This window comes from Salvelinus fontinalis, chromosome 4, assembly GCF_029448725.1.
Source record: "Salvelinus fontinalis isolate EN_2023a chromosome 4, ASM2944872v1, whole genome shotgun sequence".
In the NCBI taxonomy this organism is placed as follows: domain Eukaryota; kingdom Metazoa; phylum Chordata; class Actinopteri; order Salmoniformes; family Salmonidae; genus Salvelinus; species Salvelinus fontinalis.
This window is the reverse complement of record NC_074668.1, coordinates 32,052,879-32,124,756: the sequence shown is the minus strand read 5'-3', so window position 1 is coordinate 32,124,756 and position 71,878 is coordinate 32,052,879. Positions and strand designations below refer to the sequence as shown.

The following is a 71,878-nucleotide window of genomic DNA, read 5'->3' as shown; positions in this document are numbered from 1 at the left end:
ATCCCTAACTCTACTTTAAAGATGAACATTGAGGCAAATAGAGGCTAGTGTTGATGGTAACTTCATATGTTATCCCTCACATTTCTTTCATTAGTATTGAGTGGATACTCTCTAGTGGTTCTGTGTCGATGCGCATTATGTTCTATAATCCATAGCCCCAGTGAGTTATGGCTGGCCTATTCAGATGACTGTGGGAGGTGACGGGGTTAACTGTCCGCTCGGACGTTGTCCACGGTGGCTGCAGAGGACCTCACAGCATCCTAACAAGCTGGGCTGATAGCAATGCAGCCAGGGAAATCAGGGTAGGTGTGAGCACCAGGCCATGCTGTTCAATGGGCCATTAGACAGAATGGGAGAGTGGTAACCTGGGGTGCGGCCTGGAGGTGGTGAGATTGAGCCTGCATTCTCTTGGGATTAACCTCACACTGCCTGCTGTGATCACAGCAAAATGGCACTCTGGGACCATGTCTTAGACACCAGGCGGCTGCGCTGGGCTGGGTCAGGTCTGGGTCTGGGTTAGGTCTGGGCTTGGTTGGGAGGCTCTGTCATGGCTGCTGGTCAGTGTTTGAGAGAGACTGGCTGGGTGGTTCTCACTCCAATGCGTCCTCTCTGCTAGAGAAGATGGGCTCAACTATGGGAGGAGGCAGGAAGTATCTCTTCATATTCATATTTCACAGAGTTGAGAAGGAATGGAGGAGGAGGAAGGGTACAGTGTCTACTGGCTGCTACCTACTCCTAGTGGTAATGTCATGTTTATATTAAAACACTTTATACTATACCTATTTTTTATATCGTCCAATTTATATATATGTTTTACTCATCTATGAATCTACCAGCAGGGACAGAGCCAAAACACACAATGGTTCTCTTGCAGATAAACATCAAATGTGGAGGTATTTGCAACACAGAGGATGGGGAAGAACAAAGGCTGAGGAAGCCCGTTGTCTCAGAGGGTGTAAACTACTGGCTTACCTTTGAGTGAACTCTGCTGGGGCTGAGAATCAGAGAGATGTCTAATCGCTGCTCTCGCAGAGCTGCCTGGGCTATTGAGCCCAGCTCTCTGCTTACTGAGGACACTATACAGGGCAGGAGAGAGATGGAGGGAGGGGAGTGGGGAGAGAGAGGCCCCTCTGTGAGTTTACAAGTTCATGGTTTATCCCTGACCCAATAGGAAACCATGTCATCCATGCAGCTGCCTATTAATATCCCCATTGCTTTATCCTCTGTGTTATTCCTCTCCTTCAGCAGAGGCTGGCAGAACCCACAACGTTTCATTAAACGGTCAACTGTGCTCACCGCTCGACCCAGAGCAAAGCAATGCATCGATCTCAAATCCCTCTTTAAGTAGCAAAAACACTTGAACTCGTTTGGTAATTAACAGGTATCTGTGTTGTGATTAAGAGACGGTGATGGATTAAGAACCATCGACTGCAGCTTAGAGCAAGGTTGGGGGATCAATCTGTAAAAACAGACAATTCTCCCCCTTAAGAAGCCCTGGAAAAATAGGGCTTTCAATGGTAACGCAATAAACACTCCTCCTGATACATTTAATAATATTGCAGTCATAAACATCTAATTAAGACTTCCAAGCAACAACTGCAAAACAGATCAAATTGTACTCAACCAAAAACATCAAATTAACACTGAGTGAACAAAACATTAGGAACACTGGCTCTTTCTATGACATAGACTGACCAGGTGAATCCAGGTGAAAGCTATGATCCCTTATTGATGTCAATCAGTGTAGATGAAGGGAAGGAGACAGGTTAAATAATCATTTTTAATCCTTGAGACAATTGAGACATGGATTGTGTATGTGTTCCATTCAGAAGGTGAATGGTCAAGACAAACTATTTAAGTGCCTTTGAACGGGGTATGGTAGTAGGTGCCAGGCGCACCGATTTCAGTGTGTCAAGCACTGCAACGCTGCTGGGTTTTCACGCTCAACATTGTCCCGTGTGTATCAAAAATGGTCCACCACCCAAAGGACATCCAGCCAACTTGGCACAACTGTGGGAAGCCTTGGAGTCAACATGGGCCAGCATCCCTGTGGAACACATTTGACACCTTGTAGAGTCCAGGACCCGACGAATTGAGGATGTTCTGAGGGCAAAAAAGGGTGCAACTCAATATTAGGAAGGTGTTCCTAATGTTTTTTACAATCAACGTATACTGGACTTATTACAGCATACACACATGAACAAACAGATAAGAGGCATGCAACAGTGAACTCATTTCAGCTATCACACATTAAGGGGCAGGCAGGGAAGCCTAACATGTCAGGAGACTGTTGGGGGGGGGGGGGAAGAGAGCGAGAGAGTGAGAGAGCGAGAGAGAGAGTGAGAGAGAGAGAGAGAGAGAGAGTGAGAGAGAGAGAGAGAGAAGGTGGATAGCCATGGGGAGCCAAGGGGAAGGTGGTTAACTGTGGTCGAGGCAAATTGTTCTATCAGGGTCAAAGGATGTGGTTCATCCTGGGGGAGACAGGTCAGAGGTCAGGCCTCCAGCAGTAATTGAATCCTGTCCAGGGACTGGTGGGAGCAGAGGGCCCATAGATGAGATGGAGATAGAAGCGGGACAGTAGCCATATTGAAAAGACATGGCTGTGTGCGGCTTCTGGCTGGAACTCACCTAGAGGTCACCAACCTTAGGGGTGAGGGGGTCCTTATTGTCATTAATAACAGCTCCCCCTCACATGCGCAAAGGCTTTGTAACCTCGTTCTTCCCCTTCACTACTGCCAGTACACAACCCCCCTCTCTGCCAGTCACAAAGGGCAGCACAGTAATCTGGACAAGATGAATTGGGTGCAAGAAACCACTCAGACAAATATTCTGACAGTCCTTCCCACGAAAACCCCTCTCTTCTCAAACTGAAACTCAAATGTCTTCTTAAAATGTCTTCTTGAACTGGTTCTTTTGAATGACTGAAATGAGACATCCACCCTTAATCATCCTCTTGATGGTTGTACTGTACGGATCAGAGTGCAGGATGATGACATAACAGTACTTGGACAAACTAATGATTCACCTTGCACACAAATTGTCTGCAGACAATCCCACACACTTTTTGCCCAAAGAAATCACCTCAAGGAAACTAAAAGCTCAGGCAGACAAGAGAGCATAAAGACAATGCTCAAGTGAGTCAACGCTTCTCTCTGCTGGAGTTGGATCCGACCTCCATCACCAAAGTAGCAGTATATTGGACGCCTGAAGGAAGCGAGCAGAGGATGAGTGAGGAAGACTTTCTCTAGACACGCACACAACGCATATAAATGCCATTAGAGTCATTTGGTGAAAGCAAGAGGTGACATAATGCAGTAATTTGCTGGCCCTTGTCATCATTGTGCAATGTGCTTAACTCTCCGCTGGTGCAATTAGCAGACTCAGCCTCCCTGCTATTCAGTGCTGAGCTCCACAAGGCATCAGCTCTTCAGTGCACAGGCAGCAACCCCTGGTCACCTTCATTAAACTAGAGAGCTTTTAAAACTATTTCTCCATCTACACTGCCTGAATAATGCACATAACATTGCAGAGGGCCTTATGTATTTGCTAATACAGTATAGCAAGTACAGCTTTTCTCTCTTTTACATTTTTGCTGACCAGAAAACGAATTGATAATTGACAAACTGTTCCATGATCATTTCGATCCAAATTGAGCAATTTCCCAGAGAGAGTTTATACCAATGAAATCCAAGGCTCTGCTCGGTTCCCACTCTTAGGAGGACTGCCCACTACCTCCAAACTTGCCTATTTTTAACTCAGCCTGCCTCCTACACAGAAGGGGAGGGTGGAGTGGCTCGTGGAACCACAGCTCCAGAAACACCATGGCCAAAGGAAAAAACGATATGGCACTACGATGCATAAACCAGGACACAACACAACATCCAAAGTCAACAACTCGACCAGATCAAGAGTTAGTGTATCACAGAGGAATGTGAAACACCAGCTTACATGATTATATTTACATTTTACAATTTAGTGACTTAGCTGACGCTCTTATCCTGAGTGACTTACAGTTAGTGCGTTCATCTTAAGATAGCTAGGTGGGACAACCACATATCTCAGTCACAGGAAGTAAAAATGTTCCTCAGTAAAGTAGCTATCAGCAAAGGCAGTGCTAGTAGAGAGGGAAAAGTCAAGTGCGAGTTTTAGTTTATGAAAGGCAACTTGAATCTTTTAAAATGTATTATTATATAAACACACTAACACTTTTTAAAATTGTGCTCATCTAACCACAACCACTGACTGTACCATGCTCGGCAGACATAGATATCTATTTATACACTACACTAAAACCAACTGCACCTGTCTTTTTTGGTGGAAGTGTATTTTTGTCTGTTTCCAACACCATACGGTAGCAGCAGCGAGTAGTATGTTTCAGTCTGACTGAGGCTTGGAGGGTATGGAATTAGTAGAAGGGTAGAGTAAGATTCCTGCATTCCTCTCAATTTTGAGGACTCTTTTCACCATACCAAATGCTTGCGAAAACAGTCGTGCTCATGCTAAGCTTGTTAGTCACCCTGGATGCGATCTTGCTAGCTGGGGCTTTCAACACTTTCTAGTGGTGGCTCTACACACATACACCTACTCACCACCATGAAAGCATTTGTGCAAATGCACATGCTCATGCACAGTAACTGACATTAACATGTACTTGTAAGTAACAGGCACAAGCATATTCAACAATTCAGACACTGAACGAATCTATATGGTAAATGGAGCACAGAGAAATATTTTTGACATGTAGCTCTGCAGATGAAGGAGCTCAACGTAGTCAATCAGAATGGGGTCAATTACAACACAGGACTGATATCCATCATTATTCTGATTATCATATATACTTCCTACGAAAGGTTATAGTGTTGCGTTGCCACTTGGTTGGATTGTGGAGGAGTTACTCAAATTTTGGGTGGGGGAAATGTAGATACAAAATGAAAACATTCAGGCCTATACCATGTAGACCTATACATCGTGCAAAAACTTGGCAGCTGCAGAAAAACTCAATCATTTGGAGAAATGCATCACTGAAAGAGAGCAAAAAGAAGCGTATCTATTCAAGACACCCTATCGTTTTAATCCAGCGATGAATAAAATCTCTATGTACAGACAGTTCCAGTATTTTTAGCAGCAAAAAAATACATTCGGTACAAGCGCACTCCAAAAGTCACACAATATCGGGAAAGATTATATTTCGAAGCTATAACTGCCTGAAGACAATTAAACAAGGTCTCTGAAAGCTATCTGATATTCAGCCCCTTGAGAGGGATATTCTAAATATAAACATATATTGAAAATGGGATTTTAGTTTGACTCCAGGCAGCTATATGGTTTCTATGGTAACCCTTTTTTGTTTGTGATAATAAGGGGGGTTGGCGCATAGAAATAGGGTTGGAAGGGAGGGGTTAGGGAACAGTCTGGAACCCTCCGGGAAGATCTCAATTGCATTCTCCTTGCGTCCTCTCTCCTTGTCTCCTTCTCAAAACCCATTGGATGAGAAAGCCAGAGGTCCCTCCCCTCTGACCTTCTCCTCCAATGGGTTTTGAGAAGGAGGCGATGAGAGAGGGAAGAGGATGCGAGGAGAAGGAATTGAGATTGTCCCTTGATCACACCCTTTACATTTACACTGCAGGAGCAAAACAATATGATCTCTACTGGGGACAATTAATGTCAGAATTCAGCCCCCTCCCTACCTCTATGTTGTAGCCCCTTATAATGACAATAGTTAACACAGTCTTGCTACTTTAGACAGGAAAAAGGTGAGCCATGAGTAATTAGTCCATAATGTGTCTATAACTAAGTAAACAGTCTGGAAAATGACCCCAAGATTTTATTTGTCAAAACCCCATTCAGAGCCATCAGAGGTGTCAGAGTTGTTCACAGGCACTGTGTGCTTCACCAGCCTGGATGCCTTCCACGTTCTCTACATCATGATTCATTAATGCTTCTGATGCACTATATAGTGGGAAAGTGTCAATTATTCCCACATTTGCTTGTGCCCTCTGTTTACTCATGCCTGTGTAGGAAGATGCCATTGACGCCATTAATGGACAGCCACCAGAAGACATCTACATACTGTAGGGTGGCAAGCTTTAGTGTCTATCAGAGACGGGGCAGTGCAGTCTGTGCCTGTGTATGTGGGCTGAACCAGATCCAGGCTGCCAGTTCACAGGGCCAGATTCTCCAGTATGTCTCTAGGAGTCTCTGGTTTCAGTGGGCGATGCTGGGTGTTGGGAAACTGGGCGAGAAGACTGCCCAGGGTTTGGAAGCTTGACGTATTTAAACCAGACAAGCACCGTCTGTGTTCATATATCACCAGCCCACCAGTCTGACAATCAGGGCCATGTGATCAGAGAGGCGCTGAGTAGTTCAGGGAGCACTCATCTCACTAACAGGACGTAGAGAGCTAAGACGTCAGTGCATGACTAAAGTCCTGGCTGACTAAAAACAAAATTGAAACGCTAATTAATGTAAAGGGAAAGGGGGATACCTACAGTAGTCTGTTGTACAACTGAATGCATTCAACTGAAATGTGTCTTCCGCAATTAACCCAACCCCTCTGAATCAGAGAGGTGTGGGGGGCTGCATTAATCGACATCCATGTCATTGGCGCCCAGGGAACAGTGGGTTAACTGCACAGTTCATTTTAACACTTGTCTGGTATTTATATAGGTCCACTATCAGTGGATCACTACCAGTCCACTAATCAGTGTTAATTTAACACTTTTTTGTTGTGTTAACATTGAAACACTGAGTGTTAAGATATAACACTTCAGGTGTTGTTCAAATTTCAACACCCTCAGTATTAAGCAGCAACACCTTTTAGTGTTGAGGATCATCTCTAGAGAATGCATCTTGTAGCTGAATTGACACCAAGTGCTAAATATTCACACTAGGAAATAACAACTTTTTGTCTGGTTCTCTCCCACTCATAAATCAAGCCTGCAAGTTGTAGGTGAGTTAACCTGTTTGGGCTGCAGGGGCAGTATTGAGTAGCCGGATAAAAGGTGCCCATTTCAAACGGCCTCGTACTCAATTCTTGCTCGTACAATATGCATATTATTATTACTATTGGATAGAAAACACTCTCTAGTTTCTAAAACCGTTTGAATTATATCTGTGAGTAAAACAGAACTCCTTTTGCAGCAAACTTCCTGAGAGGAAGTGGAAAATCTGAAATCGATGCTCTGTTCTAGGGCCTGCCTATTAATGTCCTTGATATTTATTAGTATAGATGCACTTCATACGTCTTCCACTAGATGTCGACAGGCAGTGAGAGAAGAAATGGAGTGTGTAACTTGATCTGGGGTTGAATAAAAGCTCTCGGCATGACGTGTCACCAGTTTCCTGTTTTCTGGAGAGCGCGTGAAGGGCCCTGGATTTGCCTTCTGATAAGCTGTCGTTATGGACGACTAATATCTCCGGCTTTGATTTTATTTGATACATGTGACAATATCATCGTAAAGTATGTTTTTTCAATATAGTTTTATGAGATTATTGAAATTTATTCGGGACGTTAGGCGTGTTGCGTTGTGTGCCTTTGTTCAGGAAGGAGAGCTTAGCGCCACTTTGCTAGCTTTCCGTGCTAATTGACTGGAGAAGAGGACATTCTAAATCCAAACAACGATTGTTCCCGACAAAGGACCCCTTGTACAACATTCTGATAAAAGATCATCAAAAGTAGGACCCATTTTTTGATGCTATTTCATATATCTGTCAAACATGTGAAATAGTCGTTTGCGCCCAGATTTTGGGTACTCTCTCGCTATACCTAAGCTGGATGTCGTAATGAAGTTATTTTTAGAATTCTAACACGGCGATTGCATTAAGAACTAGTTTATCTATCATTTCCTATACAACATGTATTTTTTAGTAACGTTTATGTATAGTTATTTGGTCAGAATAGTTGAGTGCCATAAAAATATCCGCACATTCTGGGAAAAAGATGCTACGTTAGCACAATGTATAACCACTGATTTCAGCTCTAAATATGCACATTTTCGAACAAAACATAAGTGTATGTATAACCTGATGTTATAGGACTGTCATCTGATGAAGCTTATCAAGGTTAGTCAAAAATTATATATCTTTTGCTGGTTTATTCGCTATCGCTAACGTGCCTATTGCTATCGCTAACGTGCCTTGATGAATGAATGCGGTAATGTGGTAGGCTATTGTAGTAAGCTAATATAATGCTATATTGTGTTTTCGCTGTAAAACACTTAAAAAATCGGAAATATTGGCTGGATTCACAAGATGTTTGTCTTTAATTTGCTATACACCATCGATTTTTCAGAAATGTTTTATGATGAGTGTTTATTTTTTATACCTCAAATATGCAAATTTTTCGAACAAAACATAGATTTATTGTATAACATGTTAAGACTGTCATCTGATGAAGTTGTTTCTTGGTTAGTTTGGTTGGTTCTTGGTTAGTTAGGTTGGCTTTGTGCATGCTACCTGTGCTGTGAAAAATGTCTGTCCTTTTTGTATTTGGTGGTGAGCTAACATAAATATATGTGGTGTTTTCGCTGTAAAACATTTTAAAAATCGGACATGTTTGCTGGATTCACAAGATGTTTATCTTTCATATGCTGTATTGGACTTGTTAATGTGTGAAAGTTAAATATTTCAAAAAAATATATTTTGAATTTCGCGCCCTGCACTTGACGTGGCTGTTGTCATATTGTGCCCGGCTTCGGGCTTGCAGCCAGAAGAAGTTAAACAGAAACAATAAAGGATTCGTTACACGAGTATTGACTCTGCTTTTTAAAATGTATTTAGGCCACAAAGAGAGGGTGTATCAGAATGAAATCAGTGCATCACAGGCGCATCAGGATGAAGTCAGTGCATCACAGGCGCATCAGAATGAAATCAGTGCATCACAGGCGCATCAGGATGAAATCAGTGCATCACAGGCGCATCAGAATGAAATCAGTGCATCACAGGCGCATCAGAATGAAATCAGTGCATCACAGGCGCATCAGAATGAAATCAGTGCATCACAGGCGCATCAGAATGAAAACAGTGCATCACAGGCGCATCAGAATGAAAACAGTGCACCACAGGCGCATCAGAATGAAATCAGTGCATCACAGGCGCATCAGAATGAAAACAATGCATCACAGGCGCATCAGAATGAAAACAGTGCACCACAGGCGCATCAGAATGAAATCAGTGCATCACAGGCGCATCAGAATGAAATCAGTGCACCACAGGCGCATCAGAATTAAATCAGTGCATCACAGGCGCATCAGAATGAAAACAATGCATCACAGGCGCATCAGAATGAAAACAGTGCACCACAGGCGCATCAGAATGAAATCAGTGCATCACAGGCGCATCAGAATGAAATCAGTGCACCACAGGCGCATCAGAATGAAATCAGTGCATCACAGGCGCATCAGAATGAAATCAGTGCATCACAGCCGCATCAGAATGAAATCAGTGCACCACAGGCGCATCAGAATGAAATCAGTGCATCACAGCCGCATCAGAATGAAATCAGTGCATCACAGGCGCATCAGAATGAAAACAGTGCACCACAGGCGCATCAGAATGAAATCAGTGCACCACAGGCGCATCAGAATGAAAACAGTGCACCACAGGCGCATCAGAATGAAATCAGTGCATCACAGCCGCATCAGAATGAAATCAGTGCATCACAGGCGCATCAGGAGGAAATCAGTGCATCACAGGCGCATCAGAATGAAATCAGTGCATCACAGGCGCATCAGAATGAAAACAGTGCACCACAGGTGCATCAGAATGAAATCAGTGCACCACAGGTACATCAGAATGAAATCAGTGCATCATAGCCGCTGCGCCACTTGGGAGCCCTCGGGAGTATGCAACTTGTCCAGCAATAGGTATACAATATTGTCATCCACAAGGATCTTATGTTACAGACTGGTATTTCATGCTCCAGCTTACTGCAAACTAAAAGTCCCTCTCTGTACTCCATGCCATCCTTCTTAACCCAGCTGGTAGAGTAAATGGCTTTCTGCATAGTGACCTGAAGTGATGCTGCCAACTCCTCACCACCAGTAAAATCCCTCAGTGGAAATGCTTTCATCGGTCCATACTCAGTAGGTCGCAATGGTGATGTCTCCCACAGCAAATTGGTGTTTTTTGGCAATGTTCTTGAAGTTGTTGAGGCATATGTCACAAGTCACAACTTCACAGGAGAGCCGTTTGAACGTAAAAAAAACATTTTTTTTAGCAAAATGCATTTTTCGGGGGCAGAAATGCCTTCTCAAACATGTGAACTTTCATGGACCTTAATAACAAAATTGTATGCCCTCTGTAAATACGAATAAAATTGTTAAATTACGAGCCTTGCTTGTTAAGCAACAGAAAAAGTCAGCAACCTTCCCACTAGCCATGATTGGCTGAGATAATGAGTGGGCTGGACAAGCCGAGAGATGAGTTCGGATTGGTCTGCCATATAGAAGGCTACTGTCTATTTGAGGTCGTCAGTCTGTGTTGGTAATCCTGTCGAACGCGGCTTAAATGTTTTTTTATTGTGTAGTGAAGCTGCAAAAGTGTTGCTCTCCACTTTCTGGAGGATCAAGTTTTGAAATCAGTGAAATTAGAGAGTATGATAGCTAAAGAGATGGAGGAAACACCTGTCTCCAGATTACACCTTCAAACTAAGGGCAACCGTGGTATGGCATTCCTGACAGGGAGACACGTCCATCACGCATGATGATGTATAAAGGTAAGATAGCTAGCTACATTTTCAGATATTACATGTTTCTAATTTTGACAGAAAGTGGTTTCATTTCCAGCTAAAGTGTACTGTTAGCTAGCTAGCTAACGTTAGCTGGTTAGCTCGTTAGCTAACGTTACATGACGTGTGATCTTATGCTTTGTTTACCTAGCTAGCTACATGCCTTAAGCTAAAGTGTACTGTTAGCTAGCTAACGTTAGCTGGCTGGCTCCCTAAAACTGAAGTTATTATTTGTGTGTACAACACTCCTTGAATATGGCCGGTGTCAGTAAACATCTGCAAAAAAGCGTCATGAAATTGTCGCCAGCAGTGCTGGTTAGGCTGTTTTCATGTTATCCATAGTTAAACAAATCATCGGCCAGAGCGTTAAATGTGCGCTCAGAGAGCGGAATGAGTTGGGTGGTTTAAGAGCTTAAGAGGGTGTGAATGATGCTGAATGGGTGTAGACAAAGAAGTGCTCTTCACTAGATACCAAAATGTTCAAAGGCCATTTTCTCAAAAGTGAGTTTACAAGTTCATCAACTTTCAAAGCAGAATTACTTTCGCATTCTTCCACAAATGCAGTGTATGATATACCATTTTGTAGCTCTGAGTCTCTTCTTTAATTCAATGAAAAAAACACAATTTCAAATTTTGCTACATAAGACCGAATCCAGGTGGTGAGTCACATATGTAATAAAGGACCGAATTGTCTTGTGCATGCTGGGTAATGTATCATAAAGTGATGTTTGGGTATTACGTTTTTATGTGGGTACAACTGTTTGAAAAGTGTGTGATGTTCAATTATCAAATGCTTCAGATATAGTCATGCCCTGGCTAAGAAGAAACAATATTGATTATTTGCAGTAAGATGAGCAGGAAATTCCAGTTCTCATTTCCTGGTGGAACAACACCACCCAAAATAAAGGGAACGTTTCTCACAAGAGTTTGAATAGAATTAAGTACTATGCTATTTCCACTGTTCTCTAGGTTGACTTTAGTCTGTACTCCATGTACCCATAGTCAATCGAGTAGATTCTAGAGAGAAGTGCACGTTTCGAAATACAATTTTCAGAGTTATTTTCAAACAACAATTTTAACTCAAACTGAGCCACCCCTTCAAGAATGTCATGCATTATGTCCACTGAAAAATGACTACAAACATGGAAGTGTTATAAACTGTTTAGTTTATAATTTTTCTTTTCATCAGACACAGATGGGAGCTGTGGGTCTGATTGCAACTGATTCAAATGCATTTCAAATTGATATTTACCGCACAAGGTCATCCTCTCTGTAAACCGTCTGAGCATTAGACTTTCTATCAAACAGAACCGGCAAAAGTAATGACCACTGAAGGACTCTGTGAAACCAAGGACTGCATGCATTGCCCAAATTGTGTCTAGTTATTTGGCAGATAAAGTTTATGGTACTATCAGTTAAGTTGAAAAGGCAAATTTACACCATCACACTCCAGTTTTTTAACATCCTTAACCAAGGGCTCTAGAATGGCATCAAAGCCATATTTCTTTAGATCTTGATAATGAAATAATGATACACAATGAATATTCATCACAGCAGAGTTAAACTTGGGTGGTAAATAAATAGCGCCTATCTTGTGAACACCACGCTTGGATCCAAGCGGGTTGGCAGTTTCAAAGTCATCATAGAAATGCTTTTCAGATCCAATTGTACTATGTTTTGAGAAAAAGGGATGAGTCTTAAAGTAACTTCCATCACAAAAGTCTTCATAAGTGTCTTGCACAGATGTATCCCTAGGTGCATTTTCCAGTAATTTACAGATTTTAGAACTGCGACACATGAACCTCAATGTTTCCAGTATAGGAATATATACAAAGTATCTGTCAATGGGCTTGACCATACATGCCTGTTTGTTTATTTCACCTGCTATCATCCTTTACAGCAGATGTAGAGGTGTTATCCATAGGCCTAACTGACAGAACATCTTATTTAATTTGGGAGTGCAGTTCAGTAGTAAGCTCTTCTAAATCACACACTATTGTTGACAAACCTATTTGCAACACCACTAGCTTGCAACTTGGCAATGATGGAGGCACACATATCTTTAGCAAGACTGTCTATTCTTCTCAAAACAATCACTTTGAGTGTTATCAAGTGAGACACCAATGTCACCACCCATTTGTAGAGCTCCTGATGGGACTGGAGAATCAGCAACATGAGAGGGCCCTTCTAAGCTTAATGTATCAACTACTTGACCAATATCCTTATGAATACTATTCAAATGTTTTTTGAACCCTGAGTATGTTGAAAACTGCCATCTACAACCATCTTGAGCACAGACAAATATAAACTTGGTGGAGGGACAGAAGCTAGGTTCAAGTCTAAAATGAGATATCAATGACTGTCTGTTTCTGTGCAACACTTGACAATAAAAGCACTGTGACATACATTTATCTAGTTCAGAAGTGTTGTCCTCAACTCTATCATGCTAGGGGCCTCTTGCTATGCATACATCAATGTTGTAGATGGTTGTCTGCACAAATGTGTAGAAGTTGACGTCATATGTCAGGTTAAAGACAAAGTCGGCTTTGAACAGTTCATCAAACGCACACAGACCACTAGTTGCCTGGCAGGGAACAAGCCTCTTGTCCACCACGATGTAGTAGTTGTCAATCTTGCTCTGTCTTCTTCGGACGGCAAGGAGGAATGACTGTCCACGATGGCTCCCATCAAGACGGTCTTCAATGCTGCAGCATGACTGCAACACACAAAGGGTATTTTAAGTCACTCTCCACATGTTAAGACAATGAAGAGACAACCTAAAAAAGAAATTACACAACAATTACTGTATCATCTTACCTTATGAAAGTGCACTAGTCAGCATACAGGGCAACAGAGGAGGGGCTAATGATCTTGGAACGGAGGGGATGTAGCCGCGACACTATAGTGGTGTGCCAGCGCCTCAGGCTTGACCTTCTTGGATACCGGTCGGTGCTGCGGAAGCGAAGTGGCCCGGTCCTTACTGAACCCCTCCCGGAGGTCCTGGTACTCTGCGGAGCTGACAGAGAGGTCCGGGGCAATTTCCAAACCCCCAGGAATACGACCCCGAGCAGGCAGAGCTGCGATGAGTGCAATGAGTGCGGCAGGACGGGATCCAGCCCACGATGGCACCAATAGCAGTCAATGGAGGGATTGTGGCACTGGAGCCAAGAGAATCCCAATACCACAGGAACCAGCGGAGACTCAACCAGCAGGAATTGGATAATCTCACTGTGGTTCCCCGACACTCATAGGTTGACGGGGGTGGCCTGGTAGTTGACCCGGCCTATAGAGCACCCGTCCAGCGCTCTAACACCCATGGGCATGGAGAGGGGTTGAGTGGGACATCAGGTCCCCGAGTCGATGAGTACCTGGAGAGACCTGGACTGGTCACCCCACAACAGGGTGGCATGGAGAGGGGAGCGAGTATGGGGAGAAGAACAATTCTCTTTGAGACCCACCAGTGTACTCACTCCAACGAATGAGCTGGGTCTCTTGAAGGGCCAGGTAAACACAAAATGAATGGCAGTACCGCAATACAGACAAATTTGGTTCTCAAGTCGGCGTACGCATTCGGCTGGAGACAACCTAGCCCTGCCGAGCTGCATTGGCTTGGGAAGAGGTGAATCGGCAGTCTCCGGAGGCTTTTGGAGGGACTCGGGTAAGCTTGGATACTCTCGGTGACGTAGACGCCGGGGACTTCTGGAGTTTATAAGATGCAAGGTGGGATCCCCGAGTGAGTGATTGGGACCGCAATTAGACCTCTTCCCGTAGCCAACCATCAATTCGGATGGTTAAAGCGATGAGTGAGTGGAGATCCGTCGGTAGTTCTCGGGCTGCCAGCTCATCCTTTACCTCCTCTGATAATCCATGCAGGAACGTGCCGAACAGCGCTTCCAGGTTCCAGGTCCCCTCAGCTGCTAACGTGTGGAACTCCACCGCATAGTCTGCAACACTGAGGGTGTCCTGCCGAAGCTGGAGTAACTTCCGGGCAGCCTCTCTCCTGGACACCGGAGCCTCAAACTTTTCTCACCTCTGCCATGAATACCTCCAGACTGAGGCAGACAGCAGATTGTTGCTCCCACACCGCCATGGCCCAGACGAGTGCCCTCCCGGACATCAGCGTAATAATGTACGCCATCTTCGAGCGGTCCGAGGGGAACGAAAAAGGCTGTAACTCGAAAACGAGGGAGCACTGGGAGAGAAAAGTCCAGCAGGTTCTGGAATCTCCATCGTAGCGCTCCGGGGGAGGTTAGTGGGGTTCCCGGGAAACCGGTGTGACAGCGCTGTAACCAGCTGGGTTACTGAGGGGCTGGGAGGTTACCGTCATGGTGGGCTGCCTAGTAGGCAACCCACAGAATTGCTCCCGCAATGCGTCCAAGGCTAGGTTGTGACGTTTGGCCACGGCCTGGAACCCTTCCATCAGACCGCAAAGAAACTCCTTGTGCCTACCAATGGTGGCTCCTTGTGAGGAGATGGCGTTGCGGAGCTGGTCCAAGTCCGCTGGGTCCGTCATGGCCAGTTCGTACTATCCGGAATCAAGTGCAGACTGTGTGAAGTAACAATGTATATTGTAACAACAGGGGCAGGCAAACGACAGGTCAAGGCAGGCAGGTAGGTCGATAACTCAGAGTAGAGGCCAAGGTACAGGATGACATGCAAGCTCAGGGTCAGGTCAGGCAGAGGCGGTAATGCAGAGGTGGAGGAAAGGTACAGGATGGCAGGCAGGCTCAGGCAGAGTGCTCAGGTGGGCGGGTACAGGGTCAGGACAGGCAAGGGTCAAAAACCAGGAGGACAAGTAAAAGAGAGACTGGAGAAAAACAGGAGCTGAGACAAAACTCTGGTAGGCTTGAACAAACAAGATGAACTGGCACAGACAAAACACAGGTATAAATACCCAGAGGATAAGTGGAGAAGATGGGCGACACCTGTATAAGGACAGGTGAAATAGATCAGGGCGTGACAATATTAGCACACACACTGGCCAATTTGCTGTGTGCCTTGCTCAGGGGCAGAACAGATTTTACCTTGTCAGCTCAGGGATTCAATCCAGCAACCTTTCGGGTTACTGGCCAAACGCTCCTACCCACCAGGTACAGAACAGTAAATGCGTAAAACACAAAAGGAGAGTTAGATGTTCTCCCTCTGTTATTTAATCCCCTTCAATCTCAAAAAGAAACTGCAATAAAAACACTGAGTGAGGAACGGAAAACCTTAATTCGGAGGGCAGGTTCAAAATGATCCTCCCTGTGGCAGGACCCTGATTTAGTAAGTGTTGATATATAAAGCTCTGTCGAGAGGAAGACGCAGGGCAGAATGACAGATTTCACAATACTGAAAGTGTTATCAGACGAGCTGCAGGTTTATGGTTCAAGGGCTCGTCCATTCTTACAGAGCATGCTCTGCCTCTCTCCCTGCTTGACACACTGATAAAGACACAACAAATAAAGCTGCTTCACAAACAGCTCCATCCTGGCCTATCCCCACGGGGCCATATATCATCTGAACACTCTCCACCATTCATTTGAATAAAGCATATTTTACTCAATTCTAAGATAAGTAAATGAAAACGGAGAGATATGTGAGATCAGCTGATAGATTATCCAACTGACACTGATCTAAAGGTCTGAACCCCATTCAGAATACAATTAACCACCAAAGCACCACAATCTTAACAGATGTGGCCTTTTCCTCCTTGTTTGACTGTCATCAATAACCTGTCTACCTCTGATAGACCCAGGCATGTTTGTCCCTGGGGAGTTGGTAGCTGCAGGCAGATAACATCTTATCCTGGATTTGCATAGATACATTTAAATAAATAATTCTGGGGCTAAGCAGAGGCCTGAGTTTTGACCTGATGTCTGCGCTGTTGCTATCTTATGGTTCACTCTGGCCATGAGCCATATTAACAATAGCTTTGTAAGCCCTTAGTTTTCTTGTGTGGTTGTTCCACAGCCAAGAGTCGACTACCTGAGAGCATAATGTACTGAACTGAAATTATGCCCAGTTTTCAGTCCCTACTCTGCACATGACAAACACCTGTCCTTTTTCAAATGGTAGCAACCAAAAAAAGAAGTTTCAATGTGTTCACCACAAAGCTGCACAGATGCACAGGATCAGCCTAGCGGCAAATACAAGGAATCAGACGCTTGTGTACTGAAAGGGTTATATTCGCATCCAGGCTGAAAGACACTCCAACATACACAGACACAAATCCTGCTGAGCTGAGCTGAGATACCCTACATACTACCAGCCCTCCAAGGCACAATTAGGATTTCACGGGGGGGAAATCCACATTCCAACTCACAGAAAAAAGTCCTTTCTTCCTCTTCACTACAATATCAACTTTTTACTCAAGGAAGAACCTGAAGCACCACTCAATAGGATTTGGACAAAGAAATAAAAACAAAGCCAGAAGGAAAAAAAATTGAATTTTCTAGCAAGGCATTTATGGTTGACAGGAAAAGAAGAAAGGCCTGTTTTCAAACCTTCCAGTTTCAATACATTTCTCAAATTTTATACGATATGAAAAGAAGCAACGACTGGTGGTTTGTGTGAAGTGTCTGTGTGTAACTCAGCCATGTTGACAGAGATGAAGATCCTCTATGGATTGCTACAAACAGCAGTTCTTCAACCATCTCTCAGCCTCTTAGAGGAAGTACTAGAGTAAGAGGCCAACATTTTAACACTGCAAAGAGATAGCTGGCAATAGTTGTGGAGTAGTAGCTACAGTATGAACAGGAAAGCAATTGGAGGCAATGGGAAAACGTACAAAAGCATTGAAAATAGGAACAGCGTTAAATGAAGAATGATATTTCTCATGATGTGAACACTGCATTATACTACGGTTATACGTTAATTAACTAAGGTTAGAACAAGTATTTTTCAGACACACTCTGGCAGTATCATCAGCTTAATTTTACATAGCCAATAAACCTAATGCAACCTAGAAAATAAAAAGTAAATTGATGGAATTAAGAACGATCATTTCCTTTTAACAGCTTTACAAAGAAAGTATCTGAAAACTTCTGCAGGCATAATAGAAAGACAATTTATTTTTACAGATAAGAGCATGACACAACAAAAAATAATCACTCATTACTATGAAGATTTTGTAACAGTCCTGACCTGTTTTATGTTGTTTTTATGTGTTTATGGTCAGGGCATGTGTTTTGGGTGGGCAGTCTATGTTATTCGTTTCTATGTTGTTTTTGGTTTGCCTGGTATGGCTCTTGATTAGAGGCAGGTGGTTTGCATTTTCCTCTAATCAAGAGTCATATTTAGGTAGGGCATTATCACTGTGTGTTTGTGGGTGATTGTCTCCTGTGATGTCTATCGTGTTGTCGATGTTTTTCACATTTGGAGCTGTTTTGCTGTTCGTTCGTTTTGATGTTCGTTCCTGTTCGTAAGTTTACGTTTGTCCATGGAAGTTTATGTTCAGGTTCAGTTGTACGTCGTTTTCTTATTTTGTAGTTTTGAAAGTGTTTTTGTTTTGTTTAGTCTACGTCGTATGTGTAATAAAAATGGCTTATTTCCCTAACTCCGCATTTTGGTCCGAAGATCCTTCTCTCCTCACCTCTTCTGAGGATGAGGAGAGCGACAGCTCTAACAGAATCACCCACCAACAAACAGTGACCAAGCGGTATGGGAATGCTCGACGGAGCAATAAGAACTTCTGGACTTGGGAGGAGATCTTGGACGGTAGAGGACCTTGGGCTCAACCAGGGGAATATCGCCGTCCAAAGGAGGAATTGGAAGCAGCGAAGGCTGAGCGGCGCTGGTATGAGGAGGCAGCGAGACGACGCGGTTGGGAGCCGGTGAGTCAGACCAAAAAATTTCTTGGGGGGGGGCACACGAGGAGTGTGGCAAAGCCGGGTAAGATACCCGAGCAAACTCCCCGTGCTTACCGTGGAGGTAGAAGGCGTCGTATTGGTAAGACACCGTGTTATGCGGTAGAGCGCACGGTGTCCCCAGTACGCGTGCTTAGCCCAGTGCGGGCTATTCCACCTTGCCGCACTGGGAGGGCTAGGTTGGGCATCGAGCCGGGTGCCATGAAGCCGGCCCAACGTAGCTGGTCTCCAGTACGTCTCCTCGGGCCGGTGTACATGGCACCAGCCTTACAGGTGGTGTCCCCGGTTCGCCTGCATAGCCCAGTGCGGGCTATTCTTTCTCGCCGCACTGGCAGGGCTACGGGGTTCATTCAACCTGGTGGGGTTGGGGAGGCTCGGTGCTCAAGAGCACGTGTCCTCCTTCACGGTCCGGTATATCCGGTGCCACCTCCATGTACCAGTCCTCCGGTGGCAGCCCCCCGTACCAGGCTGTCTCTCCGGGTTCTCTCTCCTGCTGTTTCCTCCTCTCCAGCGCAGCCGGTGCCTAGACCACGCACCAGGCTGTCTCTCCTTCTCCTCCCTACAGAGCTATCTGTCTCCCCAGCGCCATCTGAGCCATCCGTCTCCCCAGCGCCATCTGAGCCATCCGTCTCCCCAGCGCCATCTGAGCCATCCGTCTCCCCAGCGCCATCTGAGCCATCCGTCTCCCCAGCGCCATCTGAGCCATCCGTCTCTCCAGCGCCATCTGAGCCATCCGTCTCCCCAGCGCCGTCTGAGCCATCCGTCTGCCATGAGCCTGCAAAGCCGCCCGTCTGCCATGAGCCTGCAAAGCCGCCCGTCTGCCATGAGCCTACAGAGCCATCCGCCAGACAGGAGCCGCTAGAGCCGTCAGCCAGACAGGAGCCGCTAGAGCCGTCAGCCAGACAGGATCTGCCAGAGCCGCCAACCAGACAGGATCTGCCAGAGCCGCCAACCAGACAGGATCTGCCAGAGCCGCCAACCAGACAGGATCTGCCAGAGCCGCCAACCAGACAGGATCTGCCAGAGCCGCCAACCAGACAGGATCTGCCAGAGCCGCCAGCGAGCCATGAGCAGCCAGAGCCGTCAGTGAGCCATGAGCAGCCAGAGCCGTCAAAGAGCCATGAGCAGCCAGAGCCGTCAGTGAGCCATGAGCAGCCAGAGCCGTCAGAGAGCCATGAGCAGCCAGAGCCGTCAGAGCGCCATGAGCGTCGAGAGCCGTCAGCCTGCCATGAGCGTCAGGAGCCGTCAGCCTGCCATGAGCGTCGAGAGCCGTCAGCCTGCCATGAGCGTCAAGAGCCGTCAGCCTGCCATGAGCGTAGAGAGCCGTCAGCCAGCATGGACCTGCCAGAGCCGTCCAAACAGGACCTGCCAGAGTCCTTCAGCCGGGATCTGCCCCTTGTCCCGGTGTTGCCCCTTGTCCCGGTGCTGCCCCTTGTCCCGGTGCTGCCCCTTGTCCCGGTGCTGCCCCTTATCCCGGTGCTGCCCCTTGTCCCGGTGCTGCCCCTTGTCCCGGTGCTGCCCCTTGTCCCGGTGCTGCCCCTTGTCCCGGTGCTGCCCCTTGTCCCGGTGCTGCCCCTTGTCCCGGTGCTGCCCCTTGTCCCGGTGCTGCCCCTTGTCCCGGTGCTGCCCCTTGTCCCGGTGCTGCCCCTTGTTCTGGTGTTGGCCGTTTATTTAGGGGAAAGTGGTTTTAGGGTGGTCATTAGAAGGGGTAGACAGAAGAGGGGAGTGACTAAGGTGGTAAGGGGACAGCGTCCTGAGCCGGAACCACCACCGTGGTCAACTGCCCACCCGGACCCTCCCCTGGACTTTGTGCTTGTGCGCCCGGCGTGCGCATCTTGAGGGGGGGGTACTGTAACAGTCCTGACCTGTTTTATGTTGTTTTTATGTGTTTATGGTCAGGGCATGTGTTTTGGGTGGGCAGTCTATGTTATTCGTTTCTATGTTGTTTTTGGTTTGCCTGGTATGGCTCTTGATTAGAGGCAGGTGGTTTGCATTTTCCTCTAATCAAGAGTCATATTTAGGTAGGGCATTATCACTGTGTGTTTGTGGGTGATTGTCTCCTGTGATGTCTATCGTGTTGTCGATGTTTTTCACATTTGGAGCTGTTTTGCTGTTCGTTCGTTTTGATGTTCGTTCCTGTTCGTAAGTTTACGTTTGTCCATGGAAGTTTATGTTCAGGTTCAGTTGTACGTCGTTTTCTTATTTTGTAGTTTTGAAAGTGTTTTTGTTTTGTTTAGTCTACGTCGTATGTGTAATAAAAATGGCTTATTTCCCTAACTCCGCATTTTGGTCCGAAGATCCTTCTCTCCTCACCTCTTCTGAGGATGAGGAGAGCGACAGCTCTAACAGATTTCAACATCTATTACGCTGTGAAGTGCAGGGGCGGACTGGGCATCTGGGAATTCGGGGCAAATGCCAGATGGGCTGATCTATTTTTAGCCCATTGGGCCTGCTGTCTAACTTGTTTTAGTTTTTTGCGCAAAATTATCAGTATCTGGTTAATAATTGGGGGCTCAAGTAGCATGTTAGGGGACAAAGTGAAACTTGAATTCTGGTGTCATACTTTGTATAGAGAAGCTTCTCGGGAATACAGAACACTCAATTTAATGAGGATAAGACTTACCATTGCTGACATGTCTTATTTTCAAGTTATTGGAAAAGATAAAAAAAGTTGCAGACAGGTCAATGTTAATTCCTACTCAATAATGGCACCAAATCACCTGTCTGGGTTCTTAAATTCAACATGTTTTTTTTAATATCTACACATAGTGGTCATATTGTTATGACATTTTCAGGCTGATGTAAAACAATGAGATGATTCAAATAAAAACACAAATTATTAAATTAAAGTGCAGTGTTATGCAAATTAAGTACTCCATATGCATATTGTTAACAAATCTTCATGCTTTATGCTAAACTAAAAGTTTGTAACAATTTGTGAAATTAGAATATAACTTTTGATACAACTTTATGCAAATTAGATACTCAATACATACACACCACACACACCACACAGCATCCAAACACACAGCACCCCCATCAACACACTGTGTGTGTCTGTGTTAGGATGTGTGTGTGTGTTAGCCTAACAGACACACTCATTGCCTCAGCGAACAGCGTCAAGCACTCCCACACAGCTAGCAAGCTAGCACTCGTCATGGAAATGGGGTGGCGAAACGTGAATTTGGACCAATCCCTGACAACCCATACATGAAAATGTAGCCAAGGAGCTGCACTTTGTAACCTGCTATGTTTTTTTAGTGTCTCTGAAAATATCTTAATGACAGAAACTAAGGAAAAACATTTGACCTTATATTTCAGTCAAAAGACATCCAATGACTGTGAAACACCCTCAGGACATTCCCATATTTCTTGGCAATATAATGTCACATTGATCATACTCTGATAGGTTGAGGAATACCCAAGACAAAGAGAAAATATGAATCAAATCAAATTTTATTTGTCACATGCGCCGAATACAACAGGTGTAGACCTTACAGTGAAAAGCTTACAAGCCCTTAACCAACAATGCTTTAAGAAGTTAAGAAAAAATAAGTGATAAGTAAAACATAGAAAATAAAAGTAACAAATAATTAAACAGCAGGATTAAAATAACAAGTTAGGCTATATACAGGGGGTACCGGTACAGAGTCAATGTGCGGGGGCACCGGTTAGCAGAGGTAATATGTACATGTACTGCAGGTAGAGTTAAAGTGACTATGCATAGATAATAAACAGAGAGAAGCAGCAGCGTAAAATAGGGGTCTGGGTAGCCCTTCGATTAGCTGTTCAGGAGTCTTAAACCTTGGGGGTAGAAGCTGTGTAGAAGCCTTTTGGACCTAGACTTGGCGCTCTGGTACCGCTTGCCGTACGGTAGCAGAGAGAACAGTTTATGACTAGGGTGGCTGGAGTCTTTGACAATTTTTAGTGCCTTCCTCTGACACCGCCTGGTATAGAGGTCTTAGATGGCAGGAAGCTTGGCTCCGGTGATGTACTGGGCCGTTCGCACTACACTCTGTAGTGCCTTGCAGTCGGAGGCCGAGAAGTTGCCATACCAGGCAGTGATGCAACCAGTCAGGATGCTCTCGATGGTGCAGCTGTATAACCTTTTGAGGATCTGAGGACCAATGCCAAGTCTTTTCAGTCTCCTGAGGGGGAATAGGCTTATTCTTGCACTCTTCACGGCAGTCTTATGATAGTTTGTTGGTGATATGGACACCAAGGAACTTGAAGCTCTCAACCTGCTCCACTACAGCCCCAACAATGAGAATGGTGGAATCCTCGATCCTCCTTTTCCTGGAGTCGACAATCATCTCCTTTGTCTTGATCATGTTGAGGGAAAGGTTGTTGTCCTGGCACCACAGGCCAGGTCTCTGACCTCCTCCCTATAGGCTGTTTCATCGTTGTCGGTGATCAGGCCTACCACCGTTGTGTCATCAGCAAACTTGATGATGGTGTTGGAGTTGTGCCTGGCCATGCAGTCATGAATGAACAGGGAGTACAGGAGGGGACTGATCATGCACCCCTGAGAGGGCCCGGTGTTGAGGATCAGCGTGGCACCTGAGGGCGGCCCGTCAGGAAGTCCAGGATCCAGTTGCAGAGGGAGGTGTTTAGTCCCAGGGTCCTTAGCTTAGTGATGAGCTTTGAGAGCACTATGGTGTTGAACGCTGAGCTGTAGTCAATGAATAGCATTCTCACCTAGGTGTTCCTTTTGTCCAGGAGGGAAAGGGCAGTGTTGCATCATAGAGATTGCATCATCTGTGGATCTGTTGGGGCGGTATGTACATTGAAAATGGTGTTGATGTGAGGCATGACCAGCCTTACAGATGTGAGTGCTACAGGTCGGTAGTCATTTAGGCAGGTTACCTTAGTGTTCTTGGGCACAGGGACTATGTTGGTCTGCTTGAAACATGTTGGTATTACAGACTCAGTCAGGGAGAGTTTGAAAATGTCTGTGAAGACGATTGCCAGTTGGTCAGTGCATGCTCAGAGTACACGTCCTGGAAATCCGTCTGGCCCTGCGGCCTTGTAAATGTTGACCTGTTAAAAGGTCTCACTCACATTGGCTACGGAGAGCGTGATCACACAGTCATCCGGAACAGCTGATGCTCTCATGCATGTTTCACTTTTACTTGCCTCGAAGCGGGAATAGTAGTAATTTAGCTAGTCTGGTAGGCTCGTGTCACTGGGCAGCTTGCGACTGTGCTTCCCTTAGTAGTCTGTAATAGTGTGCAAGAACACACTGATTTCACGTGTTTCACAAAAAAGGCTGTCCCACAGATTTGAACGTTCTTAGCATGGCACTTGCTTTACATTTGGGCTCATATCGCGTAAATATCATAACGCACAGTATTGGGATTTTTAGACCAACATGCCCTCACTGCAGAATTAGACGTTTATCCACGTTTCTCGAAACTTCAAATTTCATAGTTATGGGGGGAGTTTAGGCCCTCATTCCGAATGGTTAAAATTTGGGATAGGTTTAATATCCACCACTGGAACCGATCAAGTAACCTTGTATTCCAGAGTCATGGGATTGCGCCCATCGGCCATCCCTGTACACAATGCCCTAGCAAAACTGGCCGGTTTTTAAGGCATTTCCCGACGTCCTCAAGAAATGGATAGACGTCCAATTTCGAAGTAAATCTTGAACAATCTCCCTGGGGACATGGGTAACATCTGCCACCTTAATGTTTTCAAATTATTTATGTATTTTGCTGACCACATTATTGAAACAGTGAAAACAGATTTGTTCATCGTGTTTTTTTGTAGAATTCCTGCATAGCGTCCATTGTTTGTCGCGTCACCTAACTCCTTACCTCAAGGAAAAAATGGGCCGATGTGGGGCCTCAAGGGGGAAAAAATGGGCTGGTGTGGTGGCATAAAGGGAAAAAAATTGCTGGAGTGGGGGCCTCAAGGAAAAAAATGAGCTGGTGTGTTTGAAATGCCAGGGACAATTTCTGGTCCCAGTCCACCCCTGGTGAAGTGACTCTGATGACAACACTATCAGATTAAATGATGACAATAAATGTGTAATGCAACATGGGGTAGTCACTAGTTGATGAGAAAATGCCTGGCAACATACTGGATACATCATAGCACAGAAGGGCTCAGTTTTGAATTAGTTACTTTGTTGTGACCAAGGCTTCCCAAGTGTCCAGACAGTGGAGCAGAGATTGAAAGGAGCACATTGTAGCTGTCACTATTGATTCCGGCCCAGAGTTTTTAACCCTGAAAAGGTTAGAGCATACTCCACTTGAAATGCGCAAACCTATTAACATACAGACAAATCATGCCTGCACTCTGTGGTTATGCCTTTTATAACTATTCATATCACTTCTCGTAACATTCACAGAAGAAAAACTCGAAACATCTCGCCAACACCTACACTACCGGTCAAAAGTTTTAGGAACACCTACTCATTCAAGGGTTTTTCTATTTTTTTAAACTATTTTCAACATTGTAGAATAATAGTGAAGACATCAAAGTTATGAAATAACACATATGGAATCATGTAGTAACCAAAAAAAGTGTTAACCAAATCAAAATATATTTTATATTTGAGATTCTTCAATTAGCCACCCTTTGAATTGATGACAGCTTTGCACACTCTTGGAATTCTCTCAACCAGCTTCATGAGGTAGTCACCTGGAATGCATTTTAATTAACAGGTGGGCCTTCTTAAAATTTTATTTGTGGAATTTCTCTCCTTCTTAATACATTTGAGCCAATAAGTTCTGTTGTGACAAGGTGTGGGGGGGGGGGGGGTCAGGCCTTAATTGTCAATTTGCTGCAAAGAAACAGCTACTAAAGGACACCAATAAGAAGAAGAGACTTGATTTTGAGCCAAGAAATATGAGCAATGGACATTAGACTGGTGGAAATGTGTTCTTTGGTCTGGAGTCCAAATTGGAGATTTTTGGTTCCAACCGATGTGTCTTTGTGAGACGTGGTGTGAGTGAACGGATGATCTCCGCATGTGTATCTCCCACCGTAAAGCATGGAGGAGGAGGTGTTATGGTGTGGGGGTGCTTTGCTGGTGACACTGTCTGTGATTTATTTAGAATTCAAGACACACTTAACCAACATGGCTCCCACAGCATTCTTCAGTGATACGCCATACCATCTGGTTCGGGCTTAGTGGGACTATCATTTGTTTTTCAACAGGACAAAGACCCAACTCACCTCCAGGCTGTGTAAGGGCTATTTGACCAAGAAGGAGAGTGATGACTGCTGCATCAGATGACCTGTCCTCCACAATCCCCTGACCTCAACCAAATTGAAATGGTTTGGGATGAATCGTACTGCAGAGTGAAGGAAAAGCAGCCAACAAGTGCTCAGCATATGTGGGAACTCCTTCAAGACTGTTGGAAAAGCATTCTATTTGAACCTGGTTGATAGAATGGCAAGAGTGTGCAAAGCTGTCATCCAGGCAAAGGGTGGCTACTTTGAAGAATCTCAAATATAAAATATATTTTGATTTGTTTAACACTTTTTTGGTTACTACATTATTTCATATGTGTTATTTCATAGTTTTGATTTCTTCACTATTATTCTACAATTTAGAAAATAGTCAAAATAAACAAACATCCTTGAAAGAGTAGGTGTTCTAAAACTTTTGACCAGTAGTGTATTTTATGGGAAAGCTCATTCAGCGCAGCTCAAAAGCTGAGCGCTTCAACCCTCCACCTCACAGTGTGGGTAGTTCTGGCAGAGCCACGTGCAGAAGCATACCGACTGAGTGCAATAGTTTGGTTATCAACAGAGCAAGAAAAATGGACGCACAGCAGTGACGGCCAAATCTCCACGGCTGAGAAAGTTGACTCCTGCCCACCTCTGTTTTATTTAAGAGCTGCATATGTCCACAATGCCTTCCAGGTCTCAATGTATTAAAGGGGATGATCTCGATACAGCTTTAGCCACTTCAGGGTAATGCAAATCACTTTAATATGTTAAGAAGATTAAACTGGATAAATGTCTAGATAATTTTTTGGGGAAAAGCCACATAAACCTCTAGTGTTTTAATTTAGGGGGGGGGGGGGGGTGTCAGTTCAGACGATCAACAGAAACCCTCCAAAATCAAATGCGATTGGCTGAAGAAAATGAGGCTTATTCCAGATTTTGCATTTTAAGCTTCTTGGATATAAGACCATCCCACTTCCTTCTTATTATTTAAACACCAACCCTTAGGACAACAAAACACAGGTCACAATCGCATATCTTCGTTATGCTACTCTAGAATTAGATTTGGTTGTTTTGTCTTATTCTGCTGTGCCAATACTGTATATGGTCTTAATTTTGATCATGAAATGTTGGTATTTTCTAAGGGTTCATAATCTGTGAACCATCAGATCCTCCTCTCCACCCTCTCCGAGTTGGGCATCTCCGGCACGGCCCACGCTTGGATTGCGTCCTACCTGACAGGTCGCTCCTACCAGGTGGCGTGGCGAGAATCTGTCTCCTCACCACGCGCTCTCACCACTGGTGTCCCCCAGGGCTCTGTTCTAGGCCCTCTCCTATTCTCGCTATACACCAAGTCACTTGGCTCTGTCATAACCTCACATGGTCTCTCCTATCATTGCTATGCAGACGACACACAATTAATCTTCTCCTTTCCCCCTTCTGATGACCAGGTGGCGAATCGCATCTCTGCATGTCTGGCAGACATATCAGTGTGGATGACGGATCACCACCTCAAGCTGAACCTCGGCAAGACGGAGCTGCTCTTCCTCCCGGGGAAGGACTGTCCGTTCCATGATCTCGCCATCACGGTCGACAACTCCATTGTGTCCTCCTCCCAGAGCGCTAAGAACCTTGGCGTGATCCTGGACAACACCCTGTCGTTCTCCACCAACATCAAGGCGGTGGCCCGTTCCTGTAGGTTCATGCTCTACAACATCCGCAGAGTACGACCCTGCCTCACACAGGAAGCGGCGCAGGTCCTAATCCAGGCACTTGTCATCTCCCGTCTGGATTACTGCAACTCGCTGCTGGCTGGGCTCCCTGCCTGTGCCATTAAACCCCTACAACTCATCCAGAACGCCGCAGCCCGTCTGGTGTTCAACCTTCCCAAGTTCTCTCACGTCACCCCGCTCCTCCGCTCTCTCCACTGGCTTCCAGTTGAAGCTCGCATCCGCTACAAGACCATGGTGCTTGCCTACGGAGCTGTGAGGGGAACGGCACCTCAGTACCTTCAGGCTCTGATCAGGCCCTACACCCAAACAAGGGCACTGCGTTCATCCACCTCTGGCCTGCTCGCCTCCCTACCACTGAGGAAGTACAGTTCCCGCTCAGCCCAGTCAAAACTGTTCGCTGCTCTGGCCCCCCAATGGTGGAACAAACTCCCTCACGACGCCAGGACAGCGGAGTCAATCACCACCTTCCGGAGACACCTGAAACCCCACCTCTTCAAGGAATACCTAGGATAAAGCAATCCTTCTGCCCCCCCCCCCCCCCCCCCTCCCTTAAAAGATCTGATGCACTATTGTAAAGTGGCTGTTCCACTGGATGTCATAAGGTGAATGCACCAATTTGTGAGTCGCTCTGGATAAGAGCGTCTGCTAAATGACTTAAATGTAAATGTAAATAATCTATTGGTAAAAGTATGAGAGATAACTAAGTAGATATGGTGAAAAGAATATGTAAATTATATCCCTAAGTAGTTCAAACTTTCAATAATAATTTAGATAAAACTATCAACAACCATTGTATTTCACACATTTTGTCATTGGTTGATTGGTTTCCCTGAAAATTATTTTGGTTTTATCAAAATCAAAATCATAATTTCCATTTATTTATTACTGAGATATATCAAATTACTGAATTCAATCAGGTATATTCCCAATGCAGGATTGCTTGTCAGTCCTTTTCTATCAGAGGAATTGTGAAACTGAGGGTGTCTGGCTGTCAGCTTGCCGTTCTGTTTAACACGGAAGCTGCACTAGAAATCATTGAGTGTGAAAATAAAAGGGAGAAATGGAACAAAATAATTTAAAGGGATTAACAAATCATTTGCATACCATTTTTACTGCTTCCAAACCACAGGATCAGAGGAATGACAAGGAAGTGATGGCTGCTCCGTCTTATCAGCAACTGCATTCTCGAGAGAGGAACAAAGCCAGCTCAGATCAATCAGAGTTTTCCTTTAACTCAGATATGGAACAGATATTTATTTTGATCAGTTTATTATCTATCAGAGCTACCTCTGATAGAAAGAGAAATAGATGTTCTTATTTCAATTAGGCAAATCGTCTTATTCTTCAAACTAAAATGTGCAGGTTGCCAAATTTGTGTTTACCCCATTTTCCTGACATCGTCTCCATCCAGAGTTAAGACAATAACACCACCAGGAGGGATGGAATGGGGACGGCATTATGGAGACTTTAGCATTAAGAGCAGCCCTGGAGCTATTCTTAAAGAAGGTGAATCAGAGGATTGGGACAGAACTGTAACTAAAGCCAAAGCTGGACTATGGATGAGAAACATAATACAATTTGGGCAAAATACCACAGAGCCAAAGCTTCCTCGTAGGCTGTTAACTTTATAGTCTACGACTTCTTTAACTTTATCATCACTCAGAAACATTTGTAGCACACTAAAGTTTAAATCCAATTGTTCTGTCTCTATATAGAAGAGATGAGGTGAGGCAAGACATCTGAGAGTCTGAATAAAACAAGCATGATTTGAAATGCCAGTGTTGGATTTCATGGCCACAGACAACTAAACACAAAACACATTTCATGAGCCTACCTCCAGACTGAAACTGAAAATATCCTACAGTACATCGTTAACATGATTGCTTATAATGAAGGTGGCTGACGTTGCTCTTGTGGTCTATGCTACAGCATTAGTTGGTTTCTGTGCCCTCATATAAAATGAAATGTAATCTTGTATGTTTCTCCTAGCATTCACAGCAGCAAATGCACTTTCCTGCGCAGATTATGAATCTCTGTTCAAACAGATCTGAGAGTCAACTGGCAAGACGGAGCTGCCATTTGAATGATATTCACAAAGACCACAGGTTGGGTACTAACTGTCTTTTCATCTTCCTCTTCAGTTGTCTTTGCTCTTGATTCTTTCTGTTTTACCCCACCAGAATGGAGCGAACTGGTCATTGTGAAAATGCATGACCAGGGTTCACTGAAAGTAGCCGACACATTTGGACAATAATCCAGGATTTACAACATGTTATACGTCTGCTCGCATACTAACCTGGCCTTAGCCATTCACACCACATCGGTATTCCCCTGCTCTGCCCTTACACACCACCCCCATTGGTGATAAAAACATAATTTCATAGTAATTGAAAGCATATTTTACTCATAGTCACTGTGTAATACTACGCAAGAGAGGGAAGGAGAAAAAGAGAAAGAAAAAATAAGATAATGTCACATCTACTCCTCCTCTCTGGTGCTCGCTGTTGCCACCCCAGTTGTCTAATCATTACGCACACCTGCCACCATCGTTACGCATACCTGCACCTCATGACACTCACCTGGACTCCATCACTTTCGTGATTACCTCCCCTGTATCTGTCACTCCCCTTGGTTCTTTCCTCTGGTGTTATTGACTGTTTGGGTTTCATGTCTGTACGTTTTTCCTGTTTCTTGTTTTGTACCATGTTCTATTTATTAACTTCTTCACTCCCTGTACTTGCTTCCCGACTCCCAGTGTACACGTTACAGAATAACACCTCCCCGAAGGGGAGCATCAGGGAGTGTTTGTTTTTGTTTCTGGTGACTTCGGGTCCATATGCCGCTGCCGAGCAACCGGGGATGCCTCAGCTGGCTCGTCAAGTTTTCAGGATTCGGTTGGCTCGGTAGGCTCCTATGCCTCAGCTGCCTCGTCAGGCTTCCATATCACAGCCGGCTTTAAAGGTTCCCGTGCCTCGGCTGGCTCGACAGGTTCTCAAGACTCGGTTGGCTCATCAGGTTCCCCGCGCCTCAGCAACTGGGCCATTCATGGTCCTTGAGACAGTCTCTCTGATCGGCGTCCTGCGGCTGGAGCCGTGTGTCAAGGAGGGGGTACTGTCACGTCTATTTCCGCTCCTCTCTAGTGCTCATTGTCTAATCATTACGTGTACCTGTGCATCATGACACTCACTTTCTTGATTACCTCACCTATAATTTTTATTTTTTATTTTTTACCTTTAACTAGGCAAGTCAGTTAAGAACAAATTAAAATATCTGTCATTCCTTTGGTTCTTTCCTCAGGTGTTATTGACTCTGTTTGGGTTTCATGTCTGTATACTTTTCTTGTTTTGTACCATTCTCTATTTCTTTAAAATTATTCACTCCCTGTACTTGCTTCCAGATTCCCAGCATACACGTTACAAATAAGGATAAGAATACTGCCAGTACTGTAGCAATAGGGAAAGTCATAATAATTGAGTGAGGGGTAGAGACAGAGGAATACAGAAAGAGAGGTCAAGATGGGTAAATGAGCAAGCTGGAACATCACCACAATGCTCACCTCAACCCAACACAGCAGTCCACTCAACCAGGGCAAACTTCATAGGTTAACATAGGCTGCTATGCGATCTGGTCTTTGCAGTATGGGGGTCTGTACAGCATTGTACACAACATGAAAATCATTCCTCTTTGTGGAAACGGAGAGGAACACCGACAGGTTCGGGGATTCGAACCGCAACCTTTTGGTTACTGGCCCAATGCTCTTCACCCATCGGAGTCTAAGCTGGGGGGGGGGGGGGGGGGGGTTCAACTAAGCTATATGGAATTGCTTTAAAAAGTCATACCAAGGATCATTTAGCTATTTGATTTAGAATTTTAAGACCCCTTGAAGTATCCCAAAAATATATATTAAAATGATTTTGGGTCTTACTGCTATTAGCCCATATAAGTGCATTGAATAACATATTCACTACATGGAACAAGAGTTCCAAAAAAATATCAAAGTAAATTTCTTCTGAAGTGTCTCTCTTAACCCCATATTTTTTGGCAATAAACAGTCTCCATATATACTTCCATTCATTTTTTTCAACTGGTACCAGGGGACATTCAGACGAGTCTTGTGAGGCCTGTGGGTGTCCTAGACCAAAGCAACTGACATGTTCGTGAGAGTCTCACCTTTGCACAGAGGGGTTACCGTGTAGCCCAAATGGTTCGGATGCTACAGACAGAAGTTGGCAGTTCGGCCATACCAACTTCTGACAAGTCTCCTGACACTTGTGGAGGTAGTAGAGCAAAACGGAGATAATAGTATAGTTTGCAAGCCAAACCATTCGGACGCTACAGACGATTTTGTGAGAAGACTGATTTTCAGGATGTCTCATGGTCTGACAAACATCGCTGTAGCTCTGTCACCTTTACGAAAGTGCGACATAGGCGGATGCGATGTATTGAGACACATCCAATGCAAAACAAACTGATATATCTAGTTTAAACTGACAGATTTTATGGGGATTTTTGTATTATGCTAATTCGATTTCAGAGGGGGCGCGGAAATCAACTACAGGTTTTTTTTTAACCTCTAGGCTATCTTGCCTCTCTCCATTCAACTGAATATGCATAATCAATCCATCGCTTCTAGTATCAGCGATAATGCTTTACTCTTTAGAGCATTCCATGAATCATACAAGTTGTGTAAGAATGGGTGATGACTGAATAAAGTGGGTCACAGGTCAGCTTAACAGGGTTGTTATTATGACAAACTGGACCATTAGCTACGGAAATAAACACCCTCAATCTTGGCTAAATGAGATGCTGTAATCCTACCAGCCAACTACACCCACTTGATGACACGAGACAGACATCACGTTTAATTTGCAGACCTTGGGTCTCATGTTATGATAACTAATGGTATTGTGAAGTATCCTCAGACATCTAAATATAAATTGCTGACTCTTCCGCTGAATGAGGACGATCGCCTACAGAAATTCAAATCCACATCTCTGCGCTCTTACATCCCCAACAGGAAGACCTTTCAGGAATCCTGCATGGGTGGACGTGTAGGCTTTCCTGGGAATGACAGGGTCTGTTGGAGAGGAACCCCACCCTCGCGTTCTCCACCATGCCAAGGCTGGTGAGAGTGGGCAGCTAGCACTGAAACGGCAGCCTGCCGTGGGCACTGCCAGGCTTAATGCTGCCCTGTCGTCATCAGAGGCTTGCAGAAAAGAACACTGAGATTCACCAGAAAAAGAGGAGGGGGATCGTCGAATTTAAATCCTCTCTCAACGCCCCCACATGGTTTAGCAAAGCGTAAAAAATCATTCACACAGTGAGACAGAAAGAGAGAGAAAAAGATATTGAGAGAAATAGAGAGGAAACAGCTATTAGCAGCAGTAAGCAAGCTCAAGAGATCATAGTGAGGCAGTTCTAATCGCAGTAATGGTTTAAGCCCTCATACCCTCCACCAGATGTGGAAAAAAACATCTCCACAAAAACCAAAATCCCCATGCCTAAGACTGTGCCCTGTGGCTCTGGGCCCTTCTCAAAAACCAAACTCCACAACTGACTTACATTTTAGAATACCAAGGAAGTTAAGAGTACTCCAGAGGCTAGATTTGCTTAAACAAAGCTGAAAATATTGATTTACAATCTTACAGTTACTGTAAGTTGATGCACAACTGATACCTTAATGCAAAGCTCACAAGTTCAAGTAGTGTAGCTGCACAATAGACAACACACAGCCTAAACACTTCTTATTGATGGACGGTAGGTGAGCCAACAAATTTGTTCACTTTTTTCACTTGAAATGTGATTTGCCTTGGTAGTGAAAAGTATGCAAATATTTACCATTAAAGCAGTAGATGGTGAATGTCATCCACATAAATAATACTAAACGCAAAACACTTCTACATATTCTTGTGTGTGTTCAATGGCCCATGTTGTTGTACAGACTATTCATGGAAGCATTCTGTGGAATAGATTTAAGCACACTATTTCCAAGGGGACCCTCTGTGATCCTAATATATTTCCCACGGGTTATCATTAAATGATAAACATAACTTCAATCACTCCCAAGGAGTTTGTCCATAGCCCACTCTTGACCCTCATTAACACTTCATGACATCTAAAAAGTGAAATATAAAGGAATGTGTAACAGCACGTAGGTTTTTAAATCTACCGCCAACTGAAACAAACTCCTAGTGCTATCAACAAGCATTTCAACTCATCATATTATATCATTACTACTTCACATCCACATAATAGATGCTTATGGTGCTTTACGGCTCAATTAGTCATTTCAAAATGCATTGCAACAACATACGTACAGCCTCTCCACATGGGAAACTAAATTCAAGTCATGTGGTGAATCATTACTTTGTAGTGTGGACAAGGAAATCTGTTGTTTCTGTGGGCCTTTGCTTTTGTTTTTGGTAATAAAAACCTATTTAGAGGCAGCGTTTGCTGGACTTTTGCCCATTCCGCTCCATTACAATTACTCAGCAGGCTAGCATCGGGGTAATGAAGAGGGTGTCACAGTGGGTGGACCTGACAGTGACTGACCACTGCTCTGGAGCTCTGTTCTGTTCCTCAGCCACTGGCTCCTGCAGTGGGCCCTAATGGCACTGCTGGCAGTACTACAGTGACAGCAACATACACGCTGTAGACCTACCTACCGCAGAACAAACACACGTGTACTGTACAGTAGTGCACTACCTGTATGAAACCTCCTGCTCAAGCCTTAGCTAGTACTGTATGTGTTTTTAAAAGTGTCAGGGGAAAAGGGAATTACATTTCAAAGCCCAGTAAATAAAGTTTGTATTGATTTGATCTAACATGTAATCTGTTTTGCTGTCTGCCACCGATTCTGGCAATAAAAGGGAATTATGTAAGACAGTATTTTAGATAATACGACCATACATCAATTGAAGTTTGGCTGACATAAGGGCAATAGATCACTGCTTAGCTCTAGAATTTATAAACTACCTCCTAAATTGAGGTGGCTTTCAATTTTAGTTTTCGATTTAAAGACAGAATTTTGTCTGAGTTGATTTGTTTTGTGTTTAGTTTGTCTAAGGGGTGCTCTAGATCTCTCAAACTGAACCACACTTGCCATTGGGCCGATTCCAAAACGAATACATTGCTCAACAGTACACTTGCAGGGTTTCACACCTGTTCAGACCATTGTTTCATATACAGTTATGGCAGGATATCATCTGCCACACAGTTGGCTGTGATATTAGGAGCTACTGATACACTATATTTTGTTCTCTTTCACATCATATCTTCATCTTTGGTCATAATGCTGAATGCACATGAATATGAGTAGAATAATGCATATCAAGGGATGTGCTGGTGGTGTCACCTTTTACTAACATGATAAATGACAGTATGATTATTTCATAGTTTGCCACTATATCAAATTCAAAATAATTTAATTTCCACATTGTATCTTGAAAATCTGCATTTTTGAACTGAGTCAAATTCATACTGATAATACAGTAATAAAATAATGTATGCTGTTACATACAATGGTTTACAATTTTAAAGCATATTATACCGTATCTTAGTGATTTAGTGAAGCAGACTTTATATTCCAGTGATTTTATTCCCAATAAAATAAAACATTCTTCTATGATGTAATTACTGAATCATCTGCAGCTATCACAAAACGACGAGTAATACAGTGATAATTTTCTTTGCTTATGGTACTGTAGTGAGTAGAAACAACATAACTGAAAAATCTGTTCAGTATAGTTCTACGATTTAGATTAAAACGTATTTCAAATCCTCCACATTTATTTGTCTGTATTTTAATTATGTACAGAACATGTCAAATCTATATAAAAATGTAGAAATTAGATTTCAAATCACAATGCAGGTCTGGCTAAGAAACATTTGGCTAAAATATAGGGTGCTTGCACCACCCTCTGGTAAACATTGGTTATAACAACACTGACAACGGAGAAGAATGTGAAGGCTCAGAGAAGAAACATAAACCAGAGTAAAAAATAGGTTATGGTGACAGAGGCCTAGTGTTGTGTCATTCATTGATTAGAGAGTTTGGATAATACATTTATTGTACACACTGAAGACACACAATTGCTCATAATCACTGCATTGAAGGACTTAGGCTCAAACAATTATTTTAAATTGTTTTACTTAGATGTGCATCTATGTGCTTTAGTACTCTCTAGTGTTTAAATAAAGAAGTTAATTGAATGGTATTTTTGAATCAGATACATTACAGATTCCTCACCTTTTTAGTGCTGGCTAGACGGGTGTATCTATGGAGCACCCTGTTCTTTGCTGATCTTCTCTCTGATTTGATGATCCCAGGGAATATCAGGCACTTGTTGATGTCCAGTTCTGGATCAGTCAACTCTACCCTCCCAATTAAAAAAATAAGTTGGTTACTTACATCTCCCAATCTCATCCCTGATTAAGAAGAGAGTAGTGCAGGATTATATAAAAACAAATGTTTTTGTAAAGGGCAAAGCATTCTGAGATGAGATATTCCCCAAAAATATACAGTATTTACATCAGGGGTGTCAAACTGACTTTGTCCCAGGGCCGCATTCGGTCTTCAAAGAGGTCCGGAGCCACACTGAAAATGTGTCAAAAGTGGCCAAATATACTATCCATTGTTTTTAGAAAGTGTATAAATGTAGGTCCATTATCATTTCTACATGGTTTTGATTGGATTATAGTCATGTGTTAAAGTGTATTTGGAAGGTTGTGGTGATTTCCACGTGGAGTGGAGAAATGACAACAAGTAGGGCACTGACATTATCCATTGGATAATTTGTAAAGTTAAACTTTTTTTGTTGGTCTGTATTAAAGTAAAATATACACTATATATACAAAAGTATGTGGACACTAGAGGTCGACCGATTAATCGGAATGGCCGATTAATTAGGGCCGATTTCAAGTTTTCATAACAATCGGAAATCGGTAATTTTGGATGCCGATTTTTTTATATATCTTTTTTATACCTTTATTTAACTAGGCAGGTCAGTTAAGAACACATTCTTATTTTCAATGACGGCCTAGGAAGGGTGGGTTAATGTTCAGGGGCAGAACGACAGATTTTTACCTTGTCAGCTCAGGGATTCAACCACTGCTGACCAGACCGGACATGTCGCGTGTGCGAGCGTTGCAAAATACATTTAGAAATCCTTGTTATTCAATTATTGCACCCACACTGCTCGCTCGCGTGCGCCAACGTGCGTCTGAGTTGCCAAGGACTAAAATAGAACTCATTCCTATTTCTGACGCAGATCGCGCTGCAAGTCCTGCTTCTCCCATCTCCTCATTGGTTTATAGAAGCAGGTATGAAAGACGAACTGTTTTGCCGGTAGTCGTGGTAATACAATGAAAGTTTAGATGCGATCACCATATAAATTAAACTATGAAAAAGCCTGGAAGGAGGATAGATGACTAGAAACGATTCGGTTGGCCGTTTTATGTGTGGATTAATTCTCGGAGTAGAGGTCCTTGTGCATTTCAGGTAAAATAACAACTCAATGTTTATATCCCAGGACAAATTAGCTAGCAACAGCAAGCTAGCTAAATAGGACAAATTAACGTTAGCTAGCAGGTGCAAGCTAACTAGCTAAATTGCCACACATGTTTAATGCTTTTCGACCTGTCCCCAAATTAATGTCATTGGTTCAGAGTTTGTTTTGTTATTTTAACCTGCGTGTTGTGATCACGTTTGGTGTGGGGGGGCAAAATACATTTATGCACGATAGCGCACGATGGCACACGCGCGCAGCCGGTTTGGGTTCCGTGTGGTTAACTAGTCCAACGCTCTAACCACCTGCCTCACGAGGAGCCTGCCTGTTACGCGAATGTAGTAAGAAGCCACGGTAAGTTGCTAGCTAGCATTAAACTGATCTTATAAAAAACAATCAATCAATCATAATCACTAGTTATAACTACACATAGTTGATGATATTACTAGTTTATCTAGCGTGTCCTGCATTGCATATAATCGATGCAGTGCGCATTTGCGAAAAAGGACTGTCGTTGCTCCAACGTGTACCTAACCATAAACATCAATGCCTTTCTTAAATTCAATACACAGAAGTATATATTTTTAAACCTGCATATTTAGCTAAAATAAATCCAGGTTAGCAGGCAATATTAACCAGGTGAAATTGTGTCACTTCTCTTGCGTTCATTGCACGCAGTCAGAGTATATGCAACAGTTTGGGCCGCCTGGCTCATTGCGAACTAATTTGCCCGAATTTTACGTAATTATGACGTAACATTGAAGGTTGTGCAATGTAACAGGAATATTTAAACTTATGGATGCCACCGTTAGATAAAATACGTAACGGTTCCGTATTTCACTGAAAGATTAAACATTTTGTTTTCGAGATGATAGTTTCCGGATTCGACCATATTAATGACCTAAGGCTCGTATTTCTGTGTGTTATTCTGCTATAATTAAGTCTATGATTTGATAGAGCAGTCTGACTGAGCGATGGTCGGCACCAGCAGGCTCATAAGCATTCATTCAAACAGCCCTTTAGTGCGTTTTGCCAGCAGCTCTTCGCAATGCTTCAAGCATTGAGCTGTTTATGACTTAAAGCCTAGCCTATCAACTCCCGAGATTAGGCTGGTGTAACCGATGTGAAATGGCTAGCTAGTTAGCGGGGTGCACGCTAATAGCGTTTCAAACGTCACTCGCTCTGAGACTTGGAGTAGTTGTTCCCCTTGCTCTGCATGAGTAACGCTGCTTCGAGGTGTTCCTGGTTCAAGCCCAGGTAGCGGCGAGGGGAGGGATGGAAGCTATACTGTTACACTGGCAATACTAAAGTGCCTATAAGAACATCCAATAGTCAAAGGTATATGAAATACAAATCGTATAGAGAGATAGTCCTATAATTCCTATAATAAATACAACCTAAAACTTCTTACCTGGGAATATTGAAGACTCATGTTAAAAGGAACCACCAGCTTTCATATGTTCTCATGTTCTGAGCAAGGAACTTAAACATTAGCTTTCTTACATGGCACATATTGCACTTTTACTTTCTTCTCCAACACTTTGTTTTTGCATTATTTAAACCAAATTGAACATGTTTCATAATTTATTTGAGGCTAAATTGATTTTGATGTATTCTATTAAGTTAAAATAAGTGTTAATTCAGTAATGTTGTAATTGTCATTATTACAAATATATATATATATTTTTTTTAAATCAGCCGATTAATCGGTATCGGCTTTTTTTGGTCATCCAATAATCGGTATCGGCGTTGAAAAATCATAATCGGTCGACCTCTAGTGGACACCCCTTCAAATTAGTGGATTCGGCTATATTTCAGCCACACTCATTGCTGACAGGTGTTTAAAATTGAGCAGACAGCCATGCAATCTTCATAGACAAACATTGGCAGTAGAATGGTGTCACGTTCCTGACCTATTTCTGTTAGTTTGTTATGTGTGTTAGTTGGTCAGGACGTGAGGTTGGGTGGGCATTCTATGTTTTCTGTTTCTATGTTGGTTTATGGGTTGCCTGGTATGGCTCTTAATTAGAGGCAGGTGTTTGGCGTTCCTCTAATTAAGAGTCATATTTAGGTAGGCGTTGTCACAGTGTTACAACATTACAACTATTGTATAGTGGTTGTTCCACTGGATGTCATTAGGTGAATGCACCAATTTGTAAGTCGCTCTGGATAAGAGCGTCTGCTAAATGACTTAAATGTAAATGTAAATGTGTTCGTTGTGGGTGATTGTCTTCCTTGTCTGTGTCTATACACCACTCGGGACTGTTTACGGTTTGTTCGGTTTGTGTAGCCTATGTTCCTATTCGTGCGTTTTCTTGTTTTATGTAAGTACGTCGTCTAGGTCTGTCTACACCGTTTGTTGTTTTTGTTAGTTTAATCAAGTTCGTGTTTCGTTAATAAAATATGTCTGTTCTCTACGCTGCGCCTTGGTTCCCTCAATACTCCTCCTCTTCTGAAGATGAAGAGGAGGAGGAATGCCGTTACAGAATCACCCACCAAATCTCCAGAACCAAGCAGCGGAGTAAACGGAGTAAGGGACAGGAAAAGAAGGAGGAATGGACTTGGGACGATATATTGGACGGGAAAGGTTGCTACACATGGGAGGAGATCCTGGCTGGTAGGGATCGCCTCCCAGGAACAGCTGGAGGCACTGAGGAGAGCAGAGGCTACCGGAGAGAGGAACCGGAGTTATGAGGGAACACGTCTTGCACGGAAGCCCAAAAAGCCCGTGAGTAACACCCAAAAATTTCTTGGGGGGGGGGCTAAGAGGTAGTGGGCCAAGGGCAGGTAGGAGACCTGTGCCCACTTCCCAGGCTTACCGTGGAGAGCGGGAGTACGGGCAGGCGCCGTGTTACGCAGTAGAGCGCACGGTGTCTCCTGTACAGTGCATAGCCCAGTGCGGGTTATTCCACCTCCCCGCACTGGTAGGGCTAGATTGGGTATTGAGCCAGGTGTCATGAGGCCGGCTCAACTCGTCTGGTCTCCAGTGCGTCTCCTCGGGCCGGCATACATGGCACCTGCCTTACGCATGGTTTCCCCGGTTCGCCTACATAGGCCAGTGCGGGTTATTCCACCTCCCCGCACTGGTCGGGCGACCGGGAGCATTCAACCAGGTAAGGTTGGGCAGGCTCAATGCTCAAGAGAGCCAGTAGGCCTCCACGGTCCGGTATTTCCGGCGCCACCTCCCCGCCCCAGCCTAGTACCTACAGTGCCTACACTACGCACTAGGCTACCAGTGCGTCTCCTGAGCCCTGTTCCTCCTCCACGCACTCTCCCTGTAGTGCGTGTATCCAATTCGGTGCCTCCAGTTCCGGCACCACGCACTAAGCCTCCTGTGCGTCTCCAGAGCCCTGTACACACTGTTTCTTCTCCCCCTACTAATCCTGATGTGCTTGTCCTCAGCCCGGTGCCACCAGTGCCGGTACCACGCACCAGGTATAGAGTGTGCTTTGAGAGTCCAGTGTGCCCTGTCCCTGCTCCCCGCACTAGTATGAAGGTGCGTGTCCTTAGCCCGGTGCCTCCAGTTCCGGCACCACGCACCAGGTCTACAGTGCGCCTTATCCGGCCAGAGCCATCCGTCTCCCCAGCGCCATCTGAGCCATCCGTCTCCCCAGCGCCATCTGAGCCATCCGTCTCCCCAGCGCCATCTGAGCCATCCGTCTCCCCAGCGCCGTCTGAGCCATCCGTCTGCAATGAGCCTGCAAAGCCGCCCGTCTGCCATGAGCCTGCAAAGCCGCCCGTCTGCCATGAGCCTGCAAAGCCGCCCGTCTGCCATGAGCCTACAGAGCCGTCCGCCAGACAGGAGCCGCTAGAGCCGTCCGCCAGACAGGAGCCGCTAGAGCCGTCCGTCAGACAGGATCTGCCAGGTCCGTCAGACAGGATCTGCCAGAGCCGCCAACCAGACAGGATCTGCCAGAGCCGCCAACCAGACAGGATCTGCCAGAGCCGCCAGCCAGACAGGATCTGCCAGAGCCGCCAGCCAGACAGGATCTGCCAGAGCCGCCAGCGAGCCATGAGCAGCCAGAGCCGTCAGAGAGCCATGAGCGTCGAGAGCCGTCAGCCTGCCATGAGCGTCGAGAGCCGTCAGCCTGCCATGAGCGTCGAGAGCCGTCAGCCAGCCATGAGCGTCGAGAGCCGTCAGCCAGCCATGAGCGTCGAGAGCCGTCAGCCAGCCATGAGCGTCGAGAGCCGTCAGCCAGCCATGAGCGTCGAGAGCCGTCAGCCAGCCATGAGCGTCGAGAGCCGTCAGCCAGCCATGAGCGTCGAGAGCCGTCAGCCTGCCATGAGCGTCCAGATTCGTCAGTCAGCCATGAGCTGCCCTTCAGCCAGAAACGGCTATATACCCAGAACTGCCCCTCAGTCCAGAGCTGTCTCTCTGTCCGGAGCTGCCTTTCAGTCCGGAGTTGCCCCTCTATCATTATCTCCCTCTCTATCCTGATCTACCTCTATATTCTGATCTATCCCTCTGTCTTGTGCTATCCCACTGTCTTGATCTATCCCTCTGTCCCGGTGCTGTCCCTGTCATGGATGTTACTAAGGGGATTTTGTGGGGGTAAAATGAGGGTGGACATTCTTAGGGGGAGATGGAGGCTAGGATGGATTATGGTGGGGTGGGGACCTCGCCCGGAGCCTGAGCCACCATCGTGGTCAGATGCCCACCCAGACCCTCCCCTAGACTTGTGCTGGTGCGCCCGGAGTTCGCACCTTATGGGGGGGGGGGTTATGTCACGTTCCTGACCTATTTCTGTTAGTTTGTTATGTGTGTTAGTTGGTCAGGACGTGAGGTTGGGTGGGCATTCTATGTTTTCTGTTTCTTTGTTGGTTTATGGGTTGCCTGGTATGGCTCTTAATTAGAGGCAGGTGTTTGGCGTTCCTCTAATTAAGAGTCATATTTAGGTAGGCGTTGTCACAGTGTTCGTTGTGGGTGATTGTCTTTCGTGTCTGTGTCTGTACACCACTCGGGACTGTTTACGGTTTGTTCGGTTTGTGTAGCCTATGTTCCTATTCGTGCGTTTTCTTGTTTTATGTAAGTACGTCGTCTAGGTCTGTCTACACCGTTTGTTGTTTTTGTTAGTTTAATCAAGTTCGTGTTTCGTTAATAAAATATGTCTGTTCTCTACGCTGCGCCTTGGTTCCCTCAATACTCCTCCTCTTCCGAAGATGAAGAGGAGGAGGAATGCCGTTACAAATGGCCCGTACTGAAGAGCTCATTGACTTTCAACGTGGCACCCTCATAGGATGCCACCTTTCCAACAAGTCAGGTCATCTAATTTCTGCCCTGCTAGAGCTGCCTCGGTCAACTGTAAGTGCTGTTATTGTGGAGTGGAAATGCCTAGGAGCAACAACGGCTCAGCCGTGAAGTTGTAGGCCACACAAGCTCATTGAATGGGACCGGCAAGTGCTGAAGCGGGTACCGCGTAAAAATGGTCTTTCCTCAGTTGCAATACTCACTACCAAGTTCCAAACTGCCTCTGGAAGCAACGTCAGCACAAGAACTGTTCGTCGGGAGATTCATGACAGGTTTCCATGGCCGAGTAGCAGCACACAAGCCTAAGATCAGCATGCGCAATGCCAAGCGTCGGCTGGAGTGGTGTAAAGCTTGCCGCCTTTGGACTCTGGAGCAGGGGGAAACGCGTTCTCTAGAGTGATGAATCCCGCTTTACCATTTGGCAGTCCAACGGACAAATCTGTGTTTGGCAGATGCCAGGAGAACGCTACCTTCCCCAATGCGTAGTGCCAACTGTAAAGTTTGGTGGAGGAGGAATAATGGTCTGGGGCTGTTTTTCATGGTTCGGGCTAGGCCCCTTAGTTCCAGTGAAGGAAAATCTTAACGCTACAGCATACAATGACATTCTAGACGATTTTGTGCTTTCAACTTTGTGGCAACAGTTTGGGGAAGGCCCTTTCCTGATTCAGCATGACAATTCCCCCGTGTACAAAGCGAGGTCCATAAAGAGAATGGTTTGTCGAGATCGGTGTGGAAGAACTTGACTGGCCTGCACAGAGCCATGACCTCAACCCCATCGAACACCTTTGGGATGAATTGGAACGGCGACTGTGAGACAGGCCTAATCACCCAACATCAGTTCCCGACCTCACTAATGCTCTTGTGGCTGAATGGAAGCAAGACCCCGCAGCAATGTTCCAACATCTAGTGGAAAGCCTTCCCAGAAGAGTGAAGGCTGTTATAGCAGCAAATGGGGGACCAACTCCACTTTAATGCCCATGATTTTGGAATGAGATGTTCGACGAGCAGGAAAAGCTGTTCGGCTCAGCCGAAGATAATTTATTATATTGCTCAGCTTAGTTGCGACTGTTGAAGAGGAAGAACTTTGCAGGTGTTTCTGATGAAGAAACAATGCCATTAAAATAAAACCCAGCCCTGAAAAGTATTGGCAGGTCATATCATAGAGGAAACACACGGCATTGGCACAGAAAATTTCCCAAGTTACCACTTCGGATTTCCAACTTCAACCCCAAATATATCAATCTTTGACTAAAACTATGACTTATTGACTTAAATCCTTTTGCAAAATCGTGGGTAAGCTATGGGCATCGTCTTTCAGCTGAAAGAAAGTTAATTTCCGCTCGTGGGAGTTTAAAACTGCAAAATGATTAGAATTGCATTCAATTAGTAATAACATTTCAGAAATGTCTCTCCGCCCCATGACAAAATGTGTAGAATTGCAGAAAATTAACTTTAAAAACGTACATTTTTCTATCTGCTGTCATGACATGGGCCATTAAAAATATTTTGGAGCGAGGTGGGGCGCCCCCGAACCAAATCTCGCTTAAGTCCCCCAAAAATGCTAGAACCGGCCCTGCCTAGATGACTGGACAAGTCAGATCATTAATCAACACCATGTTTGGTGATTGGACCACTTTCTATAGGATCTGAGTCATACACAAAGACATCTGTGTGCAGGCTGCTACTTTATATTTATTACATAAACACTATTTACACATTTCAAGAACACATGCTACAGAACTCAAGATCTACAGCTCCTAACAAACAATACAAACATCTGTGACTCTCCAGAACAACAAAAATAAATACCTGTTGACGAGCAAAAATGTCAGACCAGGCTATAAACACTGAGAAAAGATTCAAGTTTTGAATTCAACCATTTCAATACAAGTCTTATTTATAACTATGCAACTGATTGTGCAGCAGATTGGTGTCCTGGTACTGCTACAAGCTCCCTTTGGTTTGTGCTTCTCTGCAGCAGTGATATAGCACCTAAACACATGGAAAAGGGCTTTAAAAGTTCTGAGTTATAACTTTATTTTTATCTAGTAATAATATATTTGCAATTAACACCTGAAGTTGCCTACTCGTCTAAGAATATGAGCTGTGTACATGTCATACCCCCTTATACAATTCGATGAAAATCAAAGCTAAGGCTCTCAGTCTACATAATGCAATGTGCATTTATGGTTTAAACGACACTGGTATGCCTATGTCCTGCATAGTGTACAAATTCAGCTAGTATCTATGTTGAAATACGTACAGCTAAAAGCTTGTTTTATTTTCTCGGCCACATTATAACAGGCAGTTGTAAAACAATTGGCCATTATCTATGTTTTTGATTTATAATCCAACTTCTAATTCCCACACCATGTCAATGCCATCCATTGTAATGATAATACTGATAATTCTCCATAGTGAAGTTAATGATCAGAAAACAAATTAGAATTAGTATTCTCTGCATTAATTTGATGGGGATGTGCTGACTTTTGTAATTGATTAATGTGTTTTCTAGAGCGGGCTTGTCATCGTGTTAGTCTATTGGTGTGGTGAAAAGTGGTTTACTACTAAACATTCCGATCAGAGAATGAAAATATTAAACCAAAACATTGTCTAAATTAACAAAAGCACAGGCTCACGATGCTTTCAAGTGTACACACATTAATGCCACACTCAGATATGTACACTTACACAACAAAGCCTTCAGTACCATGGTGCATTGACACATCTTTAGTACACACAAACTAGTGACCACAGTAACAATATCTACATTCAATGTCTCTCACACACTATACATTAAGGCATGAGGTGTCTTCTTGGATGCAGTGCATTAGCAGAAGAGGGTTAAATGAGAAATCAACTCAAATGCATTTCAACCACAGCATGTAAATGCGGATTGTCAAGTGGAATGGAAAAAACTGAAAAAAAGGAACAAAGGCCTGAATCAAAACATACATCTTCTTAGGGTAAATTTGTTAAAATATATGATTAATACAATATTTCAAAGTGAGACAGTGGTTCATTGATGCATTTACCAATTTGACAAAACACAACAAAACCATTTTACAGACCAACAATTCCAAAACAATGAATAATTTCACTACTTGGTAAAAACAGAACATTGACGACTAAACAAGCCTACATACTCGGATGTCCAGTGCAATACAGAATGATCCAAGTGATTATGAGTTGGGATGGTATGCCAAGTGATTAATCCTTTTACAAGATACACATGTCAAACCTGCCTTTTTCAATTAGATTATAGCAACAAATCACATATGAACTTGATCAAAAAATGTAAAGCTACTGCCTTGTGCTCCTGCACTGCCATAATCTATACCTTAAATTACAGATTACACATCTATATGAGCCTTGTACATGCAGTCTATTTGTATAATTGAGCATTTAAACAACATTTTGAGATATCATGTTAGATTTTTAAGTGGATTCATGGCATTTAAATGACTAAAGCTCGTAGTGATGTCATACGGGATGTAGGCTATATTTTCTAAGTGCATGAAGGAGAACAATATCCTACAAGTAACTTACATTATCTTACAAAAAGCTATGTCTACAATCTATTATTTTATATATATATATATATATATATATATATATATATATATATCTTTTTACAAGCAAATTCTTGACAATAATGTATATTGGCTGGGAGGGTGCTCCGTGTCATATTTTCCTTCTCAAGCCATAGAGCCACTTCTTTTGATCTGAAAGCAGTTTGCCTGCATACCATACATGTAATCGGAGGTCAGCACAAGCACTGGAGAAATCTGAAAAAACTATCCATAAAACAAACAGAATCTAGTAGACTATCACACCTTACAATAAGTTGCCCAAATAGCGCAAAAAAAACATGGATTTTCAATTTCCTTGATAAGTTAGCAGCATTCATAATTATGTGTGTGTGAAACAAGTCAAGTTTTGTTATTATTTCTGGTCACCACCGGCATTCCATAGTAATTCCAGGGCACTGCAATGGAGACAACTTCATGTAAAGTGTTGCTAGAAATCAGTAATCCACTTTTGATATACACCTGCTGTAAATACTCACAACAATGAATGAGCACCATGCTTATAAATCAAAACAACACTGTGGGTTGTCGTTGGTGAAATGACAACAGGGATATAAACATCCTCTTCAGATATCTCTTCAGCGTACACTGAGGATTTAAATTCATCTTCCTATCAACTTGTTCTGTAGTGCTGTTATTTTTCTCATTCTATGATCATCTCTCCAAGCCCATTTAGACTGTTTGAAGCTTGTCAGACACATGTGTGTCCAGTACTGTAATGGCCTCGGTGCTCTTCTCATCAGAATGCGGATATATACAGGTGGTGCTCTCACCTCTCTTGAGAAGAGTCAGGTAGCAGGGTGTGAGGAGGAATTTATACCCAGACACGAGACAGTCTCCTGTATGTGTACGTCTGAAATAACCAATGACACGCAATCACAGGGATACCCTATAAGCATAATGTCAAACTTCTAAAAGGCAAGGTCACTGCCATTATAGACAGACAAGCCTAAGACCCCACCGTCTAAGAGGGGAACTGCTGTACATGTGGATTCTCCAAGTCCAAGAGTTGGCCTATTGGTTTCTGAAATGCACCAGATCCATTGCTATAATGTAGAATGTTCCGGTTGATAGTGGCATTCACCACAAAGCTGTGGGGTCCAAGATACGGGGATAAATATATCAGACTGTCCTGATAAGGTACAATTGCCGATTTTAAGGAAAAGGAAACTTGGTAGTGCAAAGCTATTCCATTGTTGCAACACATAGTGGTGAGCTTTGTTTGTGTTTGTTGGCGTTTCAAAAGCAAATGCTGAACAATACTCTGTGATTCAGGTTCTCTTGCATCTTGTCAAAAGACAAATGTGGCCGTGTAAAAGAAAGCCCTTTTCTGACATGTAGCCACATGTCACAACACAGGGGTCGTGTATACACTCACATCAATGTCAGCTGTGCAAGTTGTACAGAAAAATGCAATATACAATAACTGTACAAAAGATGACAGGAGTCAAATCTCCGCTGTTTTCATTTAAGTCGTAATTCTGCACAGACTTAGTGGTTCCCAGTAGGCAGATGATCTAAGGGGATGTCCTATATGACTTGAATAGATTCATCTTAATGCAGACCTAATGCATTTTGTTGATATTTCTGGTTGAGTGATTATACTTGTACTGTACACATCCTGGTTTGGTAGATTGTGCAAACACTTAAGGGCAAGAAAGTGTTATCACTGAGATTTGATTTCTGTGTTACTTTGCTGGTCATTGGTCTTTGCTATGCCTGTTGCAGCTGATAAGCACTTGGTTGTCAATTCAAGTCAGTCAATGGTTATCATGAGCTTAGTATCACAGTTCTATACCTTGAAGCAAAGCCCCTTCATAACTTGCTCAGTTCTCCCCCTGGTGGTGTATGCAGGAATATCAACAACATATTGAGCAGTCACCAGCACCATCTACCTTGCCTTGTTCATAAGGTTTAAGTCACTGATCTTTAAGTTTTACGCTTCATTGTCTTTGCATGGATATGCTAACACAAAAAGAAAGACACTAATTTTGTTCATTATCGGATTTAGCTGACCCTGCAAACCTGGGGGAGTGTAGCTTGGCTGCAGATGCAAAACAGAAATGAGGGAGGGAGAGGTGAGGGCCTGAATGAGTGGGCCTAGTGTCTGGCCAACGGTGCTGATTCTCCACTTTCCCAAGTCATCTCTACAGATCCCCCCAGAGGGCCTTGCCTGTAACCTGAGTGCCAATCAGACGACAGCATTGGAACCAGAAGAGGCGGAGTTGGCAGAGGGAGTAGAGGGAAAGTTCCAGAAGAGCCACTTGCGTTTACACTGCCTCCTCTGGTACAGGTAGTCCTCCTTGTCCCGCTCCTTCCTTGCTCTCTGGTAGTGGTCATCCTCCTTCAGGAACCACACTGGTGGCCAGCGGTGCTTCTCAAAGTAGTCCTGGTTGTCTGCAAGAGGCATGGCTCAACAGCTTTAGCAACATCAAATGCAGACAGATGTGGAGACACAAATGCTTCATATAATGATAACTTCTCTATAAATCCTGCATTGATGTAAAGGGGAGATTCAAATGACAGTCGTAGTTTCACGCACATACAGGCCTCTTTAGTTAGTATTTCACTTGCATTACCTGTAGACGTGGCCTTCATGTCTCGAGGAAACTTGCGGCACACACTATTATAGTTGGTGCAGATGTGGTGAAGGCACCAGCCAGTTAGCTGTTGGGCACAATGGAACTGCCAGAGAGACACACGATATTATAGAAGACCTTATTCCACACGTGCTAACTTTTTACATTTAAAAGTGTAACACTTGTTAAAGAAATTAGCATTAGAAATAGAAACACTTGTGAGATTGGAGAAAAACAGTATAAAGAATAAATACACTCATGGAATTGCAATAGGAACAAGGCCTCCATCTTACCTGAGCCATCTCCAGGTATAACAGCACATCTCCGTCAATATCAGCCCCCATCATAGCAGCCTCCATCAGGACTGTCACTGTGTAGAGTTCTGAAACAGAGGCATAACATGCAGGGTATCCCAAGAACAACAGAATAATAATAATAATTTGCAGTAATTATGATAATTGTATTGTCAAGTTTTCTGATGATACCGCCATTCTTGGTCTGATGTATAAACATGCTGATACTACTGTGTACAGGTCAGAAATCCAAAGGTTTGTCAAGTGGTGTGATGAGCACCATCTCATCCTTAATGTAAAGAAAACAGAGAAGATGGTGTTTGACCCCAAATCTGTTGGTGACCATGTGCCTGTGGTTGTCCACAATGCCAACATAGCACAGGTTAGTTTGTACAGGTACCTGGGTGTATATATGGACAATGTGCTGAGCTGGAAGGTCCAAGTAAAGAGTGTCTGCTCCAGAGTCCAACAACACCTCTACTTCCTATGGCTTTTTGGAGTTGGACAGAAAATAATTATCCTGATCTACCATGCGGTCATAGAGATATTCAACTGAAATCTCAAATTGCCCACCTGATACAAACTGCCATGAAGGTCATGGGTGTGAGGTAGCATCATTTCTGATCCCTCCCATGTACTTCACTCTGATTATCAACTCCTCCCCTCAGGCAGACACTATAGGGTCCCTACTTGTAAGCTGAACAGATACTGTATAAGCACTCCTTCCTTCCTATGTCCATCAAATACAGAAACAACAATACTGTAAGTCAACCTGAGCTATGTTAGTACACCACTGACAGAATATAAGGGAATGTGCAACGTATTATGTATTTGGCTATATGAGAAGTGTACAAAATGTATAATAAGAGTAACATGGAGTGTATATATTATGTTGAGTGTGTAATGTACAGAGTCTATTTTGTTTACAGCAGTAATGTGTCTAAGACAATTTTTCCTTCTGGGACATTGAAGATCATCCTATCCTATAAAACCCAGTCTGTCACTGTGCACATTGCCAAATCTAACTTGCAACAGAATTATTCAAGTAACAGAAACAACTCTCTCAACACACATATTAGTGTAATAGACACTATGAAGAGAAGGAAAAAGAGAGGGAAGTGTGTGTTAAACTATAAGTGTGCATGTCTAGTGTTGCACAGATGTGGCTTTGTGTATGAGGGTGTGCTCAAAAACAAGTAGATACCTGTTAGTGCAACTAGGTGTGGGAGGCAAAGACGGTTGGCAAGAACAATGAGCTCCATGGCATCCAGGTCAGTGCGGGAACAGAAGCGCCCAGTGTACAGGTACTCCAGCACAGCCCTCATACAGCTGCGAGTCGTGTTAGGAAACAGCACCTGAGACAAAAGGCACAGATCAACATCATTCTTCCCGTTCCTATTCACTAGTGTATTCTACTGGGATCTTGTGTGTTTGGTTATTTAGGTTGGTTATTTAGGCTGGTTATTCAGGCTGGTTATTCAGGTGACTTGCAGAAGGTCTTGTTATTGTGCACAAAAATGTAATATAGTGGCGCACACTAACTCCAGTGAGAGGGGGTAAAGAATTGACTTACTTCTTTGGTGCAGCTCTCCACAAAGGGCCCCCCAAACATAGCTGCCATCCAGTCACAGCTGGAGATAAGCAGGGGCTTATGGGCCCTGATCGTTCCATCATCCAGCTTGAACACTACATCTGGAACACAAAGAGAAATCATACTGCGTCCAAGGAGAAACACAGAGTGTACAAAATCCCTCAGTATTATGATGTGCGCTCACCAGAAAAGGTGCCTTTGGCCAGGCACTCTTTGACTCTGTTGGTGCGCCGTACATGAAAGGCTTTGGTGATTTCCTGGTTCATGAAGGCCTCGTTGTTAAGGATATTGGCCACCATCATGCGCAGGTCAAAGACCTCCAGCAGCTCAGCAATGTGTGCGATGTGCATTAGCTCCTTCTCGTGCTCGTCCAGCTGACCAGTGTACAGATAGCGCAGCACAGCGCGGAAGGGCCCCAGCTGCATGGACTGGTCCATGTGCACCACGGTCATAGGCCTGGGGCTGTAGGTCACTGGGTCATCCACCATCTCCTCCTGGATGCTGACAAAAGCCCTGCTCCAGGTAGACAGCAGTCTGCCCCTCCGGCCCCCTTCAGAGTCCCTCAGGGTGCCGTCACTGGTGCAGGCCCGCAGGTTGGCCCTGTCACCTTCGTCAGGGCTCTCACACACATCAAAGCTGGCAGCACGCATCAGCATCTCACGGCCAGACAGAGCGGTGGCGCGCGGGGGCCGCTCAGTCTCCTCAGACCGGGCGTCCAGGATGAAGAGGTCATAGAACTTGGAGGAGGACGTGGCCAAGTAGATCTTGTGGGCGAAGATTCTCTGCTTCTCCTGTAGGACCAGGATGACATCGGAACACAGGGGGTCCTCTAGAAGACGGCCAGGATGTTCCTCAGTGGTGGTGGGGGGAGGTGGCACAGTGATGATGGGTGGTGGGGGTTTGGGAGGCAGGAAGGGGGCCTGGAGGAGGGACCGCTGCACATTGCGCAGGTGTGACTTCCAGAACTGCAGGTGGCGTCGTGAGATTAGGGCGGCCCGGATGGCGTTATCAAATACGTCCTTTACTCCAAACTGAGCCACAACGCTGGTCTCATAGTATGGCACTCCCAGCTCTTTGGCCACTTCACGGCCCCTCTCTGGAGGCAGAATCTCATTGTATTTAATGGGTCTGGAAGATATGACCATAAATGAGGCCAAAAAGAGGCCAAAGGTTAAGTGAGTTTACAGACTAAATTAACATGATTCAGATTAGCATGAGGATAAATAACATTGTATATTGTTTACAAATCTTAGTACAAAGTGGTACCTACATTTCTAATGGTGACACAGTGAATCTATCAATCACAGGCTATCAACTTTAACTTGAGATGAAAAGCACTGCTTTAGATTGAAAGCACTGGACTTGTAGGGCACCTTGCTAGTGGCCGTCGTGCCCTGTTGACTGCCTCCAGGTCAGCGTAGCGCAGATCCAGCTGGCAGCCCACCAGGATGACTGGAGCCCGGGGGCAGAAATGTTTGATCTCAGGGTACCACATGGTCTTCACATGGTACAAGGAGTTGGGGTTGGCGATGGAGAAACACAGAACCACCACATCCGACCTGCAATGACGAGTGGGGTTACGGAAGGGACAGACAGGAAAGGTCCACTTACTTTACTCTGCACCAGTACATGACTTGCATGAGTAAACAAGGTCAGTTGATCTCACCTTCCATACGCAAAGCGTCGGTCCTTGTGATGGTCCCCGAACGTGTCCCAGAGCCGCAGCGACACACTGACGTCATCCACCACATCCCTAGATCGCTCCAGAACCTGACCAGAGAGACATATCTATCACATGCATGGATATTACCAACAACTGCAGGGTGTGAAACTAACACCTGCCCACCAGCCTAATGTGCTAAGCCCAAGATATCTTGGGTGTCTTGCAGGTTTGTTAATGTGCAACAACGGTTTACCCAACTGTAGCACTTAAAACAGAGGATTTCAGTATTGTTTTCCTTCACCGTCAAGTTGCTGGTGGACCAAACAGTTCATTTCAAACCCCATGCAGTCCATTACCTAAAACGTAGCCACAATAGAGAAAACAGACAAACAGATAAAGCTTTTCATTAATTAACCATCAAAACCAGAGAACTCCACCACTCACCTCCTGGCAAACTCTGTACTGGTCTATGGCCCAGACAGTGGGTACATGTGTAGCAAGCAATTGGTACTGAGTGAGTGTGGCATTACAGGCCCGGGCACAGATAAGGCGGGTCTTCCCAACAGCGTTGTCCCCTACCACCACACACTTGATAGTCTCAACATTTGGCCTCTCATAGTCCATGTCAGAATCCATCAACTGGGGCCTGTCAGGGCAGAGGAAAGCAGAGTTTGATAAAATTCCAAAGGGATAATCAACTGGAGATATCAAATATCACAGAGGTACTGAGGAGCTTGTTAAAAACCTTGCACCTCATCACGACCCCTCTGATCCCATCAGGTATCAATACTGTAATCAAATAACATTTTATTTGTCACATACTTCGTAAACAACAGGTGTAGACTAACAGTGAAATGCTTACTTACGGGCCCTTCCCAACAATGCAGAGAAAGAAAATTGAGAAATAACAGAACACGTAATAAAACACATAATACACAATGATACACAGGGAACCAGTAACGAGTCGATGTGCAGGGGTACGAGGTAATTGAGGTAGATATATACATATAACTAGGAATATAGTCACAAATAATAAACAGTAGCAGCAGCATATGTGATGAGACAAAAAAGTTAGTGCAAATACTATTTAGCAGTCTTATTGCTTGGGGCTAGAAGATGTTCAATGTCCTGTTGGTTCTAGACTTGTTGTCCTATTGGTTCTAGACCGCTCGCCATTCGGTAGCAGAGAAAACAGTCTATGACTTGGGTGGCTGTAGTCTTTGAACATTTTTATGGCCTGACACCGTCTGGTATAGAGGTCCTGGATGGCTGGGAGCTCGGCCCCAGTGATGTGGCTGCCTGGCTGAGTGCCTGTGCCAATTCAGACGGTCCCTGACGTTCCTTACTCTTTCATTTCAAGAGACACGCTGGGGATTTCAGAGTTCTGGAAGTGAAGTAGGATGTGTTCCTAAAATTAAGCAGACTGTGCTAAATTAATTTGTCTAGCATCTGGGTTATACGCAGGCAGCATCTGTGTCTTGTCATTTTGTGTTTCCCTGTGTTTTATGCAGACTTACATACTAAGTTATACTGAAAGGAGAGGACATTCCATTTCCCAGAACAATGTGTTATAGGATCACAATCTCTCTCCAAAATAAGCCACTTTTAACATAACAAAATATAATATGATTCACATTGTTACCCCATGAGATACATCTTTGATCAAATTAAATAGCCCACGGTGCCATTATGCAAGGATGCAGCTGAAATCACAGTTCTGTATAAAGCACTTGCAACCAAAACAAATATTTCAATAAATTGAGCCATGGCCTTACCAATAGGCCTGGCAATGTCAAACAAGAGCGTTCTTTTGGACAAAAATACTCACACTGACATCTGTCTCTTGATGAATTTATACATTCAATCATCTAAGCATTATTTGATAAAGAGCCCCTCCTTGGCAGTGTCTTAGCAAGCTCCCCCCCAACAAAAATCTAACCGTAGATCAGTCTAGGATCCAAGAAAATTGTCGTTAACATAATTAGTTCAGACAGACAGACCCTCTATCCACGTCTAGAAAAATAGCGGTTGCTGATCTCGTTATCCAGTTTCCAAGGGAACCAGATTTGCTTCTGTGTGATACCCTACCCTACGGTAACAGGGGTATGGCAACTCAATGACCTTTACAAAGTAGACTGACAGCCACGCGCAAAAACGTAAACAATGTGGCCAGACTGAACCACGAGGGGAAAAAATGTAATAACATATCAAGCCAGCTACTACACCGCCGTAGCTTAACTCGTTAATAAAATGTCAATTCAAAATACCCAGACAACCTCCGCAACTATGAGTTGCAACAATGTCACCGTCTTTGACATTGAGGGCGCGAAACATGATGAAGTTGTGTTTCGACGAAATTCGAGTGTCCACTCTGCATGGCTGTACCGTTGGCTGGTTATGCTTGGTCTTTGTGGGTTCCAATATAGGGCTATTCGATCCCCGCACAATATAGTTAGTAGGCTATCTGCAGCACGCCAATTCATATAAAATAGCTTCAATATTATGTTCCTGAATGGAAGAAGGCTGCGAACTTCGACGGCGGCAGAAGCTGAATTCTGGGGTGGATTGCCAACCTACTCCTCAATGCAATTTTCTCTCGTTGGTAATGTTGGCTATTTGGCAACAGTCTGCGCTTAACAAATAGCCACGTCATCAATCATAATTTAGCAAGAACTCAACCGAGGTACTTTAGCTGCAGTTCAGACCTCTGTCTAATGCCGGGGTGATGCAACCAAATACTGTCTGTCATAGAATAGCCTATACAACAACAAGTCTAGCACTATCTTGTGTGCAAAGAACAATTCCATAGTTATTTCGTTATATTATGGACGTATAGATTCTCATGAGCCTATGGCCCCTTTGAGTTAGGCATCCTTAGATGCAAACTAGACTGACATAACTAGTACGTTTGATATATCATAGCCTAAAAAACTCATTATTTCAGAGGATTCCATTAATTAGATAACTTAGCCATACAGACCATATGATAGCCTCTTTACAGACCATATGATAGCCTCTTTATAATATAACTATACTATAGGCTATATCCGCTCCAAGAACTGACCATACGTGCAGGTCAGCAAATTATAAAGGGTTTAGCTAATAACATTCACCCAAGCTTGCTACAAAAGCTATTTCCATCAAGCCGAGTCACTGGTCATTCAGCGCCACCGTTACGTAACACCCAGAGGTTCCTTCCTTGTGCCATTTTGTGTTATTGAGGTGCATGCCAAAATGTTAGATTAGTATAGGCTATTATAGGTTACTAACCCAAAGGCCTATCCCGTTGCGCATTTGGCCAAAATGTCTCCTTACCTCAACATAAGGAAATGGTGCATCGGATTGACCAATGTTTGAGACTGAGAAGAGGGCTCCATCGGATGCGGCTAGCACCCTACCGTAGCCTGGGTTGAACGTCATTTTCGCAGCAAGGATAACTATAGGGAATTAAATATATGGGATTAAATAGCGACCACGCCGCTAAAGTCACAAAAAAAAGTATACTTGGTAAAAAATAATAAGGATATCATCACCGTGTGCCTGAATACACTGGTGGTCTACATGAGTCCGTCTTCACCGTCAACCGCAGGCCACGCCGCGTCAAAGAACCAGCTCCAGTCACCTACGTAATTTATTATAGAGGCACGCGCACCAATAAAACCCCCATTCATTACAAAACAGCGTTCCACTGCAAATCTCCCGCAAATCCCATTCAATCCAAACGTAGGCTATTTAGCTGCTGTATCTTCTGATTCAGATTCTACTGTAAAGACTTTTAGTCTCAGCTCGGCTACTGTACAGATCATTATTACGGTTAATGTCTAAACTCCAAATATTATGTCTGAGATAAGCAATAAACTATATATATCTCTTAAAATCGTAGGCTATTGCAAACATAATGGGATGTGATCCGAGTGGACTTTAAAGTTGCCATGACTGCCATGATGTGGCACTGTGAGTCAATATGGTCCTGAAATTGTAATAAGATTTTATGATCATTCAATGGGGTTGTTTTTTTTCCTCTCAAGTATTCTGTTCACACAACATAAAACCTTCCAAAAATAAATAAAATATTTGCATGACTATAGGTCAATTTAACCATGTCTCATGAATTGATCTAATTTGGCAAGTTCTAACCTAACTCAAAGCATAGCATGTATAAACAATATTGTATATGCTTTAAAACATTTTAAACGCCCACAGGCATCATAAATACTGTTTGAAAATTATTTTAAGCTCCTTACCTGTTCTCATGTGGACAGGCCAAACACTGCACCTTAGTTTGTTTAAGAAAGAATGGTCACTCATCCTTCCACTTTCAATATTGCACCCCCTTCTCTCTCTCTCTCTCTCTCTCTCTCTCTCTCTCTCTCTCTCTCTCTCTCTCTCTCTCTCTCTCTCTCTCTCTCTCTCTCTCTCTCTCTCTCTCTCTCTCTCTCTCTCTCTCTCTCTCTCTCTCTCTCTCTCTCTCTCTCTCTCTCTCTCTCTCTGAGGCATGCTGTCACCCCCTCCCTTTCCTTTTTTGCCTCCCACACACACACACACACACACACACACACACACACACACACACACACACACACACACACACACACACACACACACACACACACACACACACACACACACACACAAAGTCACATGTTTTGGTATATTTTAACTTTGTTGAGAGAACAGGAAGATTAAATCATATTTGACTTTTAGAGTTGAAAGTTTCTATGAACTTACCCAGAGCAGTAATTTTCCACATTGTTAAATGTCCTTGTGTGGAAGAAAAATCCAGAGTAGGCCTACTGGATACACCAAAATGGTATAATTGTGTAATGACAGTTAGTAATGTATTTTCTATAGATTGAAAAATTGTCCTGACACAATGTTTTTAGATAACAATAATGTACCAGAGGCTGCATCGCACCCATATCGGTACACACTCTCATCTTACAGTAAACAGCTATTGTTAACAGTAACCCCCTTTGGGAAGGACTAATTAGTTATTGACTTTCATAAACACATGTGTGTTTTTGGCTACAGTAACCTTAATCAAGACATTGTTTGAGACAATGACATTGCATATGTTAATTGACATATGTGAATAAGTACCGAAATGTGTCCACCATGTTATTCTAACCATTGTAATGTGTTATCTATTCCACTAGATGAGGCTGGTGCATTACTATTTTGTTCACGTCTATGTAAGCTGCTATTTTGTCATCACTGGTAATCAGAATGCGATATTGATTGAGCATAACATTTCTCGCATAGACATGTTTATAGATTGATACCAGTACAGGTCAAACTAGATCACAAGGCCAAAAGCATGTCTCGACCCTAGAACTACTAACTCATAATGATATGAGACCATTGTGCAATAGTGTGGCTAAAGGTAAAAAGAAAAGTTGTGTAAGCAGATTTTTGTTGACACGGTTTACAAGTGAACTCTGTGCTGGGGTCCAGACAGTTTGAGGTCTGGCTGAACTCTCACTTTGCATACTTACCAGATCATTCAAACTGCCCTCGTTCAGCCCCCATGGCCTCTACTATCACAGACTCACAGAAGCCTTTCTCTTTGGACCCCTACCATGTCTCTGAGCAATTTGGCTTCATCCTCCCTGCACCCCTGGTAGGTATTTCAATGGATACCAATTGCATTTGTAATTGGTGTCAGTCAATAGTTGGTATTTGCTGAATCTCATTAGGTCTGCTGCTCCTGCTTATAGTCATTAGTTTTTGTTTGTTGAATGAAAGTAAGTGTAAAGTAAGTAGCATTGATTAATTTTGATATGTGGTTGGCAGGTTATAACTTTCTTAGCCTCACACAGTGACATTCATTTCCCTGAGACCCCAAATCAAGCTGTGCTTTTTTGTGTGGGTAGTTTGGTATTGGTCTTTTTTGTCTCTCCAACCCTGTTCCTGGAGAGCTATACATCTGTAGGTTTTTCACTCCAACCCCAGTTGTTACTAATCTGATTCTGCATATCAACCAGTTACTGTAATCATTAGAATCAGCTGGCTAGATTAGGGTTGGAGTGAAAACCTACAGGACTGTAGCTCTCCAGGAACAGGGTTGGAGAGCCTTGCTCTAGACTGCATTGGCGTTTGAATTTGGAGTGCAGATGAGAGCATTCCAATCCAGGACAATACCTTGACACTTTTCAATATGACTCAATACCCTAAAGGCAGAGTTGCCGCCATACTACCAGCCCTGGATGGACATTGCCCAGCATGTTACAGAGCTCATTTACTCTCACATGCTGCGCTCCCACATTCTCAAGGTAAAGCTGTCTATACTGTAAAACTCAGCTGATCAGTAAGTAACAAGGGGTGAAATAGGGGGAATGGAATTCTACCACCTGGTTTCTACCAACTTGGTTTGGAAGACATTAAACTGTGGAAATTAAATAGATTTATAAGTTCATTAGCTTTTGGTGACAGTTCCACACTGTTAATAACAATGTGTGAAGAGATGATGACAAAAGATACATCTGGTTTGATTATGAAGATAATTCATTTCATTGATTCATTACATAGCCTGAAGCATTCAAATATCTAACAAAGTAAAATGGGTAATGTGTAATATTTCAAGCATAGTGTATTAATAATGACTAACATTTATATGTGATAGACTGTAGCGTCAGCTCCATTTTTATACTTACTCCCTCAGATGCCCCTGCTGAACACCCAATTCCTGGAGAGCCACAGAGAGCTGCGTCTGGCCCACTTGGCCCTGAGTGTGATGACCATGGGTTACGTGTGGCAGGAGGGGGAGGATGACACAGTCAAGGTTTTTCACCAACCCTTCTTATTAGGAATATTCTGGACCTGGAGTGGGAAGAGAGACACATGTAACCGTTAGATTATTTTCTTCTAAAATCACAGCAGGTGAAAAAATTGCTGATCAAATTTTCTGACTATAAATCAAAGGTCAAATTATTCAGCCACTTTGGCACTTTCAGGTTTGAGATGAAATCATCAAATAAAATAAATGTTTCTAGGTCACATGCACCGAATACAACAGGTGTAGACTTTACAGTGAAATGCTTACTCAAGAGCCCATTCCCAACAGTGCAGAGTTAAAAAGTAAGATAAATATTTGCTAAATAAAAAAGGAAATAGTAACACAATAAATAACAATATCAAGGCTATATACAAGCAGTACCAGTACCAAGTCAATGTGCAGGGGAATGAGGTAGTTGATGTAATACAGTATGTACATGTGGGTAGGGTCATAGTGACTAGGCAATCAGGATATACAGTATATTCGGAATGTATTCAGACCCCTTTCCTTCTTACACATTTTGCTACGTTGCAGCCTTATTCTAAAATTGATTACATGAAAAAATATATTCTCAATCTACACACAATACCACATAATGACAAAGCGAAAACATGTTTTTAGAAACTTTTGCAAATGTATTAAAAATAAAAAACAGAAATACCTTATTTACATACATATTCAGACCCTTTGCTATGAGACTTGAAATTGAGCTCAGGAGCATCCTGTTTCCATTTATCATCCTTGAGATGTTTCTACAACTTGATTGTAGTCCACTGGTGGTAAATTCAATTGATTGGACAAGATTTGGAAAGGCACACACCTGTTTATATAAGGTCCCACAGTTGACAGCGCATGTCAGAGAAAACACCTAGCCATGAGGTTGAAGGAATTGTCCTTAGAGCTCCGAGACAGGATTGTGTTGAAGCACAGATCTAGGGAAGGATACCAAAACATTTCTGCAGCATTGAAGGTCCCCAAGAACACAGTGGCCTCCATCACTCTTAAATGGAAGAATTTTGGAACCACCAAGACTCTTCCTAGAGCTGGCCGCCGAGCCAAACTGAGCAATCAGGGGAGAAGGGCCTTGGTCAGGGAGGCGACCAAGAATCCGATGGTCACTCTGACAGAGCTCCAGAGTTCCACTGTGGAGATGGAAGAACCATCCAGAAGGACAACCATCTCATGCAGCAGTCCACCAATCGGGCCTTTATGGTAGATTGGCCAGACGGAAGCCACTCCTCAGTAAAAGGCACATGACAGCCCACTTGAAGTTGGCCAAAAGGCACATAAAAGACTCTCAGACCATGAAAAACAAGATTCTCTGGTCTAATGAAACCAAGATTGAACTCTTTGACCTGAATGCCAAGGGGCACATCTGGAGGAAACCTGGCACCATCCCTACGTTGAAGCATGGAGGTGGTAGCATCATGCTGTGGGGATGTTTTCAGCGGCAGGGACTGGGAGACTAGTCAGGATCGAAGGAAAGATGAATGGAGCAAAGTACAGAGAGATCCTTGATGAACACCTGCTCCAGAGCGCTCAGCACCTCAGACTGGGGCGAAGGTTTACCTTCCATCAGGACAACGACCGTAAGCACACAGCCAAGACAACGAAGGAGTATCTTTGGGACAAGTCTCTGAATGTCCTTGAGTGACCCAGCCAGATCCCGGACTTGAATCCGATCAAACATCTCTGGACAGACCTGAAAATAGCTGTGGAGCGACGCTCCCCATCCAACCTGACAGAGCTTGAGAGCATCTGCAGAGAATAATGGGAGAAACTCCTCAAATACAGATGTGCCAAGCTTGTAGCGTCATACCCAAGAAGACTCGAGGCTGTAATCACTGCCAAAAGTGGTTCAACAAAGTACTGAGTAAAGGGTATGAATACTTATGTAAATGTGATATTTCCTTTTTTTTTTTTTGCAAAAATTTGCAAAAATGTCTAAACACTATTTGCTTTTTCATTATGGGGTACAATTGAATCAATTTCAGAATAATTCTGTAACGTAACAAAATGTGGAAAAAGTAAAGGGGTCTGAATGCACTGTATAATAAACAGTAGCAGCAGCATATGTGAAATGTGAAAGTGTGTCTACACTTTCTAGTGTGTGTGTGTGTGTGTGTGTGTGTGTGTGTGTGTGTGTGTGTGTGTGTGTGTGTGTGTGTGTGTGTGTGTGTGTGTGTGGCGTCAGTATGCATGGGTGTGTGTGTTTTGTGTGTGTGAGCGTATGTAGTGTGTGTGTGAGTTGGAGTGTCAGTGTAGTATGTGTGAGGGTGTTGGTAGAGTCTAGTGAGTGTGTGTGTGTGTGGGTAGACTCTAGTGTGTGTGTTTGTGTGTGGGCAGAGTCTAGTGAGTGTGTATGTGAGTAGTGTGTGTGCGAGTGTGTGGGTAGAGTCTAGTGAGTGTGCGTGTATAGTGTGAGTGTGTAGGTAGAGTCTAGTGAGTGTGTGTGTATAGTGTGGGTAGAGTCTAGTGAGCATGTATTGTGTGTGAGTGTCTCGGTAGAGTCTAGTGAGTGTGCATAGAGCATGTGCAAGGAAGGCAGTGCAAAACGGTAAAGGAATAAATAGTAAAGGGAGTCAATGTAAATAGTCTGGGTAGACGCTGGGCGTAGAAGCTGTTCAGGTGCCATTTGGTTACAGGCTTAGCACTCCGGTACCGCGTGGTACAGAGGTCCTGGATAGCAGGGAGTTTGGCCCCAGTGATGTACTGGGCCGTACGCACTACCCTCTGTAGCACATTGCGGTCAGATGCCAAGCAGTTGCCATACAAAGGGGTGATGCAGCCAGTCGAGATGCTCTCAATGGTGCAGCTGTAGAACATTTTGAGGATCTGAGGGCCAATGCCAAATCTTTTCAGTTTCCTGAGGGGGAAGATGCGTTGTCATACCCTCTCCACGACTGTGTTGGTGTATTTGGACCATGATAGGTCCTCAGTGATGTGGACACCGAGGAACTTGAATCTCTCGACCCGCTCTACTACAGGCCTGTCGATGTAAATAGGGGCGTGTTCGGCCTTCCGTTTCCTGTAGGCCTCGATAAGCTCCTTTATCTTGCTGACATTGAGGGAGATGATGTTGTCCTGGCACCACAATGCCAGGTCTCTGACCTCCTCCCTATAGGCTGTCTCATCGTCGTCAGTGATCAGGCATACAAAATCAAATCAAATTGTATTTGTCACATGCGCCGAATACAACAGGTGTAGACCGTACAGTGAAATGTTTACTTACAAGCCCTTAACCAACAATGCAGTTTTAAGTAAATACCCCCCCCCCCCCCCCAAAAAAAAAGTAAGAGATAAGAATAACAAATAATTAAAGTGCAGCAGTAAATAACAATAGCAGGGCTATATACATGGGGTACCGGTACAGAGTCAATGTGCGGGGGCACCGGTATTGAGGTAATATGTACATGTAGGTAGAGTTATTAAAGTGACTATGCATAGATAATAACAGAGAGTAGCAGCAGCGTAAAAGGGGGGAAATGCAAATAGCCTGGGTAGCCATCTGATTAGACGTTTAGGAGTCTTATGGCTTGGGGGTAGAAGCTGTTTAGAAGCCTCTTGGACCTAGACTTGGCACTCCGGTACCGGTTGCCATGCGGTAGCAGAGAGAACAGTCTATGACTAGGGTGGCTGTCTTTGAAAATTTTTAGGGCCTCCTTCTGACACCGCCTGGTATAGAGGTCCTGGATGGCAGGAAGCTTGGCCCCGGTGATGTACTGGGCTGTACGCACTACCCTCTGTAGTGCCTTGCGGTCAGAGGTTGAGCAGTTGCCATACCAGGCAGTGATGCAACCCATCAGGATGCTCTCGATGGTGCAGCTGTAAAACCTTTTGAGTATCTGAAGACCCATGCCAAATCTTTTCAGTCTCCGGATGGGCAATAGGTTTTGTCATGCCCGCTTCATGACTGTCTTGGTGTGCTTGGATCATGTTAGTTTGTTGGTGATGTGGACAAAAAGGAACTTGAAGCTCTCAACCTGCTCCACTGCAACCGCATCGATGAGAATGGGAGCGTGCTCGGTCCTCCTTTTCCTGTAGTCCACAATCATCTCCTTTGTCTTGATCACGTTGAGGGAGAGGTTGTTGTCCTTGCATCACACGGTCAGGTCTCTGACCTCCTCCCTATAGGCTGTCTCATTGTTGTTGGTGATCAGGCCTACCACTGTTGTGTCATCGGCAAACTTAATGATGGTGTTGGAGTCGTGTGTGGAATCTACAAAGACAGCTTATTGGAATCAGCTTGTTGGAATCAAAACACAACCACCGTTGTGTTGTTGGCAAACTTAATGATTATGTTGTAGTCGCGCGTGGCCATGCAGTCGTGGGTGAACAGGGAGAACAGGAGGGGACTGAGCACGCCCCCTGAGGGGCTCCCGTGTTGAGGGTCAGCGTGGCGGATTTGTTGTTGCCTACCCTCACCACCTGGAAGTGGTCTGTGAGGAAGTCTAGGATCCTGTCCCAGGGTCCTTAGCTTAGTGATGAGCTTGGAGGGCACTATGTTGTTGAACGCTGAGCTGTAGTCAATGAACAGCATTCTCACATAGGTGTTCCTTTTGTACAGGTGGGAAAGGGCAGTGTGGATTGCAATAGAGATTGCGTCATCTGTGGATCTGTGCAAATTGGAGATGGTACCAGGGATACGAAGAGCAATAAATCATTACTAGATCCATGCACATTAGGGACTTACTGTATGTACATTGGCTATCTGTAAACATAACCCCAGTCATCATGCAATACACTGAGTATCAGCTGTTATATAACAGCAAGTCCCTCTGATATGAACTCTTATCTCCCATAAGATGCTTCCCCGCAACCTGGCCATTCCATACTGTGAGGTGTCTCAGCGCCTAGGACTTCCTCCCATCCTTACCCATGCAGACGCAGTACTGGCTAACTGGAGGAAGAGGGATCCACAGGGGTAAGATTAGAATACTCAAGGGTCTCCTGTTATACAATTCTATTTTTGTCTGTCAGTGATATTTAAGGAAAATTTGTTTATTTTTCATGTCACCACCTCATCTTCCATACCAGACTGTTTGACATGGAGTAAGTATCGCCTTGAATAACTGATCCCAACAAGCTGTCTTTGTAGATTCCACACATTCCAATAGTCTTTGTTTGTTAGCTAATGCAATTTGAAAATCTCATAAAATGGTTGCTGGAACTTTGACTTCTTACCAGCTGTCATTGTGGCCTTGGTGATTGTTGTTGTTTTCATCGCTTTCCCAGGAACTTGGAACTGCTTGTCACGCTACCTGGTGGGGACAATGTGAGAGGGTTCTTCATGGTCACTCTGCTAGTGGAGCTGGCTGCAGTGCCAGCCATTAAGGTTGGAGCTGTATAATCACATGTCCAGTTGGTCACACATGTATTGCACATTCTGAGAAGGACAGGCATGAAACCGTCAGAGGAAACAGTGGTCTTTTAGTTGTGACTAGTAAAGACAAAATAGACAAGACATACAAATACTACAGTAGCTCACATAACTGAGCAGATAATATCCATAGTATTATGCTGATTTGTGATGCTTTGTTGTGTTTCAGAGTATTCCTTTGGTTATTAACGGGGTTCAGTGCAGTGATGCTGAGACTGTAACCAGAGCACTAGAGGAATTCAGCCAGGCCATGCAGGGCATGACAGATGCACTTAAACTGATGCATGGTACTACAGCTGAAACAGATGAGATGTTTTACTGCATTGACATTCAGCACAGTTCACCTGCATTCTCAGCATATAGATGTCTCTTATGTTGTTCCAGTGTATGTCAAACCCGAAGTCTTCTATGGCATTATGAGGATCTATCTGTCTGGGTAGGTACTGAATACCCCTAGGCCTAGACGATATAAAATTTGTTTTTATGTCTGACAAAAGTTAATGACGCGTATAATATACATGTAATTTATGACTATATACTGAGAATACCAAACATTAGGAACACCTTCCTAATATTGAGTTTCCCTCAGAACAGCCTCGATTTGTCTGGGCATGGACTCTACAAGGTGTCAAAAGCATTCAACAGGGAAGCTGGCGCATGTTGACTCCAATGCTTCCCATAGTAGTGTCAAGTTGATTGGATGTGCTTTGGGTGGTGGACCATTCTTGATATACACTAGAAACTGTTGAGCGTGAAAAACCCAGCAGCATTTCAGTTCTTGATACAAACCAGTGTTCCTGGCACCTACTATGATACCCTGTTCAAAGGCACTTACATATATTGTCTTGCCCATTCACCCTCTGAATGTCACACATACACAATCCATGTCTCATTTGTCTCAAGGCTTAAATATCCTTCTTTAACCTGTCACCTCCCATTCATCTTCACTGATTGAAGTGGATTTAACACGTGAAATCAATGAGGGATCAGAGCTTTCACCTGGATTCACCTGGTCAGTCTATGTCAGGGAAAGAACAGGTGTTCTTAACATTTTTGTATACTCAGTGTATTATATACCTGTATGTGTGTTGGTCAGGTGGAAAGACAACTCCTCCATGCCAGCTGGGTTGGTGTATGAGGGCGTCCAGGCAGAGCCTATGGAGTATTCTGGTGGGAGTGCTGCCCAGAGCAGTCTGCTGCACTGCTTTGATGAGCTGCTGGGTGTCAAACATGAAGCAAAGAGTGGTAAGAAAGCAAAGGTCCAGAAGAGTCGGTGCACAGAAAAAATATTACCACACAAAAATCCATCAATGTTATGCAGAGATATGAATGGCTGCATTAACACATACTTTTTAAGGCCTTTAAGGCCTTTTCTTATGTAATAAGGAAATGTTCACTTAGAACCACAAAGAGTTGTAACACGTCCCGTGTTATACAGATGTCTCCAAAATGCTTTGGCATGGCATTTTATTCTACATAGACATATTTTTTATACTTAGGAATCCTAAAGACGTAATTTCCAGTGAGGGTGAATGTGCTATCTACTTGTACAGGTGCCTTTCTGACCCGTATGAGGAACTACATGCCCCCTTCCCACAAGCGTCTGATCCAGGACATCTCTCTGCAGCCCTCCCTGCGAGGCTTTGTCCAGCAGCAGGCCTGTGAGCCGCTGACCGCAGCCTTCCAGCTCTGTGTGACCAAGCTGCTTGCCCTCCGCAGCTACCACATCAACGTGGTCAGCCGCTTCATCACTGTGCCCGCTGCCCGTGCCCGACAGCTCCGAAACCAGGGGAACATTTCCCAGGAGGAGACTGTCAGCATGGCGCCCGCGGCACTGGAGGAGACGGGCACCGGCGGCTCGGGCATCATGAGCTTCCTAAAGACTGTAAGGGACCGCACACGGGACGTCTCAATTTAAACCATCAGTGTTCATTTCCATTAAATGCAACCACTAATTTCTTAATTTAATCTAAAATAGAATGTAAAATATGTATCGGATGACTAGTCCAGACCGACTGTGCTCATACCACAATCCCCAATTCCTGCATGAGTCAGAAAACTGTCATGCAAGAAATCTCGCACTTTTTCTACATTTTGTTATGTTTAAGTATTATTGTAGAATTGATTAAATAGCTTTTTTTCTCATCGATCTACACACAATTCCCCATAATGACAAAGAAAAAAGAAATAAAAATATTACATTTACATAAGTATTCAGACCCTTTAATCAGTACTTTGTTTAAGCACCTTTGGCAGTGATAACAGCATTGAGTCTTCTTGGGTATGACACTACAAGATTGGCACACCTGTATTTGGGGAGTTTCTCCCATTCCTCTCTGCAGATCCTCTCAAGCTCTGTCATGTTGGATGGGAGCTTTGCTGCACAGCTATTTTCAGGTCTCTCCAGAAATGTTAGATCGGGTTCACTCAAGGATGTTCAGAGACTTGTCCCAAAGCCACTTCTGCATTATCTTGGCTGTGTGCTTAGGGTCGTTGTCCTGTTGGAAGGTGAACCTTCACCCCAGTTTGAGGTCTTAAGCGCTCTGGAGCAGGTTTTCATCAAGGATCTCTTTATACTTTGCTCCGTTTATCTTTGCCTCGAGCCTGACTAGTCTCACAGTACCTGCCGCTGAAAACATCCCCACAGCATGATGCTGCCACCACCATGCTTCACCGTAGCGATGGTGCCAGGTTTCCTCCAGATGTGCCCCTTGGCATTCAGGTCAAAGAGTTCAATCTTGGTTTCACCAGACCAGAGAATCTTGTTTCTCATGGTCTGCGAGTCCTTTAGGTGCCTTTTGGCAAACTCCAAGCAGGACTGCTGCATGAGATGGTTGTCCTTCTGGAATGTTCTCCCATCTCCACAGTGGAACTCTGGAGCTCTGTCAGAGTGACCATCGGATTCTTGATCACCTTCCTGACCAAGGCCCTTCTCCCCCGATTGCTCAGTTTGGCCCGGCGGCCAGCTCTAGGAAGAGTCTTGGTGGTTCCAAACTTCTTCCTTTTAAGAATGGAGGCTACTGTGTTCTTGGGGACCTTCAATGATGCAGAAAAGTTTTGGTACCTTTCAGATCTGTGCATCAACACAATCCTGTCTCTGAGCTCTACCGACAATTCCTTCGACCACATCCTGTTTGGGAGTTTTTGCAAAATAAGTAATTTGAAGGTCCCTGCAATTGATCATAACTAACACAAAAAAGTTACAATGAAACTTCCACTGTCAGCAAAGAGCAAGTGTCCTAAGGTCTGCAGTACCCAGAGACACCAGAGTAGGGCACTAGTGTGAGAGAGTGAGAGAGTGAGACCACTTGCTATGTACATCAGAAAACTGAGGAAATGGACAGTCCACACCTTCCATCATTATTATTAGTATGGTCCTGTTGAGGCACGTGTACTGGCTTATGTTTTCATCTTCTGTTTGACGATAATGGGATGGACGAAAGCATCACACCAAATTCCATCAGAGACATGCCATTTAAGCAAGAAGTGTAAAGTGTTCAGGAACAACAGGCTTATTCTTAAAATGTCTGTAGTCATTGTGTATACAATTTATTTCCAAGTAGGGCACTAACATTTTTAGCACAGTGGATATAAACTGCCATTGACAGTCCTCTATATAAAGGTGTGTTATCTCCATCAGGGAGTTATTTCAGAACACAATGCAGTGGAGTGAAGCTCCATCCGTTACCAGAGATATTCCTTCACTCCTCCAGACCAGCGCTCCTCCTGCCCACATACACCCCTTACATGCCCCAGCTATCACTTCCTGGAGTGATAAAGCATGGAATACCCAAAGAAATAAAGAGCTGGATTGTGCCATGAATGGCCTGTGTGCCATGGCATTATCTTCACCTTTCCTGGCTCGCCTCCATTGGCGTTTCATTACAATAACTGTCATGCACCATCAGATAAAGCTGGTGATGTGTGTCAATCTGTCATGGAAATCCAATTCCACAAACCTGACCGATCTATCTTACCCTCCCTCTTCTCCCACATACTGAATAGGGAGGACATGCAAAAACAAGAGATTGTCATTGAGGGGAAATTGATATCAGGCGTCTGTCCCAAAAGCCATGGTTTTATGGGCTGTATACTAGTTATTTTTCACTAAACAAGCAAACAGAGAACGAAAGAGCTCCTTTACTTACTTAGTAAACATGGAGGAAGGGAGGGACAGGAAGGGAGGGAAGGTCAGACAGACAGACAGACATACAGGAGAGTAGAGTAGAGAATAAGAAGGGAGGGAGAGCATTGGGTGGCAAAAAATTAAATACTGCACTCACATGTCGCAGTGATCTGATTAGAGCCCTCTTCTGCAGCCAAAGCAAATAATCCCTTCCTTATTACCTCAGCGTGGAGGAGTCCCTGACAACCCTCCAGTAAACACTGGCCATCTCTAAGGATCTGTTCCTTGTGTGTCCGGGCCTGTTGGGCCTGTCTGTCACGTGGGAGAGGATTCAGTGGATCTTACAACATTGGCCGGTTTCAGGTGACGTGATATACAAACACAAACACACACAAAAACATACACACACCCTTCATTCTTCCATATGTTGCTCATTCAAGGCGAGTCCATTGTATTGCCTATGATGTCATAAAACATTTGTGATCACAATGGAAAAACTACAAGGTGAAACGTCACTTTAACCTATGGCCATGGAAATCAACCTAGAGCTGGGGGATTCATTGGTCTCTGTCCTCATTCTGTAGTGTTCGTACAAACTCCTGTAACAGCTGTCAAACCTCCATAAGATAATGTTAATTTAGTAATATTGCTGTTAATGATTTTATTCCACTGTATTAAACAACCTGGAATTTCACAATCTGTTTTATTACAAACAAGGAGACAAAACTGCTTTTATGATTCACCTTTGGAGCTGATGAAAGGTTTCCAAGATATTTTTTCCAGTTGTTAGAAAATGAGCCATCGTTGGAAGAGAGAAGAATAAATGTAATTCAAGGCGCCTCCCCTCACGAGGTTAGTAGGAGCCTGAGCACGTCGGGGCCTTTTGTCTTAAAGGTTAACAGAGCCACGATCAGAGTGACGAGCATAGCGGCTCACACTAACACCACTAGTGAGTGACTCACTGGCCAGGTGTGGAACAGAAACAGTGGCAATGATTTGATTCGATTTATTAGGGTCCCTTTTAGCCAACGCCAATGGCGACAGTTAGTCTTACTGGGGCCCAACATATAACAAACAATATATTACAGACAAAATACTTCACAATTTCCATACATGTAAAAACATTAACATGTAGTTTGTGTGTGGATCTATCAGGTACACATACATGTCAGTACATACACACAACAAGTAGGTCACGTGCCATGAGGTGTTGCTTTATTTGTTTTTTTAAACCAATGGGTCACATACACATCCGCACGTGCTCACACATGTGCACAGTCAAACACACACACACAGTCATAACACCCGTGACTACCCGCATGTTCCTGTGTCTGGCCTGTAGCCAGAGATTCCCCTGTGCACCACCACACGTCCCACTGCTGGCTGTCCACCTCCCTCCTGCTCCACTGATTGACTTCCTCTTCCACTAAAGGTTGTCTCTAATGTCACCTTCCCTGATGGCGCCCACACAATCATGTTATCAACAGCTTCTCATCCGTGTTTTTAACAAACTTACAGGAAGCTCTCGGGGGCTCTCCAGCATGGAGAGGGAATGTCCATCTATCCATCAATCTCTCTTTCTCTCGCTCTCACTCTCTGACACACACCCCCACACGCCTACGAGTACTGTACATGCAGATACACTAAAAGATACATAGCTTGATATGGAGAGCATGACTGAGAGTTAAAGTAGAAACTGAGTAGATTACACAGCAGGTAATTGAACATAAACACCAATCAACTATGTATGAGGGTGATGAATTTGCAAACACTCAGGAACCATTAGGCTGTGTTCACACATCTGCCTGTTCAAAACCCAGCTAAGAGCAGTCCTGTTGAGCCTGTGCTTCAGTTGAGTGACAGCTGTTTGGATCTGTGGCCCTTTAACACAAGGCTTTAAAAATACACTACAAGACCAAAAGTATGTGGACACATGCTCGTCGAACATCTCATTCCAAAATCATGGGCATTAGTATGGAGTTAGTCCCCCCTTTGCTGCTATAACAGCCTCCGCTCTTCTGGGAAGGTGTTCCACTAGATGTTGGAACATTGCTGTGCGGACTTGCTTCCATTCAGACACAAGAGCTTTAGTGAGGTCAGGCACTAATGGGGTTGAGGTCAGGGCTCTGTGCAGGCCAGTCAAGTTCTTCCACACCGATCTCGACAAACGATTTCTGTATGGACCTCACTTTGTGCACGGGGGCATTATCATGCTGAAACAGGAAAGAGCCTTCCCCAAACTGTTGCCACAAAGTTGGAAGCACAGAATCATCTAGAATGTTATTGTACTGCATGCTGTAGTGTTAAGATTTCCCTTAAATCCCTAGACCATTATTCCTCCTCCACCAAACTTTGCAGTTGGCGATATGCATTGGGGCAGGTAGTGTTCTCATGACATTTGCCAATTTCAGACTCATCCGTCGGACTGCCATATGGTGAAGCGTGATTCATCACTCCAGAGAACGCGTTTTCACTGCTCCAGAGTCCAATGGCGTCGAGCTTCACACCACTCCAGCCGTCGCTTGGCATTGTGCATGGTGATCTTAGGCTTATGTACGGCTGCTTGGCCATGGAAACCCATTTCATGAAGCTCCCGACAAACAGTTATTGTGCTGACATTGCTTCCAAAGACAGTTTGGAACTAGATAGTGAGTGTTGCAACCGAGGACAGATGTTTTATAAGTGCTACGCTCTTCAGCACTCGGCAGTACCGTTCTGTGAGCTTGTGTGGCTTACCACTTCGCGGCTGATCCGTTGTTGCTCCTAGACCTTTCCAGTTCACAATAACAGCACTTACAGTTGAACAGGCAGCTCTAGCAGGTCAGAAATTTGACGAACTGACTTGTGACAATCTATGACAGTGCCACATTGAAAGTCACTGAGCTCTTCAGGAAAGCCATTCTACTGCCAATGTTTGTTTTTGGAGATTGCATGGCTGTGTACTTGATTTTATACACATCAGCAACGGTGTATAACATTTGAAGAGGTGTCCACATACTTTTGTATATATAGTGTACGTCCCTGTGCATATTGGGGCTGATTCCGACCCGAGTTAAGTGTTCGTAAATGGAGCGTAATTCCCTTTTTGTGCACTGTTCTCTCTAGGCGTATTCTGACCTTGAACTTAATTATGAATGAGAATAGCATGCTATTCGCCCACTATTCATCCGGGATGGAGATCTAAGAACTAAAGGTGTGGCGGAGGTGTGTCAAGGTCAGCCATATTCTAACCTTGTGTTGCGATATTGTATTTAGAGGTCGGTGAAGGAGTCAAGCGCAGGAGAGCAGAGATGTCCAAGTAGCGTCTTTTAATAGGCAAGTCCACAACAAAAAGGTCAGGTACAATACCAAATAAACGCCCACGACAAAAGAGACACAGTTACTCACGGAAGGAGGAAAAACAACGCTCCTTAAACTTATACACAATCGGTATACACGTGAAAATAACTGAGGCACAACCTCAACGAGCAACATGACACCAGTAATCCCGCACAAACCTAAGCAGGCAACAGGGGTAATTATACACACAGAAATTAAAGCAAATGAAACCATGTGTGAAGAACCAAAGACAAAACAAACGGAAAAGGAAAAATGGATCTGTGATGGCTAGTAGGCCGGTGACGCCGACCGCCGAGCATC

At 44.1% G+C, this 71,878-nt stretch overlaps 2 protein-coding genes across 7 annotated transcripts; one reads left to right on the top strand and one right to left on the bottom strand.

Moving 5' to 3' along the window:
* Nucleotides 1–43,914: 43,914 nt before the first annotated feature.
* On the bottom strand, nucleotides 43,915–56,288 carry LOC129853543 (rho-related BTB domain-containing protein 2-like). Of its 4 annotated transcripts, none has more exons than XM_055919693.1 (11): nucleotides 56,203–56,288; nucleotides 55,274–55,580; nucleotides 52,403–52,604; nucleotides 51,962–52,065; nucleotides 51,669–51,854; nucleotides 50,480–51,423; nucleotides 50,278–50,396; nucleotides 49,909–50,059; nucleotides 48,705–48,793; nucleotides 48,412–48,517; nucleotides 43,915–48,229 (listed from the first exon to the last, which is right to left on the bottom strand). In XM_055919693.1, exons 2-11 carry the CDS (start codon nucleotides 55,333–55,335, stop codon nucleotides 48,024–48,026), a joined length of 2,169 nt encoding a protein of 722 aa, XP_055775668.1. In that variant the 5' UTR covers nucleotides 55,336–55,580; nucleotides 56,203–56,288; the 3' UTR covers nucleotides 43,915–48,023. The 4 variants fall into 4 exon arrangements, with proteins under 4 accessions (XP_055775668.1, XP_055775669.1, XP_055775667.1 ...); XM_055919694.1 differs by lacking the exon at nucleotides 56,203–56,288 and having other exon boundaries at nucleotides 55,274–55,395; nucleotides 55,492–55,918; XM_055919692.1 differs by lacking the exon at nucleotides 56,203–56,288 and having other exon boundaries at nucleotides 55,274–55,918.
* A 1,143-nt stretch (nucleotides 56,289–57,431) lies between these two features.
* LOC129853542 (indoleamine 2,3-dioxygenase 2-like) lies at nucleotides 57,432–67,555 on the top strand. 3 transcript variants are annotated; one of them, XM_055919690.1, is made up of 10 exons: nucleotides 57,434–57,578; nucleotides 58,135–58,230; nucleotides 58,620–58,739; nucleotides 63,539–63,657; nucleotides 63,771–63,785; nucleotides 63,969–64,008; nucleotides 64,283–64,400; nucleotides 64,498–64,549; nucleotides 65,210–65,358; nucleotides 65,667–67,553. In XM_055919690.1, the coding sequence occupies exons 1-10, from the start codon at nucleotides 57,486–57,488 to the stop codon at nucleotides 66,029–66,031; spliced, it is 1,167 nt and encodes a 388-aa protein (XP_055775665.1). In that variant the 5' UTR covers nucleotides 57,434–57,485; the 3' UTR covers nucleotides 66,032–67,553. The 3 variants fall into 3 exon arrangements, with proteins under 3 accessions (XP_055775666.1, XP_055775665.1, XP_055775664.1); XM_055919689.1 differs by having other exon boundaries at nucleotides 57,436–57,578; nucleotides 63,969–64,068; nucleotides 65,667–67,551; XM_055919691.1 differs by lacking the exon at nucleotides 58,135–58,230 and having other exon boundaries at nucleotides 57,432–57,578; nucleotides 63,969–64,068; nucleotides 65,667–67,555.
* The last annotated feature ends 4,323 nt before the right edge of the window (nucleotides 67,556–71,878 follow it).

What these genes read in the sequence shown, in the direction of transcription:
- LOC129853543 (XM_055919693.1), bottom strand. Translation starts at nt 55,335, where the DNA reads ATGGAGCCCTCTTCTCAGTCTCAAACATTGGTCAATCCGATGCACCAT. An exon ending in GGCCAAAGGCACCTTTTCTG is followed by an intron (nt 50,397 to 50,479) that starts GTGAGCGCACAT and finishes TTTGTGTTCCAG; the next exon opens with ATGTAGTGTTCAAGCTGGAT. An exon ending in ACACCTAGTTGCACTAACAG is followed by an intron (nt 48,794 to 49,908) that starts GTATCTACTTGT and finishes CCTCTGTTTCAG; the next exon opens with AACTCTACACAGTGACAGTC.
- LOC129853542 (XM_055919689.1), top strand. Translation starts at nt 57,486, where the DNA reads ATGGCCTCTACTATCACAGACTCACAGAAGCCTTTCTCTTTGGACCCC. An exon ending in TGCACTTAAACTGATGCATG is followed by an intron (nt 64,401 to 64,497) that starts GTACTACAGCTG and finishes ATGTTGTTCCAG; the next exon opens with TGTATGTCAAACCCGAAGTC. An exon ending in ATGAGGATCTATCTGTCTGG is followed by an intron (nt 64,550 to 65,209) that starts GTAGGTACTGAA and finishes TGTGTTGGTCAG; the next exon opens with GTGGAAAGACAACTCCTCCA.